The sequence below is a fragment of the Camelus bactrianus genome, chromosome 15, assembly GCF_048773025.1.
Source record: "Camelus bactrianus isolate YW-2024 breed Bactrian camel chromosome 15, ASM4877302v1, whole genome shotgun sequence".
Lineage (NCBI taxonomy): Eukaryota > Metazoa > Chordata > Mammalia > Artiodactyla > Camelidae > Camelus > Camelus bactrianus.
In genome coordinates, this window is record NC_133553.1 from 57193562 (window position 1) to 57265650 (window position 72089).

The 72089-nt window shown below is 38.9% G+C and overlaps 1 protein-coding gene, 1 long non-coding RNA gene and 1 pseudogene across 3 annotated transcripts; 2 read left to right on the forward strand and 1 right to left on the reverse strand.

Moving 5' to 3' along the window:
* Positions 1–14851: 14851 nt before the first annotated feature.
* Positions 14852–47290, forward strand: PAPOLG (poly(A) polymerase gamma). 2 transcript variants are annotated; one of them, XM_010951888.3, is made up of 23 exons: positions 14852–15113; positions 17081–17242; positions 18726–18792; positions 23179–23260; positions 23450–23559; positions 24591–24644; positions 26496–26607; positions 28794–28883; positions 31890–32028; positions 32643–32715; positions 33481–33601; positions 33958–34042; positions 34440–34493; positions 36955–37074; positions 37506–37615; positions 39314–39435; positions 39673–39848; positions 40243–40331; positions 40412–40632; positions 41169–41234; positions 41421–41477; positions 43211–43305; positions 45705–47290. In XM_010951888.3, the coding sequence occupies exons 1-23, from the start codon at positions 15097–15099 to the stop codon at positions 45727–45729; spliced, it is 2247 nt and encodes a 748-aa protein (XP_010950190.2). In that variant the 5' UTR covers positions 14852–15096; the 3' UTR covers positions 45730–47290. The 2 variants fall into 2 exon arrangements, with proteins under 2 accessions (XP_010950190.2, XP_074197277.1); XM_074341176.1 differs by having other exon boundaries at positions 18726–18777.
* Positions 20310–20427, forward strand: LOC123615938 (5S ribosomal RNA; annotated as a pseudogene).
* On the reverse strand, positions 34476–39776 carry LOC105066530 (uncharacterized). The gene is made up of 3 exons (XR_006723754.2): positions 39639–39776; positions 39403–39518; positions 34476–35941 (listed from the first exon to the last, which is right to left on the reverse strand). It is a non-coding gene; the product is annotated as an uncharacterized LOC105066530 (long non-coding RNA).
* Positions 47291–72089: the final 24799 nt, after the last annotated feature.

A 72089-nucleotide genomic window follows, 5' to 3' on the forward strand; every position in this document is an offset into this window, starting at 1 on the left:
TAGGAAACATGTCAAGATTTACCCATAGGTTTTATAGAATGTCTATAAAAATCCTAGCAAAGTTTTTTGTAGACATAGACAAGCTTATTCCAAAATTTATGTGAAAAGGCACAGGCCTTAGAATAGCTCAAACAATCTTTAAAAATAAGAATAAACTGGGAAGAATCACTCTACCCAATATTAAGGTTTACTATTTAGCTAGTGATCTAGAGTGTGATATTGGTGGAGGGACAGACACATAAATCAATGGAACAGAACAGAGAACCCAGAAATAGACCAGGACAAATATGACCAAATGATTTTTGATGAAGGTTTAAAAACAATTCAATAGAGGAAGGATAGCCTTTTCAACAAATGATGCTGGAGAAATTGTACATTCATAAGCAAAAAAAAAAAAAAAAAAAAAATTAACCTAAATCTCACACCTTCTACAAAGTTTAACACAAAATGGATCCTGGACTTAAATGTTAAATGTAAAACTATAAAACTTTTGGGAAAAAAGTAGGGGAAAGACTTTAGGATCTCAGGGTAGGCAAAGAGTTCTTAGGCTTGACACCAAAACATGATCTATAAAAGGAAACATTGATAAATTGGACCTCATCAAAATAATTTTAAAAAAATTTTTCTGAAAAAAGACTGTTAAAAGGATAAAAAGACAAGCTACAGCCTGGGGGGAAACATTTGCAAACCTTTGTACAAAGGACTAGTATTTAGAATATACAGAGGACAGTCAAAACTCAACAGTTACAATGTGAACAACCCTACTAGAACTGGAGACAGGAGTAAGACACGAGAGGCAGGAGTCAAGAATGACTCTCAAGTTTCTAGCTTAGGTGAATAGGGGTTATCAGCTGAGACTGAGAATATAACATTTCATGTCTTAAAGAATATGTCGAGTGTGATTTCATAAATTTAATGTGAAAGAGGATTGCACAGATCAGAACATGGGCACAAGACACAGACAGACATTTAATCGAAGAACATATTCTGAAGGCAAATAAACATATGAATAGATATTCAACATCATTGGCTATTAAAGAAATGCAAATTGAAACCACAATAGATATCACCACACACTTAACAGAATCACCAAAGTAAAATATTGTGACAGCACCAGATGCTGGCGAGGATGTGAAGAAATGATGGCTCATACATTGCTGATGGAAATGTAAAAGGATACAGTCACTCTGGAAGACAGTTCAGCAGTTTCTTAGAAAATTAAACATACAACTACAATTCAAACTGGCTACTGCTCTCCTGGGCTTTTACTCCCACAAAATGAAAACTGTTGTTCACACAAAAACCAGTATATGAATGTTATAGCAGATTTATTTGCGATAACCAAAACCTAGAAACAAGCCAGATGTCTTATGACAGGTACCAGCGAACTGTGGTACCACAGAACCCTACTCAGGAATAAGAAAGAATGGACTATTGTACACACAACTTGGATGCATTTCCAGGGATTTTGTGGAGTGTTACAGCACCATGTCAGCAATTTATGCTCAAATGGTTCAAGGAAAAACTATTCTTGTGCACTACTCTTGCAAGCTTAAAATTATTTCAAAAGAAAAAAAGAGTAACTGGCAGAGCTTAAAGTTTAACTGGACATCAGAGAGGCAGGAGTCAAGAATGACCCTGATAGAAAACAGAAACAGACTTGCAGACGTAGTGAACAATCGTATGGTACCTGGGAAACGGGGTGGGAAGGGATAAATTTGGGAGTTTGAGATTTACAAACGTTAGCCACTATAGGTAAAAATAGATTTTTGAAAAAAGTTTCTTCTGTATAGCACAGAGAACTATATTTGATGTATTGTAAACACCTTTAATGAAAATGAATATATGTATATATATATATGCATGACTGGGACATTGTGCTGTACACCAGAAATGGACACATTGTAATTGACTGTACTTCAATTAAAAAAATTTTAAAAAAAGGAATGACCCCCAGGCTTCTAGCTTAGATGACAAGGGTTACCAGTTGAGACTAAGAATGTAAAGTACAGTGATGTATACATTATATACATGTATATACATATATGTATATGTACAGTGCTATGATTCCATTTACATACAGTTCAAAAGCAGGCAAAAACAATCCTTAAAAATTTTTACTTTTTATTGAATTGTGACTTAGAGAAAATGCACAAATCTGAAATGTACAGGATAATTTTTACATATGTAAACATTAGTGATAACCATCACCTAGATCAAGATACAGAGAACATTTTCAACACTCTACCGGGTGTGTCTCCCTAAAATGACAGCTCCCAATGTTAACCACTCTCCTGACCTTTTATTTACCATGAGTTACTTTTTTCATAGATTACTCTTTCTTGACCTGATTGTTGGTTACATATGTGTGGTCACTTTTTATTATTTATCGATTTGTACACTTAGGATTTGTGTACTTTTCTGTATGTATCTTATACTTCAACAATAATTTTTTTAATTAATGATTCTATGACCTATGGCCTCTCAAACCCTGCACAGGGACTATAGGATTTTATTCAGGTGTGTTCCAAGAACTTGCTTCTTCCATTTCTGCTACTGCAGGCATATTTCATGAATTTATGACTATTATTTTATAGTCTATTTAAACTGAAGACTCACATTAAAACAGGAAGAGAGAATAACATTTTAAAAAGTACTGTACTATAAAAATCATTGTTTCTCTGTGAGGGGAGATGATGAATACATGAACTATTTTTTCTCCCCTCAGCTCTTCTGGTCTCCTTCTAAAGAACAACCTGAAAGACTCAGAAGAGGCGGGAGAAGGGGCTTAACAAGGAACAAACAAAATCTTCTCCTTTGGACTCAGTGTCCACCTGAACACTCTGTCTTCCTGTCAGTCTCATTTAGATTAAGGTATGGTCCCAAGTCTGGTCTTCAGCATTGGAGTATGACACTAATACCCCAAGGCAGAATCTCTTATTATGTCTACTGGTATTCCTTGTATTGAGTTCACTAGTTTGATGCTAGGACTACATATAATTCTGTCTGCTGCTCTCTGAGAAAACTTACAGGAGGAGCGGATACCAATAATTATTGAAGTGAAATTTCTGGGTTTTAGGGTATGTGTATATTCAATTGGATATACTGCCAAACAGTTTTCCAATTTACCTCTTACCATCAATGTGTGAGAGTTCTCACTAGCTCCACATCCTCACCAAGAATTGCTATATGTCAGTCTTTGTAATCTTAGTCATTCTGGTAAGAGTGTACAGTACATTTTATTGTTTTCATTTTAATTTCATTGATTTTTGAATACTTTTTCACATATTAGTAGTCATTTTGTGAATCTGTTCAAACCTTTGGCCATTTTTTTAAACAGCTTGTCTGTATTTGTCTTATTGATTTGAAAGTGTTCTTTATATATTCTGGATATAAATCTTATGGCTTGCATTTTCACTTTCTTACTGGTGTCTTTTGGTGAACAGATGTTATTAATGTTAGTCTGGTCCAATTTATCAATATTTTCCTTCATGGTTAGTGCACTTTCTGTGTCCAATTTAAGAAATACTTTTCATCATGATTATGAAGATTGTTTCCTAGTTGCTTTTTGAAGCTTCATATATTTAAATCTGCAATTTCCTGGAATTTAATTTTATATATGATATGATGTAGAGGTCAGGTTTCCTTTTTTTTTCCATGTAAATATCCAGTTGTACCAGTACTATTTGTTGAAAAGATCATCTTTCCCCACTGCTCTGAAGTGTCGTTTTTGTCATAAATCCAGTGTCCGTGTGTGTCTATTGCTGGTCACACTGTTCTGCCCAGTTTGTCTGCTTATCTATCCTTGCACAATACTAAGCTGACTTAATAACTGTGGATTTATAAGTTTTGGTGCTTAGTAGCAAATTCTTCTTTTTCAGAATTGTTTTAACTATCTTTGGTTCTTTGCATTTCCACATAAATTTTAAAATCAGCTTATCAAAACCTACCAAGCAAACAGAAAGCTTGCTAAGATTTTTATTGATCCCCTAAAAATAAAAGTAAAAATAAATTTTTAAAAGATTAAAAAAATAAAAATTAAAAAATTTAAAAGCAGAGAAGAAAAAAGATATTTATTGAAGCTGCATGAATATTTAGATCAATTTAAGGACAATTATATTCTAGCCCATGAACATGTGTTTTCTCCATTTATACATTTGAGAGTAAATTGTAGATATGATTTTATTTTATTTCTAAATACTTCAATCTGTATTTTGTAAAAGCAATGATATTCTTCTATATAGCCACAATACACATACCAAAATCAGGAAATAAATATTGATGTAATACTATTCTCTAATCTGCATGAATTATTTAAAAATCATTAATTCCTTCACTAATGTCCCCTGTAGCAAAAGAGAAAAAAGGCATTGTGGTGTCTTGTCTTGCTTTTTTTGTTTGTTTTTTGTTTTTTCCTGGTCTAAGATCCAATGCAGAATTACATATTGCACTTGGTTGTCATGTCTCTTTAGTCTTCTTTAACCTGGAACAGTTTCTGAGTCTGTCTTTGTTTTGAAATGTTTAAGAATTACAGAGCAGGTTTTTTTTGGTAGAATATCCTTGATCTGGGTTTATCTGATATTTCCTTATGATTAGGTATAGATTATGCCTTTGGGGAAGGAAAAACCATGAAAGTGACATGGTGTCTTTCTTAGTGCCCCGTATCAGGAGGTACACAATGGCAATTTTTCTCTTTGCTGATAATGTTCATTTTGCCTCCTTGGTTAAAATGGTATCTGCTAGGCTTCTGAACTATAAGGTTACCTGTTTTCCCTATTTGATGTGTTTTGAGGGTTTTGATGCTATTTTAAATGGCTTAGAACAATAATAACCATTTTTATCTCTCATGGTGTCTGTGTCAAGAATCCCAGAGCAGCTAGGCAGGCTCAGTCTTTTATGAGATTTAAGTCTGATTGGTTGGGGTTGGAGTTAGCTAAGTGCTTCTTTCCTGAAATCCTAGGCTAGGGGGACTCCAACAGCTGGCTACAGAACACTTGGGGCCCCACAAACATTCCCCTTCAACTCTGTGTGTGTCTTCAGCTCAGCAGCTACAGAGTGGTAGGACTTCTTACATAGCAGCTCGGGGTTCCAAAAGCACATGTCCCAAGAGAGAGGCAGAAGGAAGCTCTATAGCCTTTTACAACCTAGCCTTAGGAGTTACACAGCATCATTCCACCACCATGCCACTGGTTACAAAAGGCCACTCAGGTTCAAGGCTTGGGAACATAGGCCCCATCTCTCAATGGAGGAGTTTCAATCACATTGTAAGGAGAACATGTGATATAAATTGGTGAGGCCATCTTTAGAAAATGAAACCGGCCACAGCAGCAACCCACAAGTCCCACAGCCAACTTAGACGCCATCTCTGCCATTACATCTGGCTTCAGCCTGTCTCCATCAGGTCCCACACCTCCTTTTAATCTCTGTCCCCAGCAGCATAGTGCCCATCTTCACTTCATTGTCCTTCCTCCACAGCCACATAGTGGAGTCCCACAAGCTTGCTCTTAAGGCCCATCTCTCACGTATCTTCCCTAGAGTTTTGGAGGGTGAGGAAGAGACCCAGGGGGGCTGAAGAAATGGGTATCACATATCACCCAGGCTAGATGTCCTGAGAAATGCCATTATGCCTTTGGGACAACTAGACAGACCCCTGAATGCATTTCATTTCAATGTGCCAAGATGAAATTCTTTCCTCAGTGCCTCAAGCATCTCCCCAGTGAGGGCCTCTTCCTGACCAGGACTGTGTTAGCAGCTGGTAGCACGATACAGGAAGAGAGAACTCACCGTGGAGATACGCATCTATAAACTTGCCAGAGCCTGACCCAGAGGACATAGGGAACATTAAAGGATGTTAAGCCGAGAAGTATCAAGATCATGTTTGCACTTTAGAAAAATCATTGCTATGTTAAAGCAAAGCTATCCTTGTTCCTTACGTCCAAAAACAATGCATACTCAGTGGCATTATGCGTACAAAATCTCCATTACAGTGTATTAGACCCAAGGGAGATTTCTTTGATACGAAAATTCTTCAAGAGAATCATTAAGGCCCTGCTTGTTTATACACAAGCCAGGAAACACACATTGAAGAAAACCTGCAATGCAATGGAGTTTGTTTTCCCCGGTTCAGAAGACAGAATTAGGAGCTGGAGTAGAACAACCTCCTCTTATAAAGAATTTACTCCAAATTCTGAATTAATTTTCACCATCCCAACAGCTAAAGGCTAATTTGATTCCCTAGTTATGAAAAAGGGGCATAAGAACATCCTTTGCAACATGTTTGGGTTTGTTCAGAATGCCAGGGATGCATTCAGCAACGAAATCCTATGAAAAGTCACTAGAAAGGTGCTATTTTCACAATCGCCTTCCATGGAATCCAGAGCGGCAGCAGCAATTCCTGGGAGGACTGTCTTTTCCTGCACCCTAACTGGTATTGGACAAGGAAACTGTACACCTGATTGATTCAGGAAATCAAAGTAATAAAACTGTCAGCAACAGTGTGGCAAAGTGATTAGAAGAAGACTGGTTGAAAATTTAAACACCCTTTTACTCATTAATTTCCAACTGCTAAAGACAAACAAAAGGCAAAATTAACATGATTGTAAACTAAGCACTTGTGTCCTGTGGCTACCATGTTGGCCTGCTGAGAAGGAATGAGTTGATCAAAGCCAGTGAGTCCACGGAGAACCGGAGAACCGTGTGGAATTGGTGCTGCTTCAGGGAGTGCACAGCCAGGATCCATTACCCAGCCTGTTTCAGGAACAGGTGAATACCATAATTAATCTTGGCTTCAATTTGGACAGAAGCAGGGAACCTACCTGCCCTGTCCACTGAGTCTACATGCTAATCCCTTGAGCTCTGAGGAAAAGGTTTTAAACTGGCACACTTCTGCCCTTCCGAATGTGTAGAGAAGAAACAGTTGGGAAGGGTTGCTGAGATCCCTAACTTCAGGCAGTTAAGATGCCTCCCAGGAAGGCTGTTGACTGCTATCTTGCTTGGTTTGACGCATCTAAGCGCACAGAGCAAAGGGCTCTTTCAATGAATCTAGCAGGATTTTAATGCAAGAAAATACTCAGAGGCGCAGGGGGCCTCACCCCACAAACAAACCATGAAAATACAGATACTTGGAATTGGAGTTGCTCTCAGGGGCTAACACATCTAATCAGTGGGCTCTTGAATTGCTTAAAGCATGTCCAGGACTTCACATGTTATTCTAGAGAAAGAAAAATGAATAGGTGCTTGCCTTGCCCCTCCTTTGCACTAAATTCTTATTTTTTTAAAAAAAGCAATAAATTGTACAAACAAAATACCTACATCAGCAATAGACATTTCACAGTAGAAACACTGAAGACTTGAACAAAAATTCAATGCTGAATGAACTGGGTAGCAAAATAAAACCAAAGCACAGTAAGCGATCCTTCTTCGAGGAGACAACAAATTATGGATGTGAGCAGAAGATGCTAGGCTGTGCCCTCTGACATCCCTAATGTGGAGTGGTAGAGACCACGCTGTCATAGAAAACTGAAGAAAAGCCATTTGAGAGGCCTGTTAGGAATTGTAACACTCAAGTGGCCCTCCCTCTTCAACGTCCTTGGGGCTGAAGCCCCAGTGAGGCACAAACTAGACATCCAAACTTAAAACCTTGAAGAATAAGGTCCTTTTCCCAGAGACACTACACATGTTGATAGAAATGTGGCTTCACTATGACTGTCCCCCTCATTCTGCTCTTTCCTCCCCTACAATTCAATAACAAAATATGACTACATTTCTGAAATGTCATTGCTGGCAACTTTTTTCCTCTTTATTTCATCCGGATCTGATGTCCCACTATTAAAAATTTGGCTAGAGACCTGTCTTAGTCAGTTCAGGCTGCTATAACAAGATACCATAGACAGGGTGTCTTAAAACACAGAAGTTTATTTCTTACAGTCCTGGAGGCTAGGAGGTCCAAGGTGCCAGCAGATTTGGGGTCTGCCCTCTTACTAGTTTGCAGATGGCAATGTTCTCATTGTATCTTCACCTAACAGAGAGCAAAGAGAGAAGTAAGCTTTTGCCTTTATTCTTATAAGGGCACTAATCCCATCATGAGGACGCCATCTCAAGATCTAGTTACCTCCTGAAGGGTCCATCTCCAGATACCGTCACAATGAGGGTTACAGTTCTAACGTATGAGTTAGGAAGGGAGAGGCACAATCAGAACCCATATCCATTTCTGACAGCATCCAACTCCTATTTGTTCAAAATCAACTGAGCAAGACTGGACATGAATTCATTGAGAACAAATTCAACCATATATTTTATTTTGTTTTTGTTGTTCAAAGTAGGGAGGGAGCCCCTTCATGGTTGCCACCTATCATGCAACAGGGCTTGGGATGAATTGCACATGGCCATTCAGCTTGAATTAAGGAACATTCTTTAATGGGGAAAATTACAAGCCAAAGGTCAGCAAGAGAAGATGTGGTCAAAGATCTTCCCATTCTCCAAGAGAGAGGGATGTGATGGTTGGGTGCTGTGTCTATTACAGTAGAGAGTCATGTGCCCTGAGATGATACTTTAGAGAGTAAAATTGTGAGACAGCAGCCTTGTCAGAATGTGGATATAGAGACTAGAGTGACTGAGTTTAGGTGCCAGCTGCCCATTATTCAGGAATCTCAGGCGCCCTTAGGAAGTTACAGCCCCTTTTGCTAGGGGTAGAAAGCTATCCTGGGAAGCTAACCTTGGGCAAAGCCCATCCTGCTGGCGGAAGGGGAGACCCTAGTTCCACCTGACATGATATGTGGGCAACCCCAGCACTAGCTAACAAGGTCATTTTTGGATGCACCTACTTGAGGCACCATACTCTTATATTCATTCTTTAAAAAGTGTTAGCCATAACCTGCTAATGGCCAGTGTGAATAATGCAACAATCTGATGGGTAAAGGAAATTCTTCGAGTTAATGGAAGTTTGTTCAGAGATGAAAACGTTTTCAATGGAGCACTTGTATTACATTCAGACACATCAAAGTATTAAGTTAGAGGGAGGAGGCAAAATGTAGATAGCCTATCAACTGGGACAAAAAGATGAAGATATGATGAGATGAAGAAAGATACAAGAGAGAATAACATTTGAAATAAATTAACTCAGCAATTCTGTATTGAACACCCATGCTAAGTTCAGAAGATGAGTTGGCGAACAAGACAGATACAATCCCTACTTGTCCTGTAGTCAAGTGTACAGCCCAGGAGATCTTAAAAAGCTAAACTATTAATTTTTTGAAGATGATTTTTTTCCTGAATTACTTGTACTAACATTTAAAAACTCTCCCAAAGTGAAATTCTCTTTACCTGAATGAACTAAAAAATAATAATAATAAAGAGCTGATTGATGAACAGAAGGAATAATAAATTTTAAAGTAGAAATAAATTTTACCTAATCTTTAGAAAAGACTCAGAAAAAATTTTGAATGTTTATTCTGTTTCAGACATATTTTAAGAAATGACTGTCATACAAAGGCCTATTTGGGGAGAATTTTTAAGCTTCAAAAATAAGAATTTTACAAGTGTCCAAGATTCATCAGTTAACAATAAAGCAACACCCACCAGGCTTTCAAGGAAATGTTATGATTTAATAGAGGGCATTTTCAAATATGCCAGAGCTAAGAAAATGTACCCCCTTTATGAATAAGCTATTTTAAGACACATTCTAGAGCAAGAGATGATCAAAAGAAAGAATTCAAGCACGGGGAAGTTGCAGCTGGAAGAGACTGTCAGTAAGCACTGAAAACATTTCATTTGTAGGAATGAGACTTGATAATTGGTATAAATACACTTATATCAAAAGGAAAATGGACACAAAATATGAATAGGCAAGCATCAGAATAAAAAATACAAATGCCTGGTAAAATATGAAAGATGATCACTATCACCACTGATCAGAGATACGCAAGTTAAAACCACAAAGAAATACCACTTTCCAACCTATCATATTGATATAAAAGGACTTTTTTTTAATACCAACAAAGGAACCAGCTTGACAGAGGAAACTACTGGCCAAAGTGAAGACAATTTTAGTATCAAAAGAACAATGAGTGTAACTGATTGAAAAACACTGACTATATAAAAAACCATGAGTCCATATGATATGCAAAAAAAAAAAAAAGTTAAAGGAGTAAAACAAGCAAGCAAGCAAATAAATGAAAGCCTCTTCACAGGTGACCGTTACACCAGGTTCTTACTCTGAGAGGGACAGGAATATTTCTTCTTTGCAATAGGAATTGAATCACAGAGTAACATAATAGTCCTAGTCGATGAGGAAGAGCCTTTCTTTGCAGGAAAATGCCACCTGTAAATGTAGACAGAATTGGAAAATCACAACTTGCAATCTCTAAGGACGTAATTAAGACACGAATTATCAGCAAATGCTGAAAGCATTAGGTAAAAGGTTGATAGAGAGCTAATTATTCACCTAGTGCCGAAGTTACCACCTCATAGATCACGAGCTAGTTCCAAGATGATTGTCACCACATAAACCCAGCGGTCAATCTTAATATCACCAATAATGAAATAACCAGAGCTTTAGTTATGTGATTCCTGGGTTACATCATTATATGATGCAATGTTTAGCCTGAATCTAATTAAGCCTTTGGATCCAACTTCCAATAATAGAAAATATGGGGATTATTGCTAAATAACAGTCAGAAAAATCCAGAAATTGGGACGTTCTAGAGGACAACTATCCTGGTCTTTCCAAGTCAGTGTCATAGGAAAAATAAAAAAGTTGGAGGATGTGAGAGGGAGATAAGGAGGAACAGGAAAAGGAGTATCTGTTCTAGAGACCCAACAACCAAATGCAATCGTGGTTCTTGGTTGGATTCTAATATGAACAAACTCGCTGCAAAAAGTCATTTTGGGGACAAGTGGAAAAACTTGGGTATGTTGATGTTATTGTAGTTCTATAGGGAAGTGTTCTTATTTAAATTTGCATATCAAAATATTCAGGAGTGAGGTGGGGGTAGGGGGAGTTGGACACAGGCAGTCAAAATGTGCAAACTTTCAGTTGTAAGGTAAGTACTAGGGATGTAATGTACAACCAAAGGAATACAATTAACACTGCTGTAAGTTATATATGAAAGTTAAGAGAGTAAATCCTAGAAAGAAAAAAAAATTTTTTTCTAAGTTTGTATCCGTATGAGATGGTGGATGTTCACTAAATTTATTGTGATGATGTATGTAAATCAAATCATTATGCTGTACACCTTAAATTTACAGTGCTGTTAGTCAATTATATCTCAACAAAACTGGAGGAAAAATATTTAGGAGTGAAATGTCACCATATCTATATTTACTTTAAAAGACTTCAATTTAAAAAAAGTGAAACATATGACAAAATGCTAAGATAATTATTAAATCTAGGTGATAGGTATATGGTGTTTATTACACCATTCTCTCTACTTCTCTGCACATTTATAATTTTCATAATAAGTATAAAAAACATTTTTAATATCTAGCATTTGTGAGAGTTCAAGGAAACAGATATCCTGTACATATTGTTGGTTGGGATGTAAATTATTATAACTTTCTTAGGGGATAATGTGGAATATATAAATTTCACTTTTAAGTATACATACCCTTGGACATAGTAATCCCATCATTAAGAAAGTATTAATGACTGGTGACACAAGTAGGGAGGGTATATGTATAAGGATGTTTACTATAGCATTATTCATAATATAAACAAATTTGAGACAATAGGGAAATGGTTAATTATATTTTGACAAATATTACATACTATTTATGACAAAATAATACCATATTACTGTTAAAAAAACAAAGTAGATACATATTTACTGTATTAGTTTGCTAGGGCTGCCTTAAGAGACAGGGTGGGAGGCTCAAACAACAGGGCTTTATTTTCTCACAGTTCTGGAGGCAAGAAATCTGAGACAGGGTGTCAGCAGGGTTGGTTTCTTCTGAGCCCTCTCTCCTTGGCTTGAAAAAGGCCATCTTCTCCTGTGCCTTCACATGGTCTTCCCTCTGTACCATCTGTGTCCAAATTTCCTCTTCTTACAAGGACACCAGTCATACTGAATTAGGGGCCACACTAATGACCTTATTTAAACTTAATTATCTCTTTAAAACCCTATCTCCAAATACAGTCACATTCTTAGGTGCTAGGACCTAGAACTTCAATGTATGAAATTTTGGGGACACAATTCAGTCCATAAGATTTACTGACATAGAAAGATGCTCATGATTTTTTAGGTTAAAAACAACAGCAACAACAAAACCAAGAAACAGAACAACACATACAGTACAATCCTTTTTTTTTTTAATTAAAAACAATAAAACCAAAACCTCTGGTACATGTTTATATGTAGTTTGGGATATATTGAAAACATTCTGAAGGATAGGTACCCAGCTGTTAATAATGGTTTCCTGGGGAATAAAGCTGGAGTTAGGAATGGAAGAGAGGGACAGGCTTCCTTTTTTGGGTTACATTTGTAATTGGAAAATTATAGCTACAGTGTAGACCCCCAAAGAGGAAAACATTTCTTCTTTGAAAGAAAGTGTCCTTATTGAAATGGGGGTGGAGGACTGGTATTCAATCCCAGGTAGATTAACAAAGACAGGGAAACAAGAAGAAAAACAACAAAAATTGAGGCAAACTACAAATAATGTAAAAGAAAATTAAAAGTATTGTTCTGATATTGGGTTTGATAGTTAGATAAAGGTTTAAAGCTGTCTTTGAAACACTTTACGATTTCATTGAACAGGTAAAATTAAAAGCAGAGTTCACTTTTGTTCCAAATTACTACAGCAGGTAAGAGCAAACAAAGCATTCTATACAGGTGAAAATAAAAGGAAAAAGAAAGAAGGACAAGAAATATTTCAAAATTAAATACATAAAGAGAAAAATTAAGAGAGATGAGTTGCAGTAATCAATGTAAATAAGAGTTCAGTTTATTGATTCTTATGTGCCTGGCCCTAAGCTAAGGGCTCTGCCCTGGGCAGATAACAGAATCAGCCGGCAAATCTTTCTGGCGTGTTTGTGTTTGAAGCAAGGCTGGGCCCTAAACAGAATTGTATGTGGCTAGCAACAAACGCCTTGGTTAGAAACACTGAGGAAAGGAGACTATCTCCCAGGCTGCCAAGTTTCCCTAAACTCTTCGGGAGGTGAGGTGCAGTGGGAAGAAGTAGCTCTAGGATGGTTCTGGGCTAAGACTACAAGCCTTTACAATGAGCACTAGACAAGACCTGGAGGCAGCAGGGACCCTCCAGGCCCAGGTGCCAAGAGGACAGGAAGGTGCGTTACCAGGGGCCAGTACCAGATGTACACAATCTGCCCTGACTCCCCTGATTGGTCTCAAGAAGTGGGAAGGGGGAGACCCAGGGTGACCAAGATTGTCTTTGTCTGCCATCTCAGAATAATGAGGGGCTCAGAGAGAAAAGTTAAGTTTTAGAAAATAAAGTGGTATTTTCTGCATGTCTGACCTTTCAGACTGAGATGTGTATTGGCTATACATACTCTTCTCATCTAATTCTCTTACAATCCTATTAACTTCATTTTATAGATGAGGAAAGGCCTTTTTAAGGTTAATTGCCCTCAGGTCACAAAATTAATAAGTGGCAATACTAGAATTCAAATTTGAGCCTCCCTCGCACTGAAGCCTATGCTGTTACTGTATCCTACCTGGGGGTAGGCTTTGCCTTCTCCCTACCACCTGCACCCAATCCCTACTCCCAAATCTTGCTAATTTAAGCACATGCCCTACTCTATGAAGCCCTATTGAGCAACCCCACCCCCAAGTTTAGGTGGCCCACTTTAGGCCTCCCTAAAACCCCTGACCCCATATTATCACACACTATACTGTATTTTAATGATTTAATCTCTGTGTACGTTTTTTCTCCTTCACTAGACTGTGAACTCTTGAGAGCAGGAATTAAGTATCTCCTGTGCCTGACACATAGTAGGTGATTTAGTTCTACAACAGAGGAATATCACTTGACTGTTATCAAATATCAAAATATATTTGACTGTTTCCTCACCAAACTCCAATCTTTACAAGATTAAAGAATACATCTGGTTTTATGCACGATTAAATCACTGGACATACACAGTGCTTGGCACAGATTAGGTTTTCAGTAAATATTTTTGAATGAATGATTCTATAATCTCTACTGTGATGCTGAGTCACATTCCAAGAAAAAGCAGCTTCTTGACATTCTTTTCTTTGTAATGAATTAGCGTTTTAAATTATTTTTACCCTTTAACATTTTTAAATTTGTCATTTTTGTTTTCCTCCTAATACTGACATCGAACATGATCTCCATCATTTGAAACTGTGCAGTTTTGATTCAGCCTTGTGTTTATCCTCTTCTTGAAAACTGCTAGCCTTCCTTTCAACCTCTCTCGCTTAACTGCTACAATGTCCTGAATCAGGGTGAGGTACAGTTATAGTTAGATGAAGTCAACAGTTAGCCTCCAATTTACAAGCTTGCTTTTCTCCGGGGTAATTAAAGTCACACGTTCCAGGGTGTGACCTTCTCAGGCCCGATTAGATTACACACAGCTAAGATTAAATTAAAGTGGTATAATGGCAGAGTTATAATATTTGCTAGGCAAAGTTGTGAGGTTTTTAAAATATATATATAGGCTCCCATAAGACAACAAACGTGTTTCAAATCATCTTCCAAGCGGTAAACTTGGAATGACAGCCCCACCGGCTTAAGAGGGGACCAAACGCTCCTTCGGACCTGCGTTTGCAACCCGAACTCGTTCGAGCGCCCCTGTGGGCGGAGCCACCGGAGCCTCCCGGGACCCGAAGGGGAGGGGGCGTGGTCGAGGGCGGGTCCAGGCCTCCAGAGGCGGGGCCGCGGCGGGCGAGGGGCAGGCTGGGAAGCGGCGCCATATTGGCGTCGGCCGCGCTGTATTGTCATAAATAGAGCCGGTTTTGTGGTGTTTTCACTACTTGGTTGTATGCCTCGGTCGTAGGAAGTGAGGAAGTGAGCGAGCAAGCGAGCTACAAGCGAGCGGAGGAAAGTGGATAGGAGGGGAAGGGAAGAGCAAGAACAGGACTCCAGAGCGAAATACACTCGCCGCTGAGGGAGACGCAGGAAGCGATGAAAGAGATGTCTGCGTAAGTGGTGGGGGGCGGCGGTTGGGGGCGAAGCGAAACCTTGTGGGCTGGGGTGGTCGGCCCGGGACCCCGTTTCGGTTCCCTGCCCCTCGCACTCTGCCCAGAGCTCTCCCGGGTAGTCTTCTTTCCCGCTCCCGGCCGGTCCGCAAGGGCACCTCCCCTACAACTGGCGGCTCACCTGGCCACCCCTGCACAGACTCGCGGACTCCGGGAGTCTCTTCTACCCGCGGCTGTCCCACTTCCGAGGACGCCCCCAGACGAGGTTGCGGTGGGAGAGAGGCGCGTGTGACCGTGGGGAGAAATTGTCGGTCACTCTCCTGCCCCCAGCACACTCTGAGCCGGTCTCTGCTCCTGTCTGCATTGGCGTAAATACCATCCCCCTACCTCCCCCTCCTCCCTTCCTGACCGGCTGTCTCCAGGTCTTCAGGAGTGAATGACCTATCCCAGCCCACGGGTTTCTCTTCAGTAAAGACTGGTCTTTTCACCCCTCCCGGCCTCCCCACCTATCCACAATCTGCCTGTCTATACCTCCTGCTCACACTTGGATAAGTCAGAAACGGTGTCCGTGCTTGGCAAGATTGTGTGGTAGCTTCTGACATTTTGGCTTATTAAGAAATAATTTAAACATACAGAAAAATGCAGAGAATAACATAAGCATCATTTGTGTACCCATCATCCTTCTCTCCCAAAGCATAACGTTCCGTGTGTATGTGTTGTGTACATACATATCTTTATTTAAAAGAAACGAAGCATACCCTATACATCTGAAGGATCTTCCTACCTCCTTCTCTGGTCCCATTCACCTCCCTCCCCAGAGTTCACCACAGTTGTGAATTTGATGTTTATTGCTGTGTGGGGTTTTTTAATGCTATTACTACATATGTATGTGTCCATAATAACTGACATTGTTTTACTTGTTTTTAAGCTTTATGTAACTAGTATCACACCTGTCATTGAGCAACTCTAGTGTAACATAGTGCCTTTGAGATTTGTCCATGATAATATTTTCAGCTCTAATTCATATTAACAACTGTATTGTATTCCACTGCAGGGATACACCCTGATTTAGTCCTTTTCCTGTTACTAATTATTTTAGATTATCTCTAAGTTTTTAATGTTACAGTGTGGCAGTGAATATTCTTGTACCATGTCTCTTTGTACACCATACAAGAATTTCTCTAGGGTGTTTACCTATAAGTGAAATTGATGAATTGAAGGGAATGTGGGATTCTATTGCTTGCTTTTGTTTTCCTGTCTAGATGAGGGAGGTTCAAAACCATGAATTTGGAACTGCTAGTAAGGACCTTGAGAGCCAGCTTTTTCAGCATAGAGATAAGAAAGTGGGACCTAAGATCATAGTTGGTGTCAGGCTTAAGTGAAGAAAACAAATAACTAGAATCACAAAGTATTAGAACTGTAAACTCTGATTCAAGTAAAGGATGTTAATGTAGGTTTCTTAGGGACAAATCTAGTTGTGATTTCTTTTTTAAATCTGGAATATTTCACAAGGACCTTCTAATGGGATGTTTTTGTTTCTTTCCTGAGTGGGGGGGGGGAACCGTTATTTTTACTTAGAGCTTTCTTTCAAGTGGCTAGCTGCTTTTCAGAGATTGTATGTAGAAGGTACTTGACTTAAGTCTGCAGGGTGTAGTGGAGGTGGCCCTGGACCAGCTCCCATTCAAGCTCTTTGCATTTTAGCTGAGTGGTGTTGGCACAGTTGTCCTGATGCCAACACAGGCAGCTTTTGGCTTGAAAAGACATCCTAACCATGAAAGCTTGAGGCAGTATGAATAGCCGTTCATCAACACAAGCACAAAATATCCTTTTTTCTGTTAAAAAATAGTGGGGGCCCCAACTATTAGCACAGAGTAAACTTTTAAGGTAGCTAAATTAATGAGTGGATTGAGAGGTTTGATATATCAGTATATGCTTTAAATTTTTTATGCTATTTCATTTTTCTTGAACAGAAACACCATGCTGGACAGCCAGCGTCAACAAAAGCATTATGGAATCACTTCTCCAATTAGCTTGGCATGTCCTAAAGAAATTGATCATATATACACACAGAAATTAATTGATGCCATGAAACCATTTGGAGTATTTGAAGATGAGGAAGAATTGAACCATAGGTATGTCATTTAAAAATGCAAAATATTTTATAGTACATTATTTAATCATTAATTCAATAAACATATATAAGTACCAACGATGTCCCTGCCTAGGGATACAAAAATGACAGAGAGAAAACTTGGCCCTCCTGGAGCTTATATTTTAGTTGGAGGTTAGAGCAGGAGACTAACAATTGGCCGAATAAGTAAAATAAATAGTGTTACACATAATGAGTGCTACTGAGAAAAATGAAGTTGGGAGTGGAGGTTGTCAGGGAAGGCCTCATTGACATTTGAGGGACATCTTGAAGGTGAGGGAGGAGCTCTGAGGGTTTGAGGGAAGAGCATTCTAAGCAGAAGGCTTGAGGTGGGAGTGTACATTGTTTATTTAAGAAATGCACAACAAGGTAGCCTCCGCTTATGTGAAGCAGAGTGGATAAGAAGGGGAATGTGGGCTTAAAGAATATGAGATCAGAAGGAGCTTGGAGGGAAAGGTCGCTTAGGACCTTGAAAGCCATTATAAAGGTTTTGGCTTTTACTCTGAGTGAGATGGGAAGCTGTTAATGTTTTGAGCAGAAGATTGACATGATTTACTCATGTTTAACACAGTCACTCTGTCTGCTTTGTTGAGAATAGTCTGAAAAGAGGTGAAAGGCAAAAGCAGAGAAACTAGTTAGGAGGCTATTATAATAACCCAAGGAAGAAATGATGGTGGCCAGAAATAGGAGGGTGGCAGTGGAGGTAATAAGTGATAGAATTCTTGATATATTTTAAAGGTAGGGTTGTTTAATGACTGTGGAATGTGAGAGGAGAAGTGAGAAGGGTCAAGGATGATGCCAAGATTTTTGGTCTCAGCATCTCAAAGGGTGGAATTCCATTACCTGGGGAAGGCTGAGGGAGAAGCAAGTTTGGACAGGTCAGGAATTCAATTTTTCGTATGTTATCTTTAAGATACCTGAACCCTTTTTCCTTTTTTTTTTTTTTTTCTTAAATCTGAATTTGGATATTGCCATTGATTGCAAGTTTGTTTTAATATCGAGTTGGTTTTTGTAAGTGAATTTTTAATAATTATCCAGTAAATTATTTGCCCATGTTTATTATCCGAAAACTTAACTGTCAATGAGAGAATGCTAACCTCTATTATTACCACACTGAATTGTCATTCCATAGTAAGGCCAAGAAAGTTGACAGTTCATTTGGTCTCTGCAGCCTTATTGAAGGTAATTTTGATTTTTTTATTAGGCTTTTTGATTTCTGAAAATAGCTCTAAGACCAAAATAGTATCATCACATTTATCGTCTCTTTGGAACTCTTAGGAACCTAATAATGCCAAAGAGATGTGCCATGTATCAACAGATTTGATAGCATTAGGACATATATAATATGCTTTTACTCTAGCACCAACACAAAGGTACTGCCTATATGTTTAATTACTTTTTAAAATACTGTTTGGTTTTGGTAGGCTTTTTTTGTTTTAATCTGAAACTTTTTTTTTTTATTATAGGCTGGTTGTTCTTGGTAAACTGAACAATTTAGTAAAAGAATGGATTTCTGAGGTCAGTGAGAGTAAGGTAAGACTCTAAATTGAATTCATAGTTTCATTATGTCTTGGTCATTAGTCTTATAGTAAGGTGTAGGAGTTGAGAATAATCTGAGATACATTAAAACATGGCTCCTTTGTGTACTTGGAAATGAATTGGTCTAGACAGTTGAGTTCTAAATGAATGAGCATTTACCCCAGAGGTAGCACTGTTTAGCTACAGTTCCACATAAATATCTCACTTGACTCGCATGTGGTACACCAAAATTTAAATATTGATTTTACTTTAAAAGCCAGATTTCAGACTTCTTGTGAAATACCAGGTCTGGCAGCACTGGGCCTTTGTGCAAGGCAAGAAGAAGCCTGAATGGAATTGGCTCCTCCCCTCCAGTGCTTCATGGTCCCCACTGCTCCCTGCTCTCTCTGACACAGCATCTGTCATTTATCAATCAGTTTCTATATTTATTATGTGTACACTTTCCTCATTTGTATACCTGCCTGGCCCTTGAGATACAGGAGTTGACAAACCCTAATCTGTAATTATGCAACTTCCCCCCCCTCTGGTAGCTTAACTGTTTTTCTTCTGAAATTGATTACATTTTCTTGCTTCCTTAGAGTATTTTGAACATAATCGAATTTTTATTTGGGAGTCATGACTATGAATATTATTTTACTGGCTGTAGTAAAATGAGGTAGGGCATGTTCAACTGGGTAATACTGTTTGCCCCTTCACTGAGTGGCCCACTCTGTTGTATTTAAAATTTTTTGTTTGTTTTTTCAGTTTTCCCATCTCTCCCTTAACAACAATCAGCTGAAAGTTAATGTCTAACAGCAGTAGTGTGTCTCTCTGTAAAATCCTTTCCTAGCCATTAATCTGCATGGATTTAGAAATCAGATAAACACCTGTTAGCATTCTTTCTTTTACAACTTTTATCACTTCTTTCTGTACCTATGATACGTGTATAAAATTGGTTCTTTTGAACAGTGGGCTCTGAATAAGGTTATGAGAGATTGCTGAGTCTACAGTCATTGAGTTTAAATAATGGTCTTTAGGCTATTTACTTTTGCTGCCAAATGGCTATCTGGCTTGTTTCTGAGCTCACAGCAGGTTTATCAGTAGTTGAGGTTTTCAGTTAGGAATTCTGAGCAGGTGAAAAAGACCTGGCTTAACTCACCTGCACAACCTCAGGACAGAGCTGAGGCATTAAATTAAGTGTTGGGGAACCTGTTATCTCTCTCTATTATCAGCCCATAATTACTATGGGTATGCAAACCAGATACTCAACTTGCTAGAATTATTTTAAAATCAGAGTAACAAGCTTTATGATTTCTTGTGTGATCTTTATGTCAGCTGTTGTGGTTGTACATTCTGAGATGCGTCAAGAGACATTAAGTGTTAGTATTCACAAGAGAGGCTAGATGACTTTATTGAGAGATGCACCTAATTTTACTGTGTGGTTTCTTTACACCTAAAAGAAAAATCCAGTAGAATCTGTTCCAAGGTCAAACGTTTTTTTGTTTTTAATTATTTTTAAATTGCTTTTTCCTGTCTATGGCCATGCCACCCTTAACGCCCCCAATCTCATCTGATCTCGGAAGCTAAGCAGCGTCGGGCCTGGTTAGTACTTGGATAGGAGACTGCTAGGAATACTGGTTGCTGTAGGCTTTAAAAAAAAAAAAAAAGAAAGAAATTGCTTTTCCCTCATTTTATTCACATCACTGCTTTAATTTGCAAAAACCAGTAGCTTTAATTTTTAGGCATAAAACCATTGTTAAAAATTTTGAGACTTTACTACTATTTGGCCTTTTTTTTAAGCAAAGAAAATGAAATACCTACTTATTTTTAAATTTTTTAACTGGTTTTAATGTCTTCCTTTCCATAGGTAAGGTGATTGATTATTTTCTATATCATTACAATTCCCTTTCATTTATATATATTTTAGTTTGGAAAATATCTGAAGGATTTGAGTTAGATCAAAGATCATTTTAATATTCTACACATAGTTGGAATATTTAAACTAAATAATCTAGAACTCCAAATCAGATCATTTCAGTTAAATACTATGGTTTGTGGTGAAGATATTTTACTGTGATTCAGTTTATCACTTTTTCATAAATCATGCAGGAATCATACTTTTCAAAGTACAAACGTAAAACTAAAGGGGCTGCTCTATCCTTTTGATTGATGTTAGTCATCAGTAATTTTACTAACTTTTCTAGCTATAAAATTATTTGTGTTACTATTGAAACATTAATATCCATTAAACAGGAAGTAACAAATATATCCTGTTATGCAGATACTTTTATTGAAGTTAATTAGCAGATACTATTCTTTGGAACTTGGACTGGGCATTTTGGGGAGGTAAGAGAAGTAGTAAATATAGTTCTCACTTTCAAGGAATTTAAATATAGTTGAAGAGATGGGACCTACAGGGGGAAAAAAGTCAATAAATATAGCGTAAAGAGGTTAAATATAATAACAGTAGAGGTGCACAGTGGGGAAAAGAGCTTGTTATAATGGGGTAGATAATCAAAGAAGCCTTCATGAGGGATGTGGAACTTAAAGTGAACTTTGAAAAACAGTATTGAGATACCCAGAGACGACGACATGTATTTGAGACAGGGGAAGTGGCAAATGCAATGGGAAAGAGACCAGGTTATGTAACACGCTGGCAGTTGGAGTTCCAGAAAGGATGACCAGGAGACAAGGCAGGAAAGATCCATAACAGCGTGGAAGTTCTTAGGCTGCAAGGATCAGTAGTCAGAGAAGAATGCATTGGCAGGTTTTGAACAGAAGACTTGTGTAATAGAATAATTTAAGAACATGAGCCAGTGAATTTTGTGAAAAATGGAATAAGAAAGTAAAGATTAAGGGCAAGAAGATAGTTTCTGATACTGTTAAATAGCCCAGAATGGGGCTGGGTGGGGAGGAAGTGATATATGAGGGAACTAAGAATTGGTAAGCCAGGAAGAATAATAATGACTTATAGGTATGGGCAATAAGGAAATGAAGACCAGAAATAGAGAAGTTAGGAGGGATACCTGGTTTATCATAGGAAGAATTTTGCTAGGTTTCAGGCATGGACATTGAAGTGGATCAGAAAATCTGAATGAAACATCCGATGAGTGGTTAGAATTGGCGCTAGAGAGAAGTGAAAAGTAGCATTGTAATTCTGGTACAACCAGAAAGATGTTAATTGAAGTTGTTAGATTAGCTCTTACAAGGAGATCATGTCAGGAATGACCCCACTTTCTTGGAGAAATATTACAGAGCTAGAATCAAGAAATTAAGTATATCTGTCACAGAAAGTAAAGGGGAGATGGTATTAGTCAAGAGTATGATAACTATAGAGAGTTGAAAGCGCATTACTTTGGTAGTTAAGAGTTGCTTGGTGACGATTAAGAGTGATTGAGCCAAAGACAGGCAGTTGGAGGGGACAAGTAGGGTTAAGGGATAAAAAATGTTTTTCTTAATATAAAAATGTGTGCATGTATACTGGACACAAATTTGTTTTGTCTTTCCTCTGGGAATACCTTCATTACTTAAGTTGGAATCAAAAAAGCTCTCCAAAGTTGATAAATGTAGTATCTATCAGCATTTAGGCAATTTTTTTTTAAACTGGGGTATAGTTCATTTACAATATTATGTAAGTTTTAGGTGTACAACATAGTAATTCACAATTTTCAAAGGTTATACCCCAGTTACAGTTATTATAAAATATCGACTATATTCCCTGTGCTGTACAATATATCCTTGTGGCTTACTTATTATATGTAGTTTATACCTCTTAATCCCCTATTCCTATCATGTACCTCCCCCCTTCCCTCTTCCAACTAGTAGCTACTAGTTTGTTCTCTATATCTGAGTCTATTTCTTTTTTGTTTTATTTACTAGTTTTACTTTTTAGATTTCACATGTGATACCATACAATATTTATCTTTGATTTCACTAAGCATAATACCATCCAAGTCCATCCATGTGGTTGCAAATGGCAAGTTTTCATTCTTTTTTTTACGGCTGAATAATATTCCTGTGTGTGTACGTGTACATATGTACACTACATATTTATCTAGTCATCTGTTGATGGACACTTAGGTTGCTTCCATATCCCGGCTATTCTAATAATACTGCTATGAACATTAGGGTGCATATGTCTTTTCAAATTAGTATTTTTGTTTTCTTTGGATATATACCCAGAAGTGGAATTGCTGGATATGGTAGTTCTATTTTTAGTTTTTTAGAGAACCTTCATACTGTTTTCTACAGTGGCTGCGCCAATGTACATTCCCACCAACAGTGTACAAGGGTTCCCTTTTTTTCACATCCTTGCCAACTTTTGTTATAGTATTTAAGCAAATGTAATGCTAAATAATTTGAACCATTGAATGCCTTTTTAAATTTTTTGTTTCATTTTAGAATCTCCCACCTTCTGTTGTGGCTACTGTTGGTGGAAAAATTTTCACTTTTGGCTCCTACAGACTTGGAGTACACACCAAAGGTAACTACTTTTCTATGTTTTATTGATAAGAACTTTCAATAGTAAACTCTTACTATCTCACTACTCAGAGCTAATCAGTGTTTAACATTTTCCTGTACTCATCTTACACACTTTCTTCTATACATATGTTTGTGTATACAAAAACATACTTAATATACTCTTTTTGATAAGAAATACTTTGATTTGCAGGAGCTGACATTGATGCACTTTGTGTAGCTCCAAGACATGTGGAGAGATCTGATTTTTTTCAGTCTTTTTTTGAAAAATTGAAACATCAAGATGGCATTAGAAACTTAAGAGTAAGTATCTTCTGGTATTTAATATTTTTAATTCGTCAGTAAATAACTGTAAAAGCTAGGGCTTATGATGATTGACATATTTCTTAAGAAATTGCTGTCTTGTTAATGGACAACAATTAAGAACATGGGCTTTTTAGTTTCACAGGCCTGGGTTGAATCTAGAGTCTACCACATATTAGCTCAACGATTGTGGTCATGTTACCTATTCTGTCTGAGCCTCAGTTTCCATAGCTATCAAATGGAGATCTGGTGTTAACTTTCTTATAAAGTTTTTTTGAGGATTGATGAGCTAATTTACATAAATTTTTTACTATAATATCTGAAAAATGGTTGATGCATATTAAATGGTGGCTGCTATTATGTATAAGATTCAATTGGTATAACTGTAAGTGTATATCTAGCCATTCATCAGCAAGTAAGATTTCAGCACCAGTGATTCATCAGATACTGGCCTCTTAGTCCCATAAATACAGTAGTGAACAAGGCATAGTTTATAGGAGAGAGGAATTGAGGGGACTAAACAAACAGGTGGTTTTAATGCAGTCTCTAGTGCTTGGATAAGGTGAGGGTCAAAGGATCTGTGTTACTTGGGTGTCTGGGAATGAAGAAGGTTAAGAATTTGTTCAGTTGGGGAATTAAGGAAGATGCAGGGAAACATTTCTACTAAATCCAAACTATGTTGTTTTTTGTGGGTTTTTTTGTGGATTAGTCGTGAGATCTGATTATATTTTAATTTCTAACACTAGTGCTCTTTGTAAATAATCAGTTTTCAATTTAACCTCATCGAATAGTAAACACCCAGATGATAGCAGTTCTGCCTGCCAGTTTCTACTGAATATTTTTAGGAGGAAAATAATTTGATAACTACTGTCATGGGCATTTTGTGTATCTTAAATAACACAATCACGTAGTATAAGTACTTGCTTACTCAGAATGAGAAACCAAGAAAATTTAAGAATTCACATTGGTATTTGGGAAGGATAGAGAAAGGATTACACCTTATTTGTTACAATTGTTTTCTTCTTTTGTAGGCTGTAGAAGATGCCTTTGTGCCTGTTATAAAATTTGAATTTGATGGAATTGAAGTAAGTGTTAAATATTTTTCTGACTTTACAGTTGAACTATTTAACATATATGGGTTTTTTTCCCTTTGTGTTTTTGTCTTTTTTTTTTTTTTTAAATCAGACTTACATAGGCACATATTTTAAGGAATCAAATAGTCTAGTAATGGTGAGTCCTTCCTCACCATGGAAAATGAACCAACCTCCATCCCTACCCCCAACAGTTTTATACATATCCTTCTCATTCCTATAGTCTCCTAAAATAATTATATTGTAGTTCTGATTGGAGTGGTATTCAGTGTTTATATTATTGTGGTCTTATAAAAATAATGTTCAAAACTGAGCACAAAGTGTACTAGGTTAACATTCTTTGCTGTGTGGCTTTTGTTTTCTTGGAAGTTAATTATTCTGTGTTTTATTTGCTTGATTTTTACACTTACGACTAATTCAAACTAAGTCTCTCTTAGTTGTCTAAATCTCCATTAGAGATGTTCTCAGATGTTCTGTCATTATCCTCTTGAAAAAATATCTCACTGATTCTTCTCACCTGTTCCAATCCACAGATTGTTCTCCATGACTGATACACAGCTGTCATTTTAACTACTTTCTTCACTCATCCTGGGATTTCCTTTTGCTTCTCTTCCTTCTTGACTTACTCTCACTTTAATGGTGCTTATGTACCAGCTCCCTGAAAAAGAGCACATATTTTTGAGATCTTGCATGCTTAAAACTGTCTTTATTCTGTTCTCACACCAAATTGATAGTTTGGCTGAGTGTAGAGTTCTAGGTGGGAAATAATGTTTCTCAGAATTTTGAAGGCCTTACTTCATTGTCTTCTAGCTTCCGTGCTCTATTGAGGAGTATGATGCCAGCTTGATTCCTCCTCCTTTGTATTTGACCTGTTTTGTCTTTTTGGCCACTTATGTAATCTTTTTTTTTCCCTTCCGAGTCTTCATAGTTGGAAAATTCATAGTAATATACTTTTTGTTTTGGTATGTGTCTATTCAACCCAATATGCTAAGGTACTTAGTAGTTCTTTCAGTTTGAAAACTCCTGTCCCTCAGTTCTTGGAAATTGTATTGAATTCTATTGTTTTCTGCCTTTGTTTTCTCTCCTCTTTCTGGAATTCCTAACATTTGTATGTTAGACCCCCAGAACTGCCTCTTTTTTTTTTTTTTTAATTTCTTCCTTCCCACTTAGAACCACATCTTCATATTTTTGTTCTGCTTTTTGGGGTTTTCTCATCTTCTAAAAACTTTCTCTAGTTTTTCATTTCTGCCATCATATTTTTAATTTCTCAGAACACTTTTATTCTGTAAATATTCCTTTTTATTTATAAATTTATTTACAGCCTCCTGTCCTTATTTCCTAGATACACAATTTTTTTATCTCTGCTTTCTTAGATCTGCTGAGTCTGTTGCCACCTGTCATCTGCTTTCCAGCTTTCATAGTTTTTTCTGTTGTCTCCTGTTCTCTTTGATCTAGTGAGTTACACCTTTAAAAACAAAATAAAACTAAACAAAAAACAAAATGAAATTTTGCTGGTATTTTAGTGGGGTTTCAAGAGGGAGTGAATGTAAATGTGTTGGATCTGCCATTTTTATCTAGAAGTTCACTCATAAGGTTTCGATTTTTTTTTTAATGCTTGGCATATATGCTAAAATTAAAATGCTTTCCCTTAATTTAAAAATTATTCTCCCAAAACTTTGCAGTGATTTTCCAATGTGATACTGCCTGCGTAGGCCTTTGGAAGTTTTGGTAAAATGTCCAAACTAATAATTAGAACTTTTTACATTTTTTTGAGGTGGGAAGGGGAAAATGGACTAGAAGGAGAAAAAGTAATATTTTTCTCTCTCTTTTTTCATCTTTCCAAAGATTGATCTAGTCTTTGCAAGACTGGCAATACAAACCATATCAGATAATTTAGATCTAAGAGACGACTCTCGACTGAGAAGCCTTGATATAAGGTGTATTCGCAGCCTAAATGGTAAGCTTCTAAAAAGAAATCTCAGATACCTGCGCGAAAACAACTAGACAAATAGAGATCTTTTTGCAGAACCATTCATAGACTTTTAAAGGATTAGTCTAAGTTAAAAATGATGTAATTTTCTTTATACAAAAATTTGATCACATTTAAGCATCTTTGAAAAACAAATTTATTTGAAATACTTATGCTTATAGTAGTGGTTCTCAAACTTACCGGTCTCAGGACCCCTTTATACTCTAAACATTTTTTTAAGAACCCCCCAAGATCATCTGTTTTTGTGAGTTATATTTATCAATGTTTATCATATTAGAAATAAAAACTGGGAACTTTTTAAAGTATTTATTCATTTAAAAATAACAATAATAAACCTATTATAAGTGAATATAAATACATTTTTATGTGAGAATGGCTTTTTTTTTTTTTGCATTTTTGCAACTCTCTTTAATATTTGACTTAATAGAATACAGCTAGATTCTTATATCTACTTTTACAGTCAATCTCCTGTAAAATTTTGTTTTGATTGAAGCATAGGAGGAAAATCTGGCCTTTTAAAGATATGTACTTGAAAAAGGGAGGAATATTTAATAGCCTTTTTAGATAATTGTGGGTATTCTTTGACACTACACCAAAATTTAACCAGTGACAATTTCTTTTTTCCTTTCAACAGCTTTATTGAGGTAAATTACATACTATAAAATCCATCCATTTTAGGTGTACAATTCAGTAGTCTACTATATTCAGAGTTGTGCACCACAATCCAAATTAGAACATTTTCAGCATTCTCAAAAGATCACTCATACCCATTTGCAGTCATTCCCCTTTCCAACCCCCAGTCCTAGGCAACCACTGATCTACTTTCCATCTCTATAGATTGGCCTTTTGAGGACATTTCATATAAACCGGGTCATATAATACATGGTCTTTTGTGTCTGGCTTCCTTCACTTGGCGTATTGTTTGTGAGGTTTATTCATGTTTGTAGTGTATATCAGTAGTTTGTTCCCTTTTTTGCTGAATAATAGTGATCTTTTAAAAATGTTAATTAGAACGTCAAATCTAAAACCTGTTAACTTTTTGTACTCTGCTGCATTAAAATCTGTCTTATTCTTTGACTGAATCTTCTACCCATGCATGATTTTGTATTTTCATGCCTCAGTCATTTGGAAAATTCTGACTTACAAAGTTATTTGGCTCTTCTAAATGTTAACACGTTTCATTATAAAATACTTTTTAATCACATTCATTAATATTTCCACCAGTCTCATTAGAAAAGTCTTTAAGTCTTGGAAAGCTGCAAGCTCATTGTAGCAGATACTAGTTGTCCAAAATTCTATTTGTTTTTATTTGAGAGTTCAAATTTTTATTACTGGCAACAAATTTTGTCTTTTGTTTTAGAAGTGAGGAGCTCACTTTTGTTCATCTTTAGGAAATGTCTGCTGAATACCCAAGTATGGGTAACCATAGTTGTCTATCAGTCATTATTTCAAGTAAAATTGGTGTTCTTTGAAAAAAGCAGATAGTTCAGCTTGTCTTGAACACATTCACACATCACACATGTTCCTTTCCTGTTTTCTGACTGCAGACTTGTGGTGAAAATATTGTCTACTAGTACAGTTTGTTGCCACGGCTTTGATTCACTGCTAAGATATCAGCAGTTTTACTCATCACTGGTTTGGCACCATGATACAAATGTTAAACAGTGAAATAGGCAAAGAAAGCATAATATTATTATAAACACAGGTTTGACTTAATAGATACCCAGGAGTCCACTGACTGCACTTTGAGAACCACTAGTTTATGGTATCTTGTTTGACTTAATCATTACATTTTGCTGTACTTCCAGAGTAGAACAGTACATCACAGTATTTATGGATAAGCTTTGTATTAAAGCAGTAAGTTTTATAACTTGGAGACATTTGATTAACAGTAAAGCCAAATGTGGAAAAAAGCTAAAAAGATATTCAAACTCATCTCATTTTAATATTGGGTTGTATTACCCATGTGCTTTTTAATTCTTTACAAGCAAATTGATTTCTCATATATAAGTGCTAAATTTAAAGTACGCTGAGAAATTAAACCTCACACTTTATCTTTGATATTTTTAGCATTTGAGAGTTGAAATTAGAAGGATGTTTGAATTGACTGGGCTTTGTTGCATAATGAAAAATGAATGCTTTATATTTTTCAGGTTGTAGAGTTACTGATGAAATTTTGCATTTAGTGCCAAATAAAGAAACTTTCAGACTCACCCTAAGAGCAGTCAAACTGTGGGCAAAACGTAAGTATCCCAAGTCTTTTATGTTTGCATTATAAAATTATAATTTTCAGTTGTTAATGGTAGAAGCACATATGAAAACTCCTGAACCTTTTGATACCACAGGGGATTGAGGTCCATTAAGTTCTGAAGAAGCTGTTTCTTTTTCAGGCATGCTGCTTATGGTGCTCTGATGTGTGACTCTACCTTTTTCTCTCGTGGGTGAAAACTAGAAGCCCCAGACTTTACATCTTAGGTTTCAGCCAGGCAGTCAGAATGAGTTAGAATTTGAAGAGTAAAACCCTTCCTTGTCTTCAAACTCTGTATGGGCAGGACCATCTTACTATCTTTGCCTTCCCGTCACCAGCAGAGAGTCTGATGTATAGCAGTAAAATCTATTAAATGAAAAACCTACAGTGATAGTTTTAACCTTTTGTTTTTACCTTATAACACTTTTCTAATAAAGCCTTGAAATACACTAGTTTTTATATATAGGATATGGTTCATAAAAGACCCAGTCCTGAGCTGGCATAGCACATTTTGTATTATTTTAAATACATTTAAGCAGTTTTGCACCTCTGGCACCAGGTTTTACATAGTCTAAAACAGTGCTTTCCGATAAAATTTTTTGTGATGATGGAAGCGTTTCTTATCTGTGCTGTCCAATACAGTAACCTTGTGGCTATTGAGCACTTGAAATAGCTGATGAATTTTTAAATTTTATTTAATTTTAATTAATTTAAATATAAAATTAAATAATACCTAAGAAGAGTAAAAACATGTCCTCACAAAACCCTGTACACAGATGTTCATTGCATTATTAATAATAGTTAAAAAGTGGTACAAAAACAACCACAAAGTGTGGTATATCCATAATGTAGACTATTATTTGGCAGTTAAAAAGAATGAAGTATTGATACATGTTACAACATAATATGAACATTGAAACCATTGTGTTAAGTGAAAGAAGTCAGTGTGCATATTGTATAATCCTATTAATATGAAATGTTCAGAACAGGCAAATATATAGAGATAGAAAGTAGATTAGTGGTTGCCTAGGTCTGGAAGGATTGGAGGGAAATAGGTATGTGACTGTTAGTTTTCTTTTTGGGGTGATGAAAGTGTTCTGGAGTTGATTACAGTAATGATTGTACAACTCTATGAATAGACTAAAAACCACTGACTTTTATACTTTAAATGGATGAATCTTTTAAATTTTTAAAAAATTAGTTTCAGGTGTACAGCAGTGATTCGGTTATACACATACATACATACATATTTTCTTTTCAGCATCTTTTCCAGTATATGTTACTGTAAGAAATTGAATATAGTTCTCTGTGCTATACAGTAGGTCTTTGTTGTTTGTATGTTTTATATTTAGTAATGTGTCTGTTATAAGTAGATGAATCTTATGTTATATGAAAGGTATCTCAATAAAGCTTATACCAAAAAATAATTATATATAGCCACATGTGACTTATGGCTACCCATAAGAACAGTACATATCCAAGACCTTAAGCAAGTAGAATGTGTCCTTGGGCTCAATTGTATAGTTAGGATAAAGTAATTTGTAGTAAAGGGATATCATGAATAATTTGGTTTTCCTTATAGATTAAATTTAATACCATATTCTGTCAATTCTTTGATGCATGTTTTTCACATTTAACATATTTGAAATGACATTTTGTATTTTTTCTCTCGCTTAGTGAGACATAAAATAATCTGTATTATATAATAACTGAGGGCATCTTGTTTTGATGAAATAATGGTAATGCTTTTTCATAGATTGCTATAAGAAACAATCATACGAGAAATGAGTATTATCAGTGGTGTAATGTACTTTATGGAGAGGTATACAAATTTTTTCAGAATACTGAAGTTATTCCCCAAGTTTACACTTGATTTTAAAATGCCCATGAATGTGATTACAGTAGACCCCCTTGTGTGCCATTTTGCTTTCCACAGTTTCAGTTACCTGTGGTCAGCTGTAGTCTGGAAATATTGTATTGAAAAATCCAGAAATAAACAATAAATAAATTTTAAATTTTGATCTCTCACCAACCTGCCTGGAACAGGGAGGGTACTGCAGTACTTGTGTTCAAGTAACCCTTGTTTTACTTACTAGTGGCCCCACAGTATAAGAGTAGTGATGCTGCCAATTCCTATTTGCCAAAGAGAACCTGTAAAGTGCTTCCTTTAAGTGAAAAGGTGAAAGTTCTCAACTTAATAAGGAAAGAAAAAAATCACATGCGAGGTTGCTAAGATCTGTATGAGAACCAATCTTGTATCATGAAATTCTGAAGAAGAAAAAGGAAATTTCATGCTAGTTTTGCTGTCCCACGTCATACTGGAAAAGTTCTGGCCACTTAGTGATAAATAGTTAAGATGAAAAGGGCATTAAATTCATACAGTGAGATGCTTTGAGACAGGAAGAGACCATATTCACATAACTTTTATTATAGCATATTATGTATTAGTTTTTATTTCTTACTGTACCTAATTTATAAATTAAGCTTTATCATAAATATATAGGGGGGGGTGTATACACACAGGATGGAGATCTATCTATAGATAGATAGATCTCCATCCTGTGTTTCAGGCATCCACTAGAGGTCTTGGAACATATCCTCACAGATAAGCGGAAGTTGTATAGAACTGAAATGTTTTTTTCTTCTCCACTTATGAAACCTCCAAGTATCTTTCCTCCTCCCTTTCATTTCTCTCTCAACCATAGGTATTGATAGGTGGGAATTCCAGTGTCATATCAGGAGAGGCCAGTTACACAGTCAGAACTGAGGCAGGGAACTAAGATGTCTGTATTGGAGGGCAAAGTAGTGGGTAATATGGGAATCACAGAGTGTACACAAAGACTATGAGCTTAGCATGAAGGTCTGCTTATTAATGTTAATATTTCTATAAGGGAAAAAGAGTTTTAAGCATATTTTAGAAGGGAAGTTACATTGTTCCTTATACTTGAATGTTATGGACAGTAGGTCCTAACAATAATTAACATCTATATTAAATTTCTAGGACGTGGTATTTATTCCAACATGCTGGGATTCCTTGGTGGTGTCTCCTGGGCAATGCTAGTTGCAAGAACTTGCCAATTATATCCAAATGCAGCAGCTTCTACTTTAGTTCATAAGTTCTTTTTAGTTTTTTCCAAGTGGTAAGTATTCACATGCATATTTTTATTATTTACTAACCTCTACCTATATGTAAATTTGTTTGGAAATCTAACAGCTACGCACAGACTTTCTTCCATTCCTTTTTAAAGTTAAGTTTTAAAAAATCAAATTTGAGACAATGATGGGACACCATATGGTGCTTTCTTCTAGAGGGTCTGCAAATGTGGGCCTTAAGCTTGTGCAAGTGGCATTTGCTCTGCCAATTACTAGCTACATAGAGGTTAAGATCTCCTCATATGTAACATAGAGATGATAATCCCAGCTACTCCATGGATTTATTAGAAGTATCTTTCAGTAAATGTTAGCTGTTGCTGTTATTAAATTATCAGAGTTAAATCCATGAAAGCAAAGAGAAGGAAAGGAAAAATTCAAGTTTAAATTAGTTACAGCTAAATGGGCAAAGCAGTATTTTCCCTTTCAGAGAACATTGCTTTAAAATAAAGCAGCTTTTTCCTTTGTCAGTTTCTTTGTTTTCAGTATCAAATACTCAGAGCATTTGCTGTGTGACAGTTGGAGTGGAGTCTCATGATTTTAACATTTCACATAGTTCCTGAAGTGAGGTCTTAAGTGAGTTAATTTGCCTTTTTCTTGTTAGGGAATGGCCAAATCCTGTGCTGCTGAAGCAACCGGAAGAAAGTAATTTGAATTTGCCAGTTTGGGATCCTCGGGTATGTGACTTACTACAGAATTTCATTAAACTTTTTAGCAAAAGGACCATTCTCTAAAGTGCAGTCTAGTTAAGGATAATTCCTCTTGTCCCTGCTCATCTTCCTTCTGTTTGGTTTTTTGGGGTTTTGTTTTTTTTTTTTGGTGGAGATGATTTGTACTTCCAGTGCTGATCCAAATGTTATGTCATTAAAAATAACCCATATAAGACTTGAGTGGGTGTATCAACCAAGATGTCATAACCCATTGTTAAAAACTATCTTACAAGTAATTAGTTACTAATAATAAAGTACTGAAGTATATAAAAGGTTTACTTTGCAGTGCAGTTTAAAGCAGGTTTATGGTTCCAAGATAGCATAACTCTCACTCATCTTGCTTTCAGAGCAAGTGCTTGTTCCTCTGAGTAACCTGGGGAGGTCATCTGTTGAACAGGTGCAGAAAGAGGATTGAGAACCACTGAACCTAGATAATCCTTTTTGCACTTATGATACTGTATTTCTTTGGTTCTAAAAGACCATTGTTTATAAGCTGCACCGTCAGTTTAACAGCTTTTCAGGGAAAAAATAAACTTCTGCAGAGTTTCCTTTGACTTATCAGACACATCTGACTTCAGAAACAAATGTAGTTGGGGACGGGAGATGTACTTCTTAGAACTGAGGAAATGTAGTATTAAATTTATATTTCATATTCTTCAGACTTTTGGGGAAATGAAGTGAGGACAACTGAAATAGGAGAATAGATCAATTATTCTGCTTCTAATTTCACAGGTAAATCCATCAGATAGGTATCATCTCATGCCCATAATCACCCCTGCCTACCCACAACAGAATTCTACGTATAATGTGTCCACATCAACTCGAACAGTAATGGTAGAAGAATTTAAACAAGGTAAACGTGTTAGCCCTTATTGCCCTTTACATGTTTCCACAAGTTTTTGGTTGACAGCAGTTTTATTCTCTATTGCAGTTATGTCTGTTTTTCTAAAAACTTTCAAATGTGTATTTATTTTTTTAGCAATTGGTTTTCCAAAATATGTGATAATATTAAGACCAAAAATGGAGCCACCCCAGTTGAGCAGAAATTGACTTTTGTGTTCTAAGAACAAGCATAATAAATTTACACTTTTTTTTATACTCAGGGATTCAATGGGGTTTGAAGTTTGGGTGGGTAGGAGGATAGAGGAGCTGATAATACGATGGTCAGTTTTCAGAATCAGTGTCTTGTCTCTGTCTCTCTCTCTTTAGGTCTTGCAGTCACAGATGAAATTCTTCAAGGGAAATCAGACTGGTCCAAACTACTTGAGCCACCAAATTTTTTTCAAAAGTACAGGTACTTGAAATTTTGCATTTTGTGTGTGTATGCATTTAAGGAAGAAGAATGTTAAACTTACAAAGTTAATATACAGTAAATGACAGCTGTCACTTATATTTCAAGTGAAGTAGAGACTAGGTTAGCAGAAATCCTGGGTGATGAGAAAGTCTCTATATTCTAGTAGTATTTAACCCTGTATTCATGTATTTTTGTTTTTAGTGAATTGTTTTTAATTGCAGGTTCTAGAATTAATTTTGTGAAAATCAGAGCATGTTTTAATTTTCATAAATGTAATGCCTGTATTAGCTCTTTTGTTCATTGGGAGGGAGAAAGAAAAAGTAATGATGGAAAATCACTGTAACAATGTTTCTGGCTTTTTTTTCCCTCCTGATTGTTTACTGAAAATTCTTCACAGACATTATATAGTATTGACTGCCAGTGCATCAACAGAAGAAAATCATCTAGAGTGGTAAGACATATTTCAGGTTCTCTACTTACTGTGTGATGATAACATTTATCACTTACAAAACACCTTCTATATTTTCAAAATCATTAAATCTAATTGGTGACTATTGTACATGACCATGGAGCATCAGTGTTTAAGAAATGCCATTAAATTAATGTTTCAGATTCAGAAGTGACACAAGATAATGATATATGTACACAATGATAATGATATATCTCACTTCTCAGAGTCAGATTTAAGCAAAATTGTGAGGCAGTTTGAATGATTCTGATACCTAGTCTTTTACTGAGTTCTTCATCCTTAGCATCATGTTCTCCCCAAACAAAAGGAAAGACATTATATATATTTTGAAGTTTAGTTGATTTATAATATTATATTATTTTCACATGTATAGCATAGTGATTCAATATTTTTGCAGATTCTACTCCATTAAAAGTTATTACAAGATAATGGCTATCATTCCCTGTGCTATACAATATATCCTTGTTGCTTACCTGTTTTATACATAGTTAAATCTGTTAATCCCATACCCCTAATTTGCCCTTACCCTATTCCCTTTCCCCTTTGGTAACCACTAGTTTGTTTTCTGTATGTGTGAGTCTGTTTCTCTTTTGCATATACATTCATTTATATTATTTTTTAGATTCCACATATAAGTGGTATCATACAGTATTTGAGTTTCTGTCTTTTCACTAAGCATAATCTCGAGGTCTATCCACATTGCTGCAAATGGCAGAATTTCATTCTTTTTATGGCTGAATAGTATTCCATTTTATACATACACATCTTCTTTATCCATTTGCCTATTCATGGGCACTTCAGTTGCTTCCATATCTTGGCCATTGTAAACAGTGCTGCTATGAACACTGGGGTGTGTGTATCTTTTTGAATTAGTGTTTTAGTTTTTTCCCCAGATAAATATATCCAGGAGTGGAATTGCTGGATCATATGGTAGTTGTGTTTTTAGTTTTTTGAGGAATGTCCATACTGTAGGGTTCCCTTTTCTCCACATCTTCTCCAACATTTGTTATTTGTACACTTTTTGATGATAGCCATTCTGACAGGTATGAGGTGACATCTCGTTGTTTTGATTTCATTTCCTTGAAGATTAGTGACTTTGAGCATCTTTTCATATGCCTTAGCCACCTACTGTATGTCTTCTTTTGAAAATACCTATTCAAGTCTTCTGCCCATTTTTTGATTGAGTTTGCTTTTTGATATTGAGTTGTATGAGCTTATGTATTGTTTTCATTTAGATGATGGCATGTAAGGTTTCAGAATTTTATGCTTCTCTCAGCAGATAGGAGATATTTTTGGTCAAGGTAGAGTGCATTCTTTCTAGTGCCTCTGAATTCATTCCGTTTGCCCTCCAGTGTATTGACATCCCTAGCTCCATCAGACAGAAACTGTTAGGTTCCCAGAGGTGATTGTGCCTTTCTCAGGTCTGATTTCTGGAAAAAGAAAACACATTACTGTCTTTGTTCCAAGGGTTTAACACTTATTTCATTGAGCATTTAAGAGACCCTGAAAAGAATCCTTTCACTAAAACTATCTAGATCAGGGATCAGAAAACTATGGTCTGGGCCAAATCTAGTCTGTTCCTATTTTTATAAATAAAGTTTTATTGTAACACAGCCACACTTACTCATTTTTACATTGTCTATGACTGGTTTCCTGCTACATGGCAGAGTTGAATAGTTGTGACAGAAACATATGGCCCACAAAGCCTGAAATAATTACTGTCTGGCCCTTTACAGAAAAAGTTTGCCAACATCTCATTTAGATAACACCAAGGAATAACTCAGTGTTTGTATATCTGCTGTTGGAGCACAATTATAATGTGTAAGCTTTTTCAAGTGTTTAAAAAGTGTGAAAATGTTCTAGTTATTCTAATTCATAAAATCATTAATAAGTTAACATTAAGTGACAGCAATCACATTTCTTAAGGTAGAAAATAAAGTTGCAGAAATCTCCTGAAGCTTTCTGTATTTTAGTAGTATCTGATCTTATTTTAGTGAATTATTTTTAAAATATCTAGTATCAATTTTGTGAAGATTAGAGCATGTTTATTTCATGAATTAAGTGCCAATTGTTAGCTTTTTTGTTAACAGTTGTATGTTAGTTTTAGCATTTAGACATAAGACTTGAGTAGAAAAAGATTTAGAACCAGATTAACTATAGTTTTTATTCATGTTCCAATCATGACTGTTACGGCCTTAACAGGCAGAGTATTTTAGATTGGGAATGCATTAGATATAGATAAATTCTTAAAAAGAAAGGGAAAGAAACATAGAAATTCACTAACTTATTTACTTGAATGATATTTTAAATAGGGTCCCTTGATATATTGGACTGAATTTCTTAAATGAACATGTAAAGCATCATAGCTAATATGCTGTTTGGTTTACTTGGATGTAGCTTCCAAGTTGAATATGGAAAAATCTTGTCTGTTGTTTTATTTTAGGGTTGGATTAGTAGAATCTAAAATACGTGTACTTGTTGGAAACTTGGAACGGAATGAATTTATTACTCTTGCCCATGTAAATCCCCAGTCATTCCCAGGAAATAAGGAACATCATAAAGAGTAAGTTAATTATTTTTTAATATTATATATCTTAAATAATGTTATCTGACATAGTATTGTTTAAGATCAGTTGTGAAATTGTTACTTAACAGGCATTGATGATGGAGGATGATACATTGTATACTTGAGCGTGAGTGGTCATGCATTAAAACGAAGTACATGCTATGTTGGTACCCCACAGACCCCAGCAAAAACTCCATCACAATATTTGGAGTATCTTTAAATATATTTTAAGTAAATCATTTTCAAAGCCACTTAATCTTCTTTATAATAACGCAGGATAACTTAATAGTGTTCTTGGTGTCAGTTTTAAGAATTTGGCCAAACCACTAAAATATGCTTATACTTTTCATAGAGATGAATTTTTAATTACTAAAGAGCATGTGTAAAATTGTGAAAATTAATGGAAATTCTTAAATTTTACTTTATAGCAACAATTATGTATCAATGTGGTTCCTTGGAATAATTTTCCGGAGAGTAGAAAATGCAGAAAGTGTTAATATAGACCTGACATATGATATACAGTCATTTACTGATACAGGTAAGACTTGGTCCTTATAGAGCTGTGATTCTCAACTTTGGCTATAACACAGTATCATCTGCCTAGTATCTGGCTGGCTATGTTTTTTGAAGTTCCACAATTGGTTAAATGAATATAGTACATTTATATTATGAAAATCTGTGCTGCTATTAAAAAAGTAAAGGCATGATAAAACAATTTCCAAGACATATTAGGTGGGGGAGTGGGGCACGATTGCAGACTAGCGTGTATAGTGTGCTACCATTTGTATAAAGAAGTAAAGAAAGAGTATGTGCATGTTTGCTTAAAAAAATGGGGACTATCTCTGGAAGGATATACAGTTTTAAAGAAAGAAACTGGTAGAACTGGTTCTTTTTAGATCAGGGAGAACCAAGTGTGCCTACTGGACTGGGGTGAGGAGACTTCGCTGTATACTCTCCAGCCATTCTGTATCATGTGAATGTGTTAACTGTTTTAAAACAGAAGGAAGACTAAAGAAACTCTGCAGGTGATTTTTAGTGTGCAGAGCCAGAGTTTATAATCACAATCATAAAGATGACTTGCTTATTATGTTTTTTTACATGAACTAAGTATCAGTCGGTACAGACTTGCTAAATATGTTTCAGAATCAATGAAAAGAGTTTTCACATCTGGCTCTCTAATAACATCTCTGTGGAATATCTTAATATATCTCTTACAAATCTGGAGTTGTCTTAAAATCTGGAATAGTATACACTCATACTATTAATATCTTGGTTAGCCCATCTGAGTTTTTCTAAATTCTTTTGAACTAGCCTTCATATTTATCATGAAAGTGTAGGTTCCTGTGCATCACCTTAGAACTATTAAATCACACACTCTGGGAAGCAGAGCTAGGAGTCTGCACATTGAACAAGCACTCCTGGTGATTGTTTTATAAGTAATCTGGAACAAAAGCATAGATACACATTTTCCCATTCTAATTTGGACCTGTTTTTCCAAAAGGAGGAGGTTGGGAAGCTCTGTTTATTATAGATTTATAAAGTGTTCTTCTCCAGTTAGAGATACTAAGGCCCCAAGAGAGTAAATAATTTACATTTCACAGTAATTACTGTGCAAAAGAAACTTTCCATCCTTGGGTAAGTTTTGGGTATTCACAGTTAACATAGGTTAAATAATTTACGTGGTAGTTAATAATACTGATTTTCTTATACGGTGTGAAAAGCACTAGAATGGGAATCCAGGGCTGTGTGTATACCAGTTTCAGCAAGGCATTCAGGGCTGTTGAGCCTCATTTCCCCACCTGTATAATAAGGGAGTACTTCTGGATGGTTTCTGATATCTGACATTCTGTGCTTGGTGTAATAAAAGAACCTTCATGGAGGAGGAGAGCTTGAGTTTGCATCTTGGATATTTAGTATAAGGATTAACTTGGACTTGGGCAAGTAATTATAAGAAGAGATTGCCTTTGGGGAAAATAGCAGAAGATAAGATTTGGAAAAAAATTTTCTTCCATACATTTATTTGTTAATGAGATTTGGTTATAGGAAAGTCTTAAAGAGTTGACATGAGAAAACTAGTCAGTACTTGAATAGGATTGTGACGTGAAAATGTTTTGGGAGTATGTATTTGTGTGTTTGTATAGTAATGGGGATATATTGAAGGTACAAATTTCAGAAAAAAAGCAAAGCCCTTGATTCAGAAAGAATTTCCCCATTTAACATACTGACTTTGTTACAGTGTACAGACAGGCAAACAATATAAACATGCTAAAGGAGGGAATGAAAATTGAAGCAACTCATGTTAAAAAAAAACAACTTCATCACTACCTTCCCGCAGAGATTCTTCAAAAGAAAAAAAAGGTGAGTTTGTACTCTTAACTCTCCAAGTGGAACTCAGACAAATGATCCTGGGACCAAATTTGTGTTTTTTACAGCATCCAAACCTATTGAGAATAAAGGAAAGTACAGACAAGTCAATCTAGGACTAAAATCTTACTTTCATTAATCACAAAAGATAATTTGTTATATGTACTTCAGAATTGAAACCAGTCATTTTTATTTACTTTTTGAAATCCTGAAAGTTTTCCTCTCTTTCAGCAAAGTCTTTCTGATGTCAGTCGAAGTTCGAGTGGCCCTCAGTCCAAAAGATCATCTCTGGATGGCAGTTGTTTGGACAGCTCCAGAGACACTGATAATGGAACACCTTTTAATTCCCCAGTGTCTGCAAGCAAACCTGCCAAGCCTGATGTTACTCCTTCAGGAGAGACAGAAAGGTATGTATTTTAAAACTTTTCCTTTTAGTCTTCAGTTTGAGGATAAACTTTTCTATACCTTTGCTTACTTTTTTTTAATTGTAAAAACATTTTATTTTGCCAGTTACTAGTTAGTTTCTTATTTAGAATTACTTGACTGTGGTAATCCTGTGGGACAAGGTATAGATTTATGAATAGGTGGGAGTACATAAGTACACAGGAACAACAGCTTTTCTCTTTAATTTTTTCTATTAATTCTCCCTGGGTCTTCTTCCTCCCCCAACCCTTTCTCTTCCTTCAGTCAAATGTTAATGTAGGAGTACTGAAAGAAGTAATCTGAAGTGCTAAAATAAGAGTATTTTAAATACATGATATTTAAATAATTTAATGATGATAGTTGAATACTTTTTAACAGGAATAATGCTGATCCTGCTGGTATAATTGTGGAAAAGCCACTGAGTGTCCCGCCAGCACAAGGGCTATCTATTCCGGTCATTGGTGCAAGTAGGTATTTACACTTTTCTTAGTAATTATTCTACTACATATCTATTTAATTACTAAAGTCTTTTTTTTTTCCTTTTCAGAAGTTGACTCTGCAGTAAGAGCTGTATCACCCCCAGCTGTATGTACCATTCCTACTGTAGTAGGACGAAATGTCATTCCTAGAATCACAACACCCCACAACTCTACCCAGGGGCAACCACATCTAAACGGAATGTCAAATATAACTAAGAATGTTACACCCAAGAGATCCCATTCCCCATCCATCGATGGGTCTTCTAAGAGGTTGAAAGACATAGAGAAGGTAAAAATTCAACCTAAGTGGTGATTCAGTAGTTGATTTTTTTTCAAAGTAAACTTAAAATAGTGCTAAACAAACTCACAATTCTTTAAAGCTATCTTAGTATTTAAAAAGTACTTACTTACCCAAACCCTAACAGGGTAACACTAAATTGTTCATCTTAAATTCAGATTATTTATGTGTCTGAAAACTTGAATGATTGGTCTAATTTTCTCCTTGACTTACATAGAAGATATTATTGGTAACTAATGAATCATATTTATTGTGTGTTATAATGTTGATCTCCTGTGCCTCCAGTAGGTGGTGGTAAAACTTTCGTCATCATCTGAAATGATTAAAACAAAAAGATCCCTCAAACTGTAGAGGTTAAGGATGGCAGTCCTCCTCAGAGTCAGTCTCCTCCCTCACAAAACCATCTTTGTTATAGTTTTTGGTAATAGTTTTGGTGTTAGCCTAATCAATAATTAGTTTCTCGGTTTTGTATAGATTTATATGGGTTTTGTAGGTAACAACAACTCATTTTAACGTTTATATTTTAGTTTATTCGACTTGAATCAACATTTAAGGAATCACGTGCTGCTGAAGACAGAAAAAGAAAATCAGTGGTAAGTATATTAGTAGTGTGCTTCAAAATGTTTACTTTTAAAGAGCCATGTTTCAGGAAGAGTACTGTATTCAAAAGTAGATCAGATTAGATCTGTCTGTCGAATTTTGGTTAGGTTTTATTTCATGTGGAAATAAATATTTGCTTATAGGACAAAGTTTTCACTTGTATGTAATTTTGTTTTTAGGATGCAATTGGAGGAGAATGTATGCCTATTCCAACTATTGACACATCACGCAAAAAGGTAACAGTCTTATTTTGTAAGTAAAATACATAGGTAAAAATTCATGGGCAATCTACAGGTACAAAAAAGCTTATTAAAGAAGAGCATAGCACTGAGTGAAGGAAAAGGGTAATACGATTTTGTCACTATCTTCAGAGACCAGCAGTATAGATGGAAGTTGGGGACGGAAATAGCAAAGTATATGATTCTAAATGTATGTACCTCAAAGTCTAGAAAAGAGGGAGTCATTTAAGACAGTTTATTCAGGTTATGTTCAACCTTTGTTTTTATTTTAAAGAAGCAGTTTAGTGCTCAGCACAGTAATTTCTTACCAACACTTGCTAGTCTGTCTTTTGTTGTACACCACTGTTTTACTGACAGAATCTAGGTTTGGTAGTAGAGAACTGTCCTTACTAATATTTTGGAGGAACCACATATATTGATGTACAGGGTAAGTACCTTAAAAACATGAACTAAAGAGCCCCTAAATCTCAATTTTAAAATTTACTTTCAAAGGATTATCATTTATATCGCAGGTGCTCAAAAAATCAGCCTTGTCTAAGTCAGAAAAAGTCCTTCTCTGAGAGGTTACAGTGAACAAAATGGCTTATTTTCACCCCCTATTAAAGAATAAAGTGTTTCTCATCACAGTCCACTGTCACCCTACCAGGTTCCCCAGGATGTATCAGCCATTCTAAAGCAAAATAGGAAATGTCCTCATAATGTATTAGTAGTAGAATTTGTAAAATTTCTTTTATTGCTAGAGTGGGTTACAAAAAGTAGGAGTGTGAAATTATGTATTATAATGAAAGAAAAAAATTTAAGATGGATATTAAATATGAAAGTGTGAAATGACATGTCTGGGTTTTGCTTTAAAAGATTTCAATTATAAAAGGTGAAAGGCATAAACTAAACAAATGTTGCAAATTTTTAATAATATTTGAGTCTTGGTTGTGGCATCTAAGCCTTCATTGTCCTTCCCAACCTCTACTTTTATGTATATATAAAATTTTTCATGTGTTTTTGAATGGATGTAGGTGTAATATAATTTGTTTAGCCAAGGTAACATGAGAAGAGAATTAACTCTTGGGAGTCGTCTCTTGACAAGAAGCTAACATACTGTTTCCATCACATAACTGTCTGTATTTTAGGTTTCTATCTTTGTTTCTCAATTTCTTAGATTTTGCCTTCATTACATAATAATCTTTAGTGTCTTCCAAAGCCCTCATATTGATGTCCCTGAATTTTACCATCACTAAAGTTACCTACCCTGACTTGCAAGTGAGTTTTCCTGAAAACTTTCTCTCACATGAATATATTACATGAAACTAATTGAGGGATGTAACTGGATACCAAATTTTCCTCTGTATCACACACATTTTTTACCTTGCACCTTGAGTTTCCTGTTTAGTGACCATGCTTTTCCTGTTTCTCTTTACCATTGCCTGACTCTGAGGAGGACTGTGTTCTTTATGCATTTCTCAGTCTAGGAGTGGCCATGTTTGTTAAGTCCTCTTTGCTATACATACAGTCTTCCACTTCTGCCCTTTCCCTGTCCCTCTGCTTTCCACCTCTGTTTAAAAAAAAAAGTCCACCAAACAGGAAGTACCTATGAACACTGGGAGAAAATATTCAACACATACTTGAGTTTTTAGCGGTTTGGAGAAAAACTCAAGTTTTATGACTTATTTACTAGTTGGACCTTAATAATATGTATTTGTTTTTCCTTCTTTGTTTCTGTTTCTTTCTAACAGAGACTGCCCAGTAAAGAACTCCCAGATTCATCATCTCCAGTTCCAGCAAATAACATCCGTGTCATCAAAAATTCCATTCGACTGACCCTAAATCGGTAAAAGCAGTGCCTCCTTACTTAAGTGAATATGCAATCATTTAGTGGCATAGATGCAGCCACTCTTTTTAAAATAGAAGTGGCTGTCATACATAAAGTAAGGTGAAAGTTACAGCCATCGGCCTAACAACCTTGAAGTGGTTTTTGAACTCTCACACTTTGACCTGCAGATGCTGTAGCATTCTCTCATTGATTGCTACATACACTTCTCTGAGGATCACCTGCCATCAAATTGTCATCTACACTATTATGGCTTTGCGTTGGAAGTTTTACTGCCTTAACTTTCGATGCTTGTTTCTCTGTTATGGGAACCAGTTCTTGGCTCTTTGGACACTGATAAAACAAGTCCTGAACTTTCTTTTTTTTTTAAGTCTTATGTTGTAATCATTGTATAAAACTGAAAAAGTTGAAAAACAACAAAAATAATTTTCCAGATTTTAACACATTTACTTTAGCATTGAAGCCACTTTGTGAAACCTGAGATGAATGAATGTGAGGTATCTTTTCTGCTTTCCTCATGTGTGTAGATGTACTTATTGTCTGTTCTGTTGATTTAAATTATTTTTTCCCAGCTTGGCACATGGAATATTTAAATTATTTTTTTTTGTGCCTTTCTGTCCAAATGTTGCATAGTTACCAGGGAGGATTAGTCCCGTGATTACGTAAGAGTTGGGCACCATAAATTCTCTGTATTTTGCCTCCTATGGAGGCCTTCGAAGTGCATCTTTATTAAGAATCAAAATACAGCCAGGATACTGAAAGTCAGTATATGAATGGTGAAATTGTTACATATCCTATCTCATGCCATTCTTGTTGGTGTTTTTTTTACTACGGAGCAACTCATTCCAGCATCAACAATAAGATACCTTTAAGTATGGCAAACTTGTATTTTTGAGGTGTACAGTTAACTTGGCATGATAACTCCTGACCATTACTTACCCCACAACATCAGTTTCTTCATGGACTAGGCATGCAGAAATAAGCAGTAGATTTTACTGAAACATAAAGGCATTTTTGAATGACACTGTTACCATTAATTGGCTCAGGACCTTTGTAATTTTTATTTGAATATATGAGTTGTCTTTTTTTTTACACTGCTTTTTTCAATGCATTTAATTTTTTTTTAAGTTTCATGAACGCATGCTCCATTTATTAAATCCATAACCATGTAATTCTTGTAATATGTTGATTCAGTGTTTTGTAAATGAAGTCGTATGTATTTTCAGAGTATTTTTGTATGTACTGTAAGATACCATCTTTTCAAAGAGAAAACTTTAAAACCTTTACTGTCTCTCTTTAGTCTAATTTTTTAAATATGGATTATGCTTAAATTATTCTTAAAATGAAAATGTATAGATTGCACAGCCAGGAATGCTGGTATATATTACCTTCTTCAGTCTACCTTTCACTCACCATTTAGTAGATCCAGTAGGAAAAACACAAAATGGTACATTAGAATAGTGCAGGGAAAATCCTGGGTTACATAGTTTGTAGGACTCATGCGATGCTGTTCAGCCGGTGGAGTAATGGTCCATTTTCTCTTGCAAGCCATTGACTTGAAATACTTGAATTCTGATTGTCAGAGAACAGTATCCTTCTCCCACTCCTGTTCTCTGACTCCTAGGTCTCTGAAATGGAAATTCTGGTGTTTAACTTTTACAAAGGAAAACTTCTTTAAAGAAGAGCAAGGAAAAAACAATGATTGTTCCATTATTCACTTTTTATATAGCAGAAGACAAGAATGAACTCCCATAACCAAGTTGTAGCTTCCTTGGCAAAGCTGTTCTCTTAGCTGACTCTTTTCCTTTATTCGGATATTTTGAGATTTGTCTGATACTCTTATTTCAGCAAAAGTGAATGATTATGAAAGGACTGAATAATTCACCTGACTTCAAACTGAAAACTTCTTTAGTAAGGGATTTAATTTTATATATTTGATGTGTTTTACTTCTATATTTATCTATTATCTCCTATTATCAGGCTTTAAAATCGAAGAATTCCCCATACATATACCCATGTTTACCCTGTTTTATAAACTGATTCTTTGGAATAACTAGTGGAGTTTCCCTTTAATATGAAAGCAACAGGCCTAACCTTTGTACTATATAATACAGTCATTTCTCTTGTTTTAAGGGTCCATTCGACATGGGATTAAGACACAGCCAATAGTTTAGTGTTAGACTTCTCAAAGAAAGCATTCTTCAACCTGTTTGGTAACTGGGGAACTGATGAGGTGCTTGAGTTGGTGGGTTTGGTCAGAAATGAAGTGTTTCCTATCCTGAACAGTAGGTAGAACATGCAGCACAGTTGACCCTTGAGCACGGATTTGAACTACACAGGTCTCCTTATACGTGGATTTTTTTTCCAATAAATATAGTATTTGTATTTTCATTTTACAGATCTTTAAGTGTGGGGGAAAGTTGATGTTCGATTAGTGAACACAATATGTGGAATCAAAAGAACTAGGGTTTGAGTCCTGATTGTATCCAAACTGTTCCAGTTTCCTGCCCTTTGGTGAGTCACGTTATCAATTTCTTTGTTTTTGAGATAGCAGTACAAGTGTTTTCAAGGAGGGTGGGGGGTTGACGCCCCTAACTCCTGCATTGTTCAAGGGTCAACTGTACATTTTGTTAGAGTAGTAGGAGCCCTCATTGTACTAGTTCCAAGTAGGTAAGATGGAAAGGAATAGTCTGCGATTACATGCTATGTTCAGTGGTGTTAAGTAGATGTGTTTGATTTCAAGTGTTGAAACTATACCCAGAAATGTATTTTATAAAGTCAACCTCTTCTTCAGTATGTAGATACATGTTCATTTTCACAAGGGTATTAAATTTTAATCTCATTTTTAGTGACTGGCTCTGAAGAACAGTTTATAACAAAGGAAAACAGTTATCTGCTAGTTTAAACCTTAGGGACTTATGTAATTTGAGAGACAGGATACACGGCTTAAAATCTTGTAAAATCAGGGCAAGAGAAAAAGGAGGTGGGGTTAGGAACCACAGCTTTTCAGGATTGAATACTCCCAAACTCTTTGAAATTTTTTCCATAAGATGTTTCTCTGGTATATGTCTAAAAATGTACTGTGGCTCTTAGCTAATCAGGTGGGCTGATGGAGGACTCTGGAACACTGAATTTCTAAGTTTTTTAATAAATCATATGAAACTTCACTAGTATTTAGAAAAACATGACTGGATTTATGAATGTCTCATGTTAACTTAGATTCACTAACAGGGTCAAACTTAAGTTCAACAAATTTCAGCGTTAAGATTGACCAGAGTAGAATAGCCTAGAATAATCATTAGAAATGGTAAAAAAAATAGAATTAATCATTAAAGATCCCAATCCTTTGGTTTTGGTAGCATTAAAGTTCTTATTCCTCCATGTTTGTGGTTCAGACCAGAATAGACTGAATAGGCCAATAAACAAAACTTTAAAGAAAAAAATTTTTTATAAATAAAATTGTGTGTGTGTTTAAATAACTACCTACCTATTAAATCTTCCAAAGCTTAGAATTTAGGTCATGATGATAGTGATGACTATAGTACAAGTGATGGAAGAAAACCGGTCTCAATAATGGTAACTATTTCCTTAGGATTTTTTAAATAGGATTGTACAAGGTCAGATCCTTCCCCAATTGCCTATTTTTTCTGAAATAATTTTTCTGATATAATTTTATATTTGAAGTTAGTTGAACATGCGATTATCAGGCTTACTATAATTTTTAATGTCTTGCTGCATTTTTGCTGCAAAGATCCACGTCATTACCTTAAAAAAGGACTTAGGATATCTTTGAGGTAAATGGTGCTACATCACTTCACAGTACTATGTAAAATGAATGCAGCTGCTGTTCCTCTCTAGATAGCTGTTTGTGTAGTTCATATTAATTTTCCTGCCTTTTATTTGGACTGTCTTATTTCCTAGTTGTACACAGAAGCCTCATTATTTGTCTGCAATAAGTAATCAAATAAACTTGCTTTGATAAATAGCTGTTGATGATTGACTGATATTATTCGGGACTAACTCAGAAGTACCAGACATCTACTTATTTTTCAAACTGACAGACCCTTTGGCAGATAGCAGTATCCACTACCTGCTTAATATGAAAGCAAAGCTCACCCTCAACTTGCCTGACACAGGATATCTTATTAAACATTAGCAAACAGTAGCAAATACTGGGGGCAAAATTCTACCATCCTTGTGGTCAACATCAGGTGACCAAAATTCTCTACTAATAGTGGGACCCAGGTGCATTTAGCACAGCTTTTGAGTACTGTCCACAGAAGTAAGCCACAGAGCTTGTCACATTCTTGTTGATAAACAGGGACTTGTTTTTAGCCAATCTGCATATCTTGATGTCTAGTACTTAAATTCACAAGTAAGAGTCTGCGTGTACATCAAGATTATTAGCAAGCCCTCATGGTACCAGTGGAAACGCACTTGACATTTATTAAGCTAATTAAAGCAAAGCCTCCAGTATTGATTGAGCTGTGCATGACAGAAGGACTTCTAACAGTCACTTGTGAAGAACACTGACTGGAGTGCCAGCTGACCATCCCTGGAGTGTAAATTTCTGAACAGGGCAACTCACTGCTCCTGGTATAGAACTTCAACACAATTACCACACTGTGCTGAAATGCTGAGGTAAATTAACATTGTAACAGCTTCTTTGCAGATCTGAATGCATTCAGGTATTAAGGGCAAGATAAAATTTGTTGCTTTTAAAGCACATGTTCTAAAAACTATCTTTCAAACCATATGATCCAGCCAAATATTTACTTATTACTCCTTAAAAAGACACACTTCTAACCCTTTCCTTGCCAATCTCTATTGACATTTTGAGCCTAATGGCCCCATAAGTCCTTCCATGATAACCTGGCCAGAGTCAATCATCCTACCTTCCTAACATATTACTTGTACTTTTTAACATTTCAATTAATCTAGCTTGCATAATAGTCAGTTTACCTACTTGCTTTCCCCTGAGAGGTTCTAAGTTGAGAGTAGGAACCTTTATCCAAGAATCTTTATGTAATGAGTGCCTGGAAAATACTGAAGAGGAAAATGCATAAATCTTATTTGGTTGGTTGGCTCTGATTTTTTTTCTCTTTAATTTGAAGAGGATTTCTATAAGAGAGGCCTGATGAAGGAACTAAGATGCAGAATCAAACAAAATTTAATGAAAATCATTAAGGCACGTTTTTCAACTTTTTCCAAGTGACGATCATTAAGATATGTTTTTCAAACTTTCTCAACTGTAAAGCTTAGTTAAAAACATTTTATATTGTAAGCCAGCACATGTATACATACATACATGAATGTGTGTGTATATATGGCTTATGTATGTATATGCACATATATAATACAAGTTTTACAAAATACTTTCCTTACTATGCGAGATACAGGTTGATATTTTAGGTACTAGCTGTAATTTCACAAAGGTGATTTCACAACCTCGAGAGTTGTGACCTACAACTTGAAATATAGTGCATTAGTTCTCTTCCCAAAAGTTCATCTCAGACTTGGATCATCTTTCTTTACTCAGTCTGCTCTAGAATGCAACCTGTTAAAGCAGGTAGTGCCGGGAAAGACAGCAGGTGAAGGACAGATACTCCTTTCTCCCAGAGAAATCTCACCCCAAAAAACTTAACATCTTTTTATCTATTGATAATAAAATTGTGAAAGCCAAAAATCAACAAAGGGCAAGAATTGGGAAGTTTGGGTATTTATTTTTGTATTGGTCAGCTTACCTCAGCTGGCCAAGGGATGTCAATCAATCCCTGGCGGGTGGACTGGGTATAGACTGAAGAATGACAGGCATATCTTACTGACCAAGAGTCGCTCGAGTGAGATGCATAAATTATTTAGAAAATTCTGTTGTACACAGGGCTCATATTATATCCCAATATGGTCCAGGGACTCAAGAATACCAGAGAACTGGGGTTCAATAGTAAAAGTATGACTATCTCCTGAGGAATTCTAGACCATAATTATACGTGTTTAACATTTCCTAAGCATTTAGGATATGCCTTTTAAAACATTATGGCACTTAATCTATAATGATCCTAATGAGATAGCACTATTCTCGTTTTTACAAACAAAATTGAGACAGGGATTATGTGACCAGCTCCAAACTGCATAACTACTAATCGGCAAACTCAGGAAGTATGATTCAAAGTCTAGTGCTCAACCGTATCTCGCATTTATGAAAGAATTTAGATGGAAGTGTGGATCAAACCCCTGCCACCTGGCCTTCTGTGGAGTCTGGAACTTTTGAGGCAGGCCTGGCCAGCAGCAGCAATGGTCATTTGTGCCAGGCTGCAGGGGGCACTGTGGCCTCCTGCCTGGAGCTCAGGGCTGAGTCAGGAGAGCCCAGTTCTGCCTAGGCTCTACCACTCACATCCGTGTACCTACAGTGGACACTTAGTCCCCTATGCTTTGTTCTCTCCCACCTTAAACACTTGCCCTTCAAGCCTCCCAGGGAAGCTGTCACAAGAAAATATTCCAAAAGACTGGCAGGGTCTACAGACAGGATGGACAGACAAACTTAATCTCCCAGAATAAGAGATGTGTAGCATTCCTTAGCCATCAATCTAAGTGAGAGCAGGAAGCAAAGAGATCCAGGAGAAAAAATACCAGGAAAAGAAAAATGAAAATGAAGTTTCACTTGATATGCCTGATCATCATGCGAGGATGTGAACACTTCTGTCAGAGTCTGAGAACAACCAAGTATTTTTTTTTAATGACATATATTCATTTCAGGGAAATCAAAAAGTTATATAAAAAAGGAAATATGTCTACAGTATATCACATGGCTCAGCTATAAATATTCACCAACTCATAATAACGTAAGTAGAGAATATTGAACTAGCCCCAAATTGTACCTATACTGGGAAGGAGTGTGTAGGAGAGTGAGATCCTCATCTTCAGTAGCAGTGAGTGGAAAATATCCAAAACCAAAGAGCCTAGCATAGTGGAAGCATGTTAGTTAGAAATAATAGGAGAAAAATAGTAACTGGGAATAAATAATGGGAGAAAAGTCTTAAAAGACTTGAAAATAAATGTCTCTAGGGAACAAACCAGGACTGAGGAAGGGAGGCAACCTTTTTTTCTTTTTTAAGAAGACTTATAGAACTTTTTGCCTTTTAAACTAGTATATCCACCATCTTACCAGTATGCTGTTAGAGAATGTTGCAGACTTTGGAACAGACAGATCTCTGCTCCCGTATCTTACTGCTTGTAGGACCTTGGGTTCCAGGTTACCAATCCGTAAAGTGAATCTATCAAGACCTGTTTCAGCAGAAGAGCACAGAGAAGTGGTTTAGAGGCTCTGCATTCGGACAGCCTAGGCTCAGATTCCAGCTCCGACTGAGAGAAGTTGAGGAAATTACTTCATTTCTCTGTTCCTCAGTTTTCCAAGAATAGCAGTTGTAATAACAGAATCTACCTCAAAGAGTTGCTAAATGCATTAAAAGAGATAGATAACCCAGAAGCCCCTGGCACACAGTGAAGTTTAATTAATTTTGAAGCATTAAGGGGGTTACACAAAACTGCACATCATGCACTAGGCAAGGCACGTGGCCCTGAATGGGCATCCACTTCTAAACACACATCCAAAGAATCCGAAGAAGCCAGTGTCTGTGTCACCTCAGCCAGACGGAAGTCCTAGATCACCTCCCACCCAGTGACGTGGCGATAAGTGGCCCTTGCCCTGCCGCCAAGTCCCTCTCCAAACGTACACAGAACAGTTGTTCTATTTGGAGAAAGTACATAAAACTCATTTAATTCTTAAAGAGTTCCACTGGCTTGTTCTTCAGTCTACTTAAGGGTTACAACAGGTTAGACTGAGCTGAGAACCTAACAGCCAGGACTCAAAGAGCGTGAACCTCTCTGGTTTCAATGAGCATCCTCTTGATTTCAGGTGAGACTACACCTGTAAAACTAGCCAGACATGGAGCGATGGCCACAGGAGTGATCCAAAGCCACACCCTACCCAGTCATAACTACACCTAATTACTCCCGCCTCTCCTGGGAGTGAGACAAGACTGCCTGGCCCAGATCCCAAGTCACTTCCTGCCAGGGCTTCACAGCAATTCAAAGAACTTCTAAGTGCAGGTTCTTTCCAAACAGATTGGTTTCTTAAAACTCACAAGAAGTCAAACACCAGAAAAGAGGGGATTTCTGAAAGCCACCCACTAGGATGGCAACTGGTACTCGGCAGTTTCAAATATTAAGAAGAGAAAAAAAACTCAGCGTTGATTAGGCAGTATCTAATCTCCCTGAGCACAGGAAGTGAAGGCGATTGAGTCTGATCTGCAGGAGGCCCTGAGGATGTACAAAAGCAGCCACTCCTCCAGCAAGGCCCACTCACCGCCTGCAGGGACGCCTGCTTTTCCTGCCTCCAGCTGAGCACACCAGAGGGAAAGCACCATTAAACTCCCTGTGAGCTCGGAGCCCATCAGCTGCACCAAGGTCACCAGGTGAAGGGGATGGGGAAGGAGGGAAGAAAGGATGAGATCAGTCTGACAGGCTGAGTTGATGGGGCCAGTGGAAGACAACAGTCATGAAGCCATTCATTCCATAAATGTTCATGGAGCCCCTAACATTCACCAGGCACTGAGTTTGCCACCCAAGACACAAACAAGAATGAAACTGTCCCTGCACTGAAGGGCCCGTCAGACTGGTAGACAGTTGGCAGACATCTGGGTTCCACCACACTGTGGGAGCACAGCAGAGGGACCCTACTTCCGCCTTGGTCAGGGACGGTGTTAGGGAAGAACAACCTTGGGGTAGAATGTTGCAGGACAATTAGGAGTCTTCCAGGCAGACAAACAGTTGGGAAAGGTGGAAGGGTGAGAAGCAATGCAGAGGAAACCTCATGCAAAAGATGAAGGTTCTGGAAATTAGATGTTATAGTAGGACCGTGTGAAAGGTGTACTGGATGCATTTGAGGAAGAGGTGTAAGAAGAGGCTAGAAAGGCAGAGTCCCACTACCTGTGGATGGGAGAGGGGGAGAGAGAGGCAGGGAGATGATGAGGCTCCTGCTATGGTCTGGCTAAGAAACGTGGAGGGAGGAAGCCAGGGGAGCAGAGAGGGGATATGTTTTGAGAGGTTTCTGAGGTAGGATGTGTAGGATCTGCTAACAAACTGGATGAGGGAAAGAGGAGAGGATAGTTCCCACTTCCCTTGGGTTGGAAGACATTGTATCGTCCATCAATTCTGAGAGTACAGAGGGAGTGTTGGGGTGAAAGGGTCATGAACTCAGCTTTGGCTGTGTTGAGTTTGAGCTGCCTCAAGTTCATCCTCATGGAGATGTGCAGTAGACAGTGGGAAATACAGGCACACCTCATTTTATTGAAACTTGCGCATATTGTACTCTTTACAAATTGAAGGTTTGTGGCAACCCTGCACTGAGCAAGTCTGTCGGCATTTTTCCAACAGCATTTGCTCACTTCCTGTCTCTGTCACATTTTGGTGATTCTCACAATGTTTCAAACCCTCCACCAGCAAAAAGATTACAACTTGCTGAAGGCTCAGGTGATGGTTAGCATCTTCAGCAATAAAGTATTTTTTAATCAAGGTTTTTTTTGAGACATAATGCTATTGCACACTTAAGAGACTACAGTAGAGTGTAAACCTAACTTTTATATATGCACTGGGAAACCAAAACATTTGTGTGACTCGCCTTATTGCAGCAGTCTGGAACTGAACTCACAGTATCTCCAAAGTATGCCCGCACTGGCCTGGAGCCCAGGAGAGAGGCCTTGGCTGGAGGCCCGGACAGCCCGGTTGGCAGGGTTGCATTTACAGGTATTTGTGAGTGGGGACCTAATCTCACGAGACGAGTTCTCCTACTAGAGAAACAGGAAGGGGGGCAGCTTATCTGATTGGTCACTTGGGGAAGGAACTAAGCATGTGCAGTCAGGCCCTGAGGGCTCACCCCATCTGGATCTATCCCTCCAGGTGCTGAGTGGTTCCCTGGAACTGCAGTAGGGTGGTCTGTAGAGTGAGCCTCTTGGAGCAGACCCAAAGCCATGGTCTCCAATCAGCATTATCAGTAATAAAGCAAATGTCTGGATCTCCATCTGTCTCCTACAAACTCACAAAGGAGAAGGTGTTATTTATTGAAACCACTGCCAAACTCCCAGCACTACTAGTGTACTTTTTGTTTGCTGTACTCTTCTCCCCTCTGCATTCCAAGCAGGTGGTCAGGCCTGGAGTGGTTCCTTTCCTGAGATGTTCTTGCAGAGTGAAAAAGCAATCATCCAGCAGTCTGTGCTTGGTATTCCTGGGGCGGGGGCTTTGAGAGCTGCAAGAGGAGAGAGAAGAGATTCGACCCTCGACTGGGGAGAGGGGAAGCATCAGCAGGTCCCCAAGGACTGGGGTCTGGACATTACTGTGTCAACTCACCAGGGAGGTGACAAGTCCTCAATGAGGGCAGTTGATCAGTGTAGTTGGGAAGGCTGGATCCCAGGCCCAGGACACTCACTTTACCAAGAGTCCATTTGCTCCAAGCAGCAAGGTCATTGGCCCTGAAGGAACCATGGGGCCAGACCAGGGAATGTCTCAGCATTTATCAGCCAGAACCAAAGACCAGTGGCTTTGCCTAGAGGGGCCTCCCAGGAGGAGCCAACCTTGACACACCCCTGGGTGGAAGGGGGTACAGTCAACAATCACTGAGATTAATTTCCTGCCAGCACAGTAGAATGGGGGCCCACTGTCAGACTGAAGTTGATTTAAACCAAGTCAAGATGTGTTATTTCCTTCACCTCAGAGTTGGAAGGCTAAGATTCACAGCTCCGACAACAGTTAGCAGAGCATGGAGGTACTGGGAGTACTGAATGCGGGGTTCAGAGGGAGTGAAGCCAAGGAGTGTGGCAAAAGCCTGGACAATCTCAGATTTAGGGGTAAGTGAAGAAAGATGGGCTGAAAAAGTGAAATCAGCAAGGCAAGGGACACTAAAGAGAAGCGTTAATAGCATTAAAGACTGCAGAAGTCAAGTAAGGCTGGGAATGAAAGGTAGCCATATGATCTGGCATTTAGGATGACCTTAGCAGAGCAGTGCTGTGGAGGTGGAAGTGAATGCAAGGAATAAAGGTCACATTCTCAAGAAGAGCAGCCGGGGAAGGAGGGAGAAATCAGAGGTCATAGACCAAAGTGGAGGGTGGGTTTATTTTTAACTTGGTGCATTAAGTTTGAGAAGGAGCCAATAGAACAACAGTGGATACTTGATAGAGCTACATCCAGAAGACAGGAACATTTGCACCTGTTGAGGAACTAGCCCAGGCAGGGAGTAGGAACGTGGAAAGGAGGCAGAAGTGGTGCCAGGCAGCTTCTAAGATGGTCCCCAGTGACCTCTGCCTCCTAGTATTCATGCCCTTGTGTAATCCCCTCTGCTTAAGTGGGGCTGGACTTACTGACTCACTTCTTCTTTTTCTTTTTTTTACTTTTTATATTCAAGCCTTTTATGTATTTTGAGATACTTTTTTTTAAATAGAGGTACTAGGGATTGAACCCAGGGCCTCGTGAATGCTAAGCATGTGCTCTACCACTGAGCTATTTCCCTTCCCTCTACTAGCTATTCCCCACCCCACCCCCTACCCATGACTCACGTCTAACAAACAGAATGCAGCAGAAGTGATGGTATGCCACTGTTGATACTAGATTATAAAAAGACTGTGGCTTCCATCTTAAGCACTCTTGTCTTGCCCTCCCTTGGATCACAACCCCTTAGGGGAATCAGTTGCCATGTGTAAGGTGGCCCCACGTAAAGGCCCACATCAGTGACCCTAGAAGAGGGTCTTTGAGCCCCCAGACAATAGCTTGACTGCACTCTTATGAGAGACCTTAAAGGAGAGGCACCCAACTAAACCACACCCAGAGTCCACAAACTCAAAGATAATAAATGTTTGTTATTTTAAGCCACAAGGTTTTGAATGCAGCAAGAGATAACTATTAAGAAGTAGATACGTTTGCATGTAGGGAAGGCAAACATCTGAGGGAGCATGTGCTTTCTGAAAGCCTTCCACTTTCTGTGCAGAGAGCAAATTGAAAAGAAGAGCAAAGGTTTGGCGTGGCCACAGTGGAAGATGGGAAATTTGGCTGGCTAAGGATGCATGAAAGAATGGACCATTACTTTTAAGGGCTCAACTGACATTGGTGATTAAAAAAAAAAAGTTGAAGCTACTGCAATATACAGTTAAGAAAATGTTGTCTAGCTACTTGGACAACCTGAAACAGAAGAGAGAGAGGTTACTGAAATGACCAGGACTGGGAGTCTATACGATGATGGAGTAGAAAGCCAAAGCAGCTAACCAGTTGAGGATGCCAGCAAGAGACGGGCTACAGTGATGGAACCACAGGAGGGGAACAAGAGGTAGCTGGAAGGTCATGACTGGATAGGTAGAAAACGGTAGGCAGCCTCAATGAAGCTGATGGGTTGATGTGATGGGTTTAAGAGTGAGAGGAACCAAAAGGCCCCATGTTCAGAGGGCAGCAGTTCTGGGTGTGCCCATGGGTGCAGGTTTTTTGAACAGTGTTCTCTCTCCCAACTCCTCCAATCTGACCTCGAGCCAGCCTGAGATCCCTCTATCCCATCACCATGCTTCAGCCACAGCCATGGTAGGTTGCCCTCCCTTCCACCACCATCTTTCCCCAAAATACTCCTTTTCGACTCTCAAGCTCTAGCTCATGTTCTGCGTCCCTAGTGAGGTCCTCACAAATGTCTCCCATCTGAATTAATGCCTCCCCACCCCCAGCCCAGTGTTGCACCCATTACAGCCTTGACGTCTGCCATACATTATCATTAGTTTGATGGGGTTTTATATTTTCTCCACTGGAAGGCACATCCTGACAGGGTAGACAGTGGGAGCCAGGATGTTAGGTAGCTGATGTTCCCAGCAGCATGGCTGACTTCAGTCAGTGCTCAGTACTGAACTGGACAAAGAAGTTAAATAATAAGGCGGAAGATACTAAGCAGACAATAAGTCTGCCCGAGGAACTCAGAGATGAAAAAGGCAGTGGGTGAGAGCTACTGTCCATGGAGCGCCTCATTCACTGTGTATCTGCCAACACTCACAACAGCCACGCACGGGAGGTCTTCCAGAGTTTGGAAAACTAAGGCTCAAAGGTTCAGACACTTGGCCATCACCTGTGCCTTTACTCCTCCCTAGGGTCTCATCCAACCTCAAGAATAAAATCTATCAATATGCTGGTAACTCCCAGAATTCCTTTCCAGCCCAGCGTGCTCCCACGCTGGACTGAAGACACAGCTCCCACTGCCTCTGTGGCACCTCTAATAGACCTCCCAAAAGCACACAGTCACAAAGTCCTGATTTCCTCCCCAAAATGTTTCACTCCCGCAGTTGACTTCATCCTTGTAAATGGCGGCTCCACTTTACCAGCTGGGACTCAAAAACACTGACTCCTCTCTTTCACACACCCACCTCCAGTGGTCCTGTCGGCTCCACCACCAAAGGGAGTCTAAATTCAGCCACCTACTCCCCTGCTTCCAGCACCTGCCGGGTGCAACCAGCACCTCTCACCTGGATTATTGCCAGATGCTCCTTATCATCTCCCTGCTTCCCCGCCTGCCCCCTTCAGCCCATTCTCAGCAGAGAGGTTCTTCTCAAACATAAATCTGATCATTCCACTCCCCTGCCTAAAACGTTCCAGCAGTGTCCCACCTCCGATCCTCTGAGGGCCTCCCAGGCCCTGCCTGATGCAGACTCCTGTCAGTCACTGCTCTGGTCTTTAAAAAAAAAAAAAAAATGTTTTTAACAGAGGTACTGGGGATGGAACCCAGGACCTCTGGCATGCTAAGCATGCACTCTATCACTGAGCTATACCCTCTCCTTGCTCTGATTTTTTAAATAGCTTTTTCAGATAGAATTCACATACTATACAGCTTGCCTGCTGACTGTACAATGTGTGGCTTTCAGCATATTCCCAGAGCTGTGCAACCATCATCTCAATAAATTTTAGGACACTTTCATCATCTTTCATCATCTCAAAAAGAAACTCTGCCTCTGCTTGCCATCGCTCCCCAATCTTCCCCCCGCCCCCGCCCTAGGCACCTGCCTTCTGTCTCCATAGATCTGCCTGCTTTGGATCCCAAGACCCTCTCTGATTTTATCTCCTGCTCCTGAAACCCCCTTCTCCACACCTCCACCCTCTTCCCCTCTATCCTGGCCTCCTGGTGCTCTGGGAACATGCAGCACACTCCCTCCTGAGGCCCTTGCACCACAGTTCCCTCCACCTGAAACCCACGCTCCCCAGGTCTCTGCACAGCCACACATCACATCTTCCCAGGGAAGACCCTGACCTCCATGCAAAACAGCACTCCCACCATCATTCCCTTACCGCCTACACCCTGCTGACTTTTCCCATGTCACTAATCATTATATACAATGTAACTTGTACAATATGTAACAATATCATACATAATAATTTATATAATAGATATCATACGTCATATATATGACATTAAGTGTACATTTCTTTAATTGCCTGAGTCTCCCTGCCACCCATGAAATACAAGCTCAGAGGGAGGGGTGTTACCACTTTTGTACTTTTAGTGCCTTGAACAGCACCTGAAATATACTTTATAAATATTGCCAAATGAATGGCAGAAATAGGGACTTGAATGTGAGTCTGTCGGACTCTAAAACCTATCTATACCCATGGTCACTCTACTCTGCAGGTCTTAGAAAATGGGAAGCATCTGAACAGTGGCGAAAGGTAGAAAGGTCTAATGCCGGCGCTCAGTGGGCTGGATGCTGAGGTCCCTTGCCCCGCTCTCCCCTCAGGACGGGGTGTGCATTCCCCCCTCTGCTGGGGGAGTGCTGGCAGCCAGCAGCTCACCACTGCATCTTCAGGGCTTGCTCTGGCCCCAGGAGAGCTACCACACCCAAGGCCACCCTGCCCCTTTCCAGAGCAGCCTGTATCCAGCGGTCAGTCTGGGGGTTAGAGCCTGCCCTGCCCTGGGTCCACTGTAAAGGTCCATCCTAGCTCCAGAGCTGGCAACAGCAGATGAAGCCTGTGCTGTGACAGCATGGAATTTCACCATTCCCTCTGTCCATCCTGCTTCCTTTCCTCCCCACTGCAGGTGTTGATCTTGAGATCACTCCCCAGTAAAACCATGTGCACGCAAATCTCTGTGGCAGAGCCTGCTTCTTGGGGTCCTCAACCTGTGATGCTTAGAATAAAGCACCCAGTGACTTCCCAGAAAGGTTGAAGGGTCTTATGGAAACTGGACACAGAACAAATAAGCAGGGCCTCTGAAAGCCATGCCAACCACCAGATGAACCAATCCTACCTGTTGTCTGCATGAGCCCGGCTCGTCACATCCCTTCTAACAAAGTAACACGGAAAGGGAGAACGCGGTGTGTGCGGTGCGCGGACCACCACCGCCGCCCTGGCTCTGGAGCGTCCCTCACGTGAGAGCAGCTCCGTTTCCCTCAGCTTGGGTCCCTGTCTGTGCTGCGACCTCACCCTGCTGAGCCAAATGTTCAGTGACTCATGAGTCATCGGGCTCAATCAAAATTTCCTCCGAGCTATGTACCCCGCCCCCACCCCAAGGACAGTGGTTTTCTCCACCTCCCCCTTCTGGAGCCTGGCTGCTGAGTGGGAGAGACCAGGGGAGGGGGAAAAGAGTCAACCAAGAAGTGACAACCCCAAGGGGGCAGCAATACCCCTGCCTGAAGTCTAGAGAGGTACAGGTAAAGTATTGAAATCATACTTGCCTGTCAGCCTTTTAGTTGAGTAAGAAACTAGAAAGTGGCTCCCTCCCTAGTGTGGGAGCAGCTTGAGGGCAGGGATCAGTTATCATAAGTAATAGTGAAGGCTGCTGGAGGGGGAGGGTTAGCTCAATAGAAGCGTGTGTACTTGGCATGCCTGAGGTCCTGGGTTCAATCCCCAGTACCTCCATTAAAGAAAGAAAGAAAGAAACTTAATTACGTTCCCCCAAGAAATAATTTTTAAAAGTTCTTAAAATAGTCAAGGCTGTTGCTCATTTAGAGGAGACAGCAGCCCAAGTGTGTTCTGAGCTCTCGACATGCATTCACTAGTTTACCCTCATAACAACACTAGGAGGCAGGCGCCATAGGTGTTACCCGCATTCTGCAGATGAGGAGACGGAGGCACAGAAAGCTGAAGAAAGGGATACACTGCCCAGGGGCCCTTCTTACAGCTAACCACACCCCCTCAGAAAGAAGTGGGTGGAGGGCTCCCCAGAAGCACGGACTTCTCTCCAAGCCCCCTCTCTTCCTGCCTGGAGTCATATCAGGGCTGCATGTGTCTCCTCGTGGCTCAATCAGTGATGTCTGCTTTCTCTCTGGTGCATTCATTCTTTCCAGATTTCTGACTTTCCATTTGCTCACAAGGGAAGGCCTCCTGGGGCGGAAACATCACGTGTGAGTTAAAGGAGAACAATGGGTGCTGAAGGCCGAGGAGCCTGAGTGTGGTGGCGGCATTGTGGTTCCAGAGCTTCCTCCAGGCAAGATCTGATCTTACGTGACACCCAGTGGGCCTGTGGAGACATTCATCACTTCCTCCCTCAACAAAAGCTGCTAATAAAAGAAACTTTTCCTCTCCTGGGCCAGTTGGCCGCTGTGCTGATTAGTGCAAGGTCTTCATGGACTCTGGTGGTTTCCTTGTCCTTTCAGAGTGTGGCTGTCCCTGCACCCCCAGCCCAGCCCCAGCCAACACACACCCAGGAGCATGGCTGTGTTCCACCTCGGTCATCTCTGGGTAGTGTTGCTTATTCCCAAGTTACCCTCCTGGACCAAAAAACGTGCCGACTGTCTTAGGTTACAGATTTTGGAGATGTGAGAGAGTCTAGGCTTAGCTAGACCAGTGTTCCCCAAACTGTTTTCATTATCACCCCTATGGAGCCTTGTCAGATACTTCTTTCTCCCCATGACATTACTGTAGATCAGCATATCTCAGGGCCAGGAGCCCCTGTAACGGCTAAGATTTTTCCCCCCACATACCTCTGCCCCTCCCCACCCACTTCCACCTAAGAAAACACCTTGGGGGCAATATCATCTGTTAAAAATACATGAGCTCAAACAACAAGTTTCTACTGTACAGCACAGGGAACTATATTCAATACCTTGTAGTAACTAATGGTTAAAAAATATGAAAACGAATATATGTGTGCTCCTACATGACTGAAGTATTGTGCTGTACACCAGAAATTGACACAACATTGTAAGCTGACTGTACTTCAATAAAAATATATTCCAAAAAAAGGACAAATGACAAAACAAACAAACAAAAAGAATACATGAGCTAGAAATCAGCAACTGAGGCCCCAGCCCTGGCATTCTTCCTTTGGGTGGTGACTGCGGATGCCCTGCCTCAGCACTGCATTTCTTGCCCCTGGTGGTAAATAAACTCCCATCCACCTCTGAAATCAAACCTTAAGCCAGAAGCAATTTCACTCCTAGGTAACTACCCAAGAGAAATGAGTAACTATGTTCACCGAAAGATCAGTACAAGAATGCTCAAAGCAGCTTTAATCATAATAGCCCTGAACAAAACAATCTAAGGGATCAGCAATAAGAGAACACATAAATAAATTAGGATACATTCATACAATGGAATGTACCAGCAAAAAAAAGGAACAAACTACTGCCACACATAACGACATGGACAAATTGCAAAAACAATGTGAGTGACAGAAAACAGACACAGAAGAGCATAAACTGTATGATTCTGTATCTGTGAGGTTCAAGAACAGGCAAAACCAGTCCATGGTGACATTCAGAGTGGTAGTCATCTCTGAGAAGACTTAGAGGGGAATTTTCTTCTCTATCTTGATCTGACAGCTGTACTCAGGTTTAAATGTGTATACTTACATAAGAATTCTACCTATACACAAGATTTGTGCACTTAACTCTGTAAATTATAACTTAAAATTTAAAACAGGTCCTTGAAATCACCTAAAAAATAAAAAAAATCTACCAGAGGTGCCCAGTTAAGATGCAGATTTCAGGGTCCTTTCCATAGGCCTACTCACACTGGTCAACAGTTTTAGTAGAAGGTGTTCACTGGCTCTATTAGCTTCTTGGTACATGTTCTCATATCATAAACCTAAAGAACTTGGAATGAATGGAACAAATGTAGTAAAATGTTCCCTGGAAAGCTGTGAAAAATGCAACAGAAATAAACCCCCATGTACTATATGCTTAAATTGAATCAATGTGTAGGCAAATCAGCCCCTAGGAGTGAAGGCTGTAATATTAGAGGCAAGGAAAAAAGGTAAAGAAAGGGATCTTTAGATTAACCAGTTTCTAATTGCCACAGTTGAGTAGTCTGGTTGCATCCCACGCTAAATCACTGTGTGTGGAAGGCAGAGAATCATATCTGTACCTGAGTACTAGCTCCGCCTACTGAGCTGTGTGACTCTGGGTAAATTACTTAATAGCTCTGATCTTCAGTTCCTTCTCTGTAAAATGGAAATAACAGAATTAACTTCACGGGTTGTTGTAAGGATGTAAGGACAAGTAACTTATGGTGAAAAAGAATATGAAAAAGAACATATGTATGTTCGTATATGACTGAAGCATTATGCTGTACGCCAAAAATTGACACACAGTATACTGATCGTACTTCAATTAAAAAAAAAATATATATATACACACATACACACAAAAAGAATTTAAGGACACTGTACCATGTGTAGAGGAGGAAAAAAAATCTTCTTCCCTCTGCCCTCTTAGGTTCTCTACCCTCTTAGGTTCTCTACCTGGGGCCCTGTAAATTAGACTGACAAGACAGATTAACAAGAGAGAAACAGAAGTTTATTAATGCATGCATTACACATACACATGGGAGTACCCAGTGATGAATAACTCAAAGGGGTGGTAAGAACATGGGCTTAGGCAGCACCTTAACAAAAGAACAACACACTTTTAAAGAAGCGACAAGAAAAGGAGAAGGACTTTGAATTTCTGGGGTTGCAAATTGTGGGAAGGCAAATACATGGCGTAACTAATGAAAGATAGTCTTGTTAGTAAAGTTTGTTAAATAGATTCCTCTGGTGTCATCTCTGAGCTGTTAAGGGTCTAGAGGTATTTCCAATGACTTAACTTCTGTCCTTTCTGGTAGAGAGGGGAAGAGGACACATCTATGAATTTCAGTCCTGCTTTTAGGAAAATAGGGAGAAGACAGCTTTTCTTGTAGCTGCTTCTTCTCAATGGCCTGCAGTTCAAAATAATCCTTATGCCAAAGTTGCCTATTTTGTGGTGGCATATTCTGCTACCTTTCATACGCCTGACATGCTGAGGGAGCTTGTTAAGTGTGGCTTTCTCCAATCTTTCCAGAAGTCTAAGTTCTTGTTTGCACTAGCTTCAGCTCCTCGTTTGCACATTAAGTATTTATTGGGCATATTTCGTACCAAACACTGGGCGGGAGCCAGGTCTGGAAGGATGAATGAGATGTAGACACTCACAGGAGACGGAGTGGGTAGAAGGACCTGGGAGCATGGGAACTGGGGATACCCTGCACAGTGCAGGCACCCCAGTCTCCAGGGACGAGGAAAGGCTTCTCAGAGTTCCCCGAGCTGAGTTTAGCAGCATAAATGGAAGTTACCAGAAAGGCAAGCATGAGGACAAACAAAGGCCTGGAGTGAGGAGAGGATCTTGCTCTGTAAACTTTATGGGTTCTCTTTCATGGGATGCATTGATTCAAAAGCCAGTGTCCAGAGAGAGGTGGCCTGTGTGCCAGGCACTGCATGGGATGCTGTGAGGAGGATGACTGTGTCAGGAGTCAGGAGATTCACCATCTGCATCAAGCCCTCCCAAACTATGACTATGGTGGTAGAAAGCAGGGGAATGACTTACACCCATAATCTGTATTTTCCCTGTGCTGTGAACCAACTGCTTATCCACAGAGGGGAGGAAATGAGGTCTTGGGTGCTCTTACTATTTGCCCCCTGGACCTGGTAACAGTCTCCAACCATGGAGGGAGTCAGCAAGCAGTGCAGAGTGGCCCAGTCCAACCACCTCTATTACCCTCAAGTTACAGCATTTATGAGGTTCTGCTTCTTGAAAGTCAACTGCCAAGAAACACTCATGAGTGACAGAAATCACACGCCAATCTCTAGTAGGGCAGCGGTCTCTTTTTCCAGCTATCTCAGACAGAATCCAAAGGCCACCAAGTCACTGTGCCATAAATCCAACCTTTCAAGAAAACTTACATTTCTCTGTGAAACTGGGTAACTTCTCTAGGGCTGAGAAGGGGTTCACGCTCAGTGGCATGCCACTAAATGTTTAACATCGTCTCTTCAAGAGAAAAAAAAAAAAACAACCCTGATTTGTTTGCCCATTTCTCTGGTGTAAATACTCCCCCAATAACCAATTTCAACCTAGCAATGCTATGTCACTGAGTGTGGAGCTGGGCAGAGATGTGTACCATCAGCTCCCGCAAGCAGAAAGGAGCCTGCTCCAGCACACCACCAAGTCTTGCTCTCTGCAACCAGAAAGGTGACTTACCAGAATGATCTGCAAACGTTGCCTCAGTGATGAGTAACAGCTTATTCTTAAAAGCCAAAAAGCATTGTTTGAAACACCTTAGGGCACTAGAGTGACCTGCTCTCAGAGGGAGGCCCAGGGCTCTGCTCTTCTCTGGATCAGGCTACCTTCCACATCTGGCCCCACCCTTTCTCTGCCCTGTCACCTCCAACCCATCCATCCTTCCATTCTCAGCTTGAATCACTACCTCAAGGAAGTCTTCCCAATCCTCCTACCTTGAGCTATCAAAACCCGACTCACCTTCTCCATCCTGGGCATCATGGTTTAATGTTAATTGTCACCGATGTGATTATTTGACCTGTATCTCCTTCTCTCTAGTCTGACTTCCCAAAGCGCAGAGCATGGTCCCCATGAATCCCTTCCTAGCACAGAATAGGAGCTCAGTTTATACTGTGGGACAATGAAGTACACGATGTGAAGAAGAGACTAAACCAAAACAGCCCAGACTTGGGTGGAGCCAGAGCTCTCATCCAGGATCGCCCCACTGCGCTCTCTCCTGCACCCTCAGTCAGCTTCATGGCTTTCAGCATCAGTGTCAGTTTAGCCACAGGGTCATCATCCAGGAGAGGAAAGCATTTTCCAGCTCTAATGAGGAGGCCCTGTAGGCACAGGCCACCACTAGCCTTACCTGGCTTGTGCATTAATTAGACAAAGATCTCCCCTCTGGCCAGATGCAACCCCAAAGACCCTTTGATTTGCTACAGGATGCTCTTTGGTGAAGAAAAATACACCTCTTCCTCAGAGCACACGGCTTGGTGGGCAGCACTGGAAGTAAACTTAAGCACTTAGTCCAGCACCTTAATGCAGTGTACAAACTGAAGAGGTATGCACAGCAGCCCTGCTGGCTTGGCCTCCCCAGAAGCCAAGCTTGCCAAGATCTGGGAACAGAGAGTTCCAGGCAGAGGCAACAGTGGTGCAAAGTCCCTGAGGCAGGGCTGAGCTCAGGCATCGAGAAATAGGAGGAAGTCAGAAAGGGCAGCAGGGGTCAGAAGGGGAAGGACTTTGAGTTAAGTGAACATTTAAAATATATTTAAATGTTTGTTTAATTAAATCAAAGTCATAAAATTGGATAAAACAAGAATTTTTTTAAAAAAAAAGAATTTTCATTCTTTTTGTCATAATCTATTGACAATGAATGGAGAATAGACCCTGAGGGAAGGTACCAAGGTGGTCCCTCTATTACACACAATAGTTTGGGGACCAGGTCCCCTCTCAGGACACGCAAGCCTGAGTCAAATTGTATTGTGAACCCTCCTTCCTCCTTCTTTCCCTCCAGGTAAAATCAGGTTACAATAAGCATGAAAGATGGCCTTAACATTGTAACATTTATTGTTACATGTACCTATCCCCTTTCCCCTTCATTTGGAATCATTCCTTTCTCTAATCCAAACACGTGATTTGTTTGCCCATTTCTCTGGTGTAAATACTGTGTTTTTATAGACCCTGTTCTTGGCCTGAGGGAAAATGGGCCCTAACTAAACCAGCAGAATTCTTCCCTATGATTTTTAAAATATGGACCAGAGACCTGAGTAACTCCTTTCTGGTGCATTCATTTTCCTTTTTGGGAGTGAGTACTTATTATAAAACTGTGCTTAGGTATAAAGGATATAATGGTAATAAAAGGAAAGGACACAGCAGGGAGGGTATAGCTCAGTGACAGAGCACATGCTTAGCATGCACAAGGTCTGGGGTTCAATCCCTAGTATCTCCTCTAAAAATAAATAAACCTAATTATCTCTTCCTCCCCCAAAAATGTATATTAAAAAAAAAAGATTCCAAAGAAATGCAGTTTCTTTTCAAAAGAAAAAAAAGGACAGGACAGAGCCCTGCCTCCATGAAGCTTGCCAACTAGTAGGAAGGACAGATATGAGTCCCTTCCACTAGACTGTAAACTGACAAATGGGGACAGTTAGTACAAAGAAGAGGCTGGTAGTACTCTGAGAGCCTACGATGGAAGAACTGACCTGGTAAAGTTGGTCAAGCCTGGCTTCCCTGAGGAAGTGATGGCTGAGCTGAGATCTAGGCACTGGGAGTGGCATGTGGAAGACCACGTGGCAGGAGAGAGGACAGCATGACTTGAGAAGAGGGAGAAGGGTGGAGTGGGGCCTGGTGCCAGATAAGAATGGAGGCACAGCAAAAGGTCACTATGTGTTAGGAATTGTGTTTGGTTCTAGTTATAGTAATAGTAAGACAGAAATTTATCATTTCTCACCTAAAAGTTCTAGATAGAAAGTAGGCATTTTTATCACAGGCTTCTGCCACAATTTTCTCTGCTGTTTACATCTTCAAGTTCTTCTCATATTCTCAAGATGACTGCTCTAGCACCAGCTATCACAACCACATTTCAGACAGAAGGAGGAGGAATACATCAGGGCAAAAACGGCAAAACTTCTAGCTGAGTCAGCTTTTTGTAAAGGATTTTCCCTAGAAGCCTCAACTTAATTACTTCCACGTATCTCTCCTTGTCCATTCCCTGACTGCATAGGGAAGCTGAAAAAAAGTAGTCTTTTCAGCGAGATACATTGCCACTTTCAACAACATGGGGATTTTGTTACCAAGAAAGAAGGAAAAAGTTTCAGATGCCTTTGAGATACCAAAGCATAGATGCCAGGTAGGCATTTGGATACATAGGCCTAGAGCTTAGAGAAAGGTCTGTGTTGGAGAATAAATACGGGAACCCTCTAAGTTCCCATATTAATTAGTTCCCAAAAGATTGTGATTGAAACTGTGGGCATGAATAAGATCTTTGGGGGAGGAAGTCAGAGGACCTATGAAAGAGCATCGAGGAACTCCAAAATTTGATGGCCAGCTAAGAGGCTGAGCCTGTCAAGACAGTGAAAGAGGGATGGAAGCTGGGAAATGAGGCTGTGGCACCACCATGGTGGGGACGACCCCTACCTGCAGAGAGAGAGGAGAGAGCCTCTCTACAGTCAGCCAGAGACAAGGCTTGTGGCGGAGGGGGGGATGAGGGAGGGTTTTCCTGGTTCCTTCATATCTGATACCCTCCCTGCCCTTCCTGTGGCTGAGTTGTTGAGCCCTTTTTTTTTTTTAACTGTTACATGAGCCTTCTGATAAATCTCCTCTTGTCAAAGTCATTTTGAGTTTATTTCTTTATAGTTTACTAATATAGGCCAGTTGAGGCCCAGGGAAAACAACTCCATCTACTGGCTCATGTTAAAAGAGGAAGCAGCTGCTGACTGTAGATGAGCCTCAGGTCTTCTCGGCACTTGTGCTGCACCCACTTTGGGGTGAGTCCTAAATTTGTGTCTTCCCCTAAGACTGCATAGCTCCTAAAAGCTCCGTCTGTTTGAATGAATAAATGTATGTGGAATGTGAACCACCGTGCACGCTCATTGTACAAGTACTCCCGGAGCCACCGACTTGGTCACAGTTGGAGTCATTTAGTCATTTGCTTGGACAGAGTTGAGTCTGTTTAGTTGTTCACTTCCCTTCTTCCCCTCCTCCAATCAATCACTCTCAATGACCCCCAAGACAGAAGCACCACATCATACATTTTCTAGCTTCTGTGACAAGCAGACCCAATGGCAAGAGAGAAACAAGCTTTTTCTCTTTAAGGTTGAAGGCTCATTGGTGATGACTATGTTTCTGATCACAGTATGTATCTGAAAGGCAGGGACAGCCTATGTCCCAGTGGGGAAAAAAAAGTGTTATTTTCAAGATGATGAATCAATTATCTATACAATAATTCAATAAGCAGAAGTTCTTAACCAAGCTCTCTATCCATGTACCTGAGAGAAAAAGCAAAATCAGATCTGGCCAAGTGCAACGAGTTTTTAGTAGTGGGGAAAGGGCCAGGAAAATTACTGTCTATTTTTTGATGAGGGGTAGGGAATGGTTTGAGTAGAGATGCCTGGTTGATAAACCATATCCAATTTCCACATGACTCTGCATTCCTTAGGTAGTGGTATAAACATGGGTATGACACACACACGTCTTCTCTACTCAGGCAACTAACTAATCCAACATTTTCCCATTCACCTTGGGCATCACTGCCATATGCTTCTCCAAAGCTCTTTTTCAAATCCAACCAACTAAACACTCACAAACCATCAACTTTACCAGTGTTGGAAATAAACATGGAAAATAACTCTCAGTCCTCATCCTTTTACAAGAGGTCTTGGAATAGGCATTTTAACTCAAGCCAGTCTCAGTAGCTAAAAATATTACTCATCCTTGTCTACTCTCTTGAGAAGGCAATAGGCAACTGAGATGAAACAGGAAAAGAGAGCATTTTACTGAAGGGTGATATACCGTACTTTTCAAACTGCAATATATTTATTCTAGGAAAAATTAGTCATGAAAAATGTTAGATTTCTCATAGTCTCAAATTTTAATCTAATTGGTAGGTAACTGTAAGATTATCTAGTCTTGGAAAGTCCAATCACCAAGCTCCAAGCTTGAGTGTACTGTCCACATAGTTTACCACTTTGAAATCTTTGTTGCAAAGTTTATGGCATTATACCCTTTCAGGTTTCCGCCTTAAGGAATATGAAGCTGTTTGTTCCACATCGGTCACTGAATTAAAGAACACTCAGCTAACTCTGAATATATTAGCCAACTTACTCCTTGAGTCAACCTGAGTAATTTTCACTTATGTCATTAATAATTGGAGAGGGGGAAAAAACGTTTAAAATTAGTATAGTTAGTTATAATGTATCAACTTCTGATGTACAAAATAATGTTTCAGTCATACATATACATACATATATTCGTTTTCATATTCTTGGGAAAAGAATTTCTAAAATGTGCAACTTTTAAGAACCTAAGTCATTCCCCACAAGAAAAGTAAGAGTTTAGTGATTCATACTAACTCTTCTAGGCCAAAAAGATGCCTCCACTTGTATGACTAGGTAGTCCCTTATGTACTACCTCCTCATTCCCGGGGGGGTACAGGTTGGGCCTCTACCCCAAAATGTCTCCCTCCACCCACCCTACTTGTTAGGGTGCTCAAAACTTGTTGGCCCCTCCTCCATTTAAGTGAAAATTCCCCTTAGAAGAGCAATACCTCTACCTTAATCTGATTTACAGAGGGGAGCAGACGGGGGAGGGCAGGCTTTCTTTGATTAAGACTTCCACTCAGACTCCATACTAAATATAAAATCACTGCCTTAATCTACTTTTTTCTCCTGGGGTCTCCAAATCATCGCTAGGAGGAAGTTTGGAAAATATCTCAAAGGCAGTGTTTTGTCAGGTAAGGGCAGAGATACTGGGTTTTGTTGGGATCTGCTACACACTAGCTGGGTGACCCTAGGCAATTTATTTTAATCTCTCAGTGCCTGTTTCCACATCTGCAAAATGGGGATAATAATGGTAGCCACTCTATATACCCAAGTTTGAACTAGGATGAGAATGATAATCTCTCTTCATTCTTCTCTTCTCTGATCTACTGAGAGTGACTTATTTTCGGTTCCCTAAAACTCTCTCTCATTTGACATGAGCCTTCTAGAACACTATTCTTTCTTCTTGGGACAACCCCTCCAATTTCATCCCCTCCACCTTCACCTAACACACTCAGGTTTTACCTTAGATATTACTTTTTCCTGGAAACTGTCCCTGATCAGCCACTCCCAAGTCTGGGGTGAGTGTATGTGAAAATATTCCTACCATACCCCACATTTCTCATATCCAAAACCTAACATATTGAATTGTAAGTGCCAGATTTGACTATATTCCCTGAGGACAGGCACTGCATCTATTGTGTCTGAGGACTGAGCACACAGTTTTGATAAATATTTGTTGAATTAATGAATGAACCAATAGACAGATGGATGAAAGTTAGACAAAGTTTACTAATACCAACATACGGAAATTCCTATAGACATTTTAGTGGAGAGGGTATAAGAATGGAATTACCCAGAGAAAGGACCTTTGCCATCAAATACAGATTTAGTGCTTAGCTGTTATTTACTTGCCTTTTAAAAACTGATGACATTTGATGCCAACAGCTCAAAAACCATTTATTGTTTCATTTAACTTTATCTCCACAGATGCAGTAATACTATATTATCAGAATAACAAGACCAATAAGTTTCTTTTAGGTATTTCTTTTTTTATTTTAGCAGAGGACAAACAGGAAGGAAAAACAGGAATTGAATCCCCCAGCATGTAGTCATGTGTCTCTGTTTCTCAGAGCCTCAGTTACAGTGAAGAGGTGAATGACATTTAGACATTAAGCTAGTGACTTTGGGTCTCAGTCTCTGGTGAAATAGGGTATTTCCATTTGGTAATCACTGCTCTAAAAATGGCAAAAGTGTGTCGTCATTCTGCTGAACATAACTCCAGCCCAAAGGAATTTCCCTGGGAGCCCTGCTTCAGCCATCTCCCTGGCCCCTGGGAAGTGTTGGTCTGATTTCTGCCCAGTTCTGAAAGTGAGGTCATCACCATCACCCTTGCTATTCAGGGCACTGTCCCAGGCACTGAGAAACAGAAGGGTAGGAGGTGGACATGGTGCCCATCCAGGATGGAGCAGAGGGGAGCCAAAGACACACAGAGCCAGGGAAGGGAGCGAGCCTTTGCTCATGGAATAGGCGATGGGACAGGCCAAGAAGCACATGAGGCAGCAGAAGAGATGGCCAAACTGACAAGTTAACAGTGAAGCGGAGGCAGCAGGTGAGGCAGAAGGGTCCTGGTGAAGCAGGGCAGAATGAATGCATTTGTAGGGAGGAGGGACTGAGCTCCATGAGAGAGAGAAGGGGGACAGTTAAAGGAGTAAAGTTCAGTGAGAGAAGGAGGAGATCGAGATCAAGATGGAGGAGGAAACTTTGGGTTGAAAGATCCTGTCTTCTTCCCAGACCCAGGAATCAAGACAGAGACATATTTTCAGTGGAGAAGATAGAAGTAAAAGGAGTTCATCCCAGAGATGGGCAGTGCTAGGATCAAATGCCTGCACTGTGACTTGGAGGAAGTTAGAGGCCCCTTTGAGCTCTGGTTTCATCATCTGCAAGGCAGGATCATGGACACTGACCTTACAGATGAAGCGTGCCGTGCGTACTGCACCAGCCCAGTGCCCGTGGCTGCTACATGAACGACACCAGCTCTGATTACTTTGTTACTCATCTCTGGAAAGCACGAGGCAAGGGCATCTGCAGAAGGGAAACGGGGAGAGAATGGTGTGGGGCCTTGGGGGAAGTGAGTAGCCATGGGAATAAGAGACACAGTTAGAAGGGGACTAGAAGGAAGGCCAAAAGGCAGTGAGGACCAGCTGAGATCAGAGGGTAGGAATTTGGGGCAGTCCACTGGCATCATTGGGACTTGAGCTAGAAGAGCTCAGCAGCCTGGGAGTGGGATCAGCATTTTCAAGGTGTGGACGTTTCCAGGCACTGCCTCCACGCCTTGTCAAGGGAAATGACAGATTCTGTTCTAATTTTAGGGAAGCTGGTCTCTTGATCAGGATTTGCACAATAAAGCACCACTCCAGGGCCTCTGATTCTCCTGCAGTGTTGAGGCTACTATAGGAGGGACTCCCTATTTCTGAAAATCAGTGCTGGAACCTGGTTTTCCCCATTGTTTTAGTTTGAGCCACTGTCCTAACAGCCTTTGCATGTGTGTTAGGAGGGGGTTGGGGGAGTAGTTACTAAAGAAAGAAGAGCCAGATACGTGACAAACAATGGTTTATGGGAGAGACCAAACTAAAAAATGCCTTTAAGAAGTTACCTGAGAACCCTCCTACACTGTTGATGGGAATTTAATTTGGTGCAGCCTCTGTGGAAAACAGTATGGAGAGTACTTAAACTAAAAAGAGAGTTACTATATGATCTAGCAATCCCACTCCTAGGCATATAGCCAGAGAAAAAGTCTAATTTGAAAAGATACATGCACCCCATTGTTCACAGCAGCACCATTTATAATAGGCAAGACATGGAAGGAACCTAAATGTCAATTGATAGATGACTGGATAAAGAAGTTGCGGTATATTTATACAACAGCATACTACTTAGCCATAAAAAAGAATAAAATAATGTCATTTGCAGCAACATGACCTAGACCTAGACCTAGACCTAGAGATTATCATACTAACTGAAGTAAGTTAGAGAAAGACCAGTATCTATCATGTAACTTACATGTGGAATCTAAAACAATGAGACAAATGAACTCATTTACAAAACAGAAAGAGACTCACAGACACAGAAAACAAACTTACGGTTTTCAACGGGGAAAGGATGGGGGGATGAGGAATAAATTAAGAGTTTGGAATTAGTATATACAAACTACTATATATAAAATAAATAACAA

What these genes read in the sequence shown, in the direction of transcription:
- PAPOLG (XM_010951888.3), top strand. An exon ending in TTGAATTTGATGGAATTGAA is followed by an intron (nt 24,645 to 26,495) that starts GTAAGTGTTAAA and finishes ATCTTTCCAAAG; the next exon opens with ATTGATCTAGTCTTTGCAAG. An exon ending in ACAGTCATTTACTGATACAG is followed by an intron (nt 37,616 to 39,313) that starts GTAAGACTTGGT and finishes ACTTTGTTACAG; the next exon opens with TGTACAGACAGGCAAACAAT.